Consider the following 71,630-nt stretch of genomic DNA (forward strand, 5'->3'; position numbering starts at 1 on the left):
TTTTAAGCAACTTGATCATGAACATGTTGCACAATCTTGTGATAGGATGAAATTGATGATAAGAAATTGCCCTGCGCATGGTTTGAGTTTATGGATGATTATACAAAAGAATTATGCGGGATTGAATTTTGCATCAAGATATCTTTTGGATTCCGCCGCGGGTGGTACTTTTATGGAAATCACATTAGGAGAAGCTACTAAACTCCTACATAATATTATGGAAAATTACTCTCAATGGCATACCGAAGGATCTTCCACTAGTAAAAAAGTGGATGCAATTTAAGAAATAAATACTTTGAGTGGAAAGATGGATGAATTAATGAAATTATTTGCTAGCAAGAGTGCTCCAATTGATCCTAATGATATACCTTTTTCTTCTTTGATTGGAAATAATAATGAATCTATGGATGTGAATTTTGTTGGTAGGAACAATTTTGGTAATAACGCATATAGAGGGAATTTCAATCCTAGGCCATTTCCTAGTAAGTCCTCTAATAATTACGGTAATTCCTATAACAATTATTATGGAAATTATAATAAAATACCCTCTTATCTTGAGAACAATATTAAAGATTTTATTAATTCCCAAAAAAATTCAATGCTATGGTTGAAGAAAAATTGCTCAAGATTGATGATTTGGCTAGGAACATTGATAGAATTTCGCTTGAGATTGATTCTTTGAAAATTGGATCTATTCCACCCAAGCATGATATTAATGAATCTCTCAAAGCTATTAAAATTTCTATTGATGAGTGTAAGGAAAGAACCGCTAGGATGCGTGCTAAGCGAGATTGGTTTGTAAAAGCATGTTCTTCTAGTTTTTGTGAAAATAATGATGAAGATCTTAAAGTGATTGATGTGACTCCTATTGAATATTTGTTTTCTAATATAAATCTTGATAAAGATGGGACTGGAGATGGGTCAACTTTAGTTAAAAGGCGTCCCTATGATTCGGCGTTTATAGATCTTGATGCAAAAATTGATAAAAGTGGGATTGGAGAGGTCAAAACTTTAAGTAGCAATGAATCCTCTCTTTTGGATTTCAAGGATTTTAATTATGAGAATTGTTCTTTGATAGATTTTATTTACTTGCTGCAATCCATGTTGAATTCTCCGCATGCTTATAATCAAAATAAAGCTTTTACTAAACACATCGTTGATGCTATGATGAAATCTTTTGAAGAGAAACTTGAGTTTGAAGTTTCTATCCCTATAAAGCTTTATGATGAGTGGGAACCTACTATTAAGATTAAAATAAAAGATAATTTGTGCCATGCTTTGTGTGATTTGGGTGCTAGCGTTTCCGTGATTCAGAAAACTTTATGTGATGTGCTAGGTTTCCGTGAATTTGATGATTGCTCTCCAAATTTGCATCTAGAAGATTCCACTATTAGAAAAACCTATGGGACGGATTAATGATGTGCTTACTGCTGCAAATAGGAATTATGTGCCCGTAGATTTTCATTGTTTTTGATATAGATTGCAATCCTACATGTCCTATTATTCTTGGTAGACCTTTCCTTAGAACGATTGGTGCAATTATTGATATGAAAGAAGGAATCATTAGATTTCATTTTCTGTTAAGAAGGGCATGGAACACTTTCCAAGAAAGAAAATTGAGTTGCCTTATGAATCTATTATGAGGGCTACTTATGGATTTAATGCCAAAGATGACAATACCTAGATCTATTGCAATTTGCCTAGCTAAGGGCATTAAACAATTGGGCTTGTTGGGAGGCAACCCAATTTTATTTTCATGCTTTTGTTTTTGGTTCTATTTTTCAATACATTTATCATCTAGCCCGTGGTTAGATGTGTTTTGGTTTTTTAATTAGTGTTTGAGCCAAGTAAGACCATTGGGATGGTCTTCGGTGATTGTTGATTTGATCTTGCTGAAAAACAGAAACTTCTACACCCACTAAAATAATTTTCAAAAATCACAGAAGCATGATTTTGATCTGAGTTGCTTATGCATGATAGATATATAAATTTCCTAGATTGTCCTAATTTTCTAGAATTTTAGGAGTAATATAAGTATTCGAAGTTTCTAGATTGCAACAAACTGTTCTGTTTTTGACAGATTCTATTTTCTTTGTGTTGTTTGCTTATTTTGATGAATCTATGGGTAGTATCGGGGGGAGGGGAAGTATGAACTATGGAGAAGTTGGAGTACAGTAGATATTACATTAATATAAATAAAGAATGAGTTTACAACAGTACCAAAAGTGGTGATTTTATTTTCTTATACTAACGGATCTCATGAGTTTTCTGTTGAGTTTTGTGTTGTGAAGTTTTCAAGTTTTGGGTAAAGATTTGATGGACTATGGAATAAGTAGTGGCAAGAGCATAAGCTTGGGGATGCCCCGGAGGGCATCCCCTCATTCGTCTTCAACCCATCGGTAAATTTACTTGAGGCTATATTTTTATTCACCACATGATATGTGTTTTGCTTGGAGTGTCTTGTATGATATGAGTCTTTGCTTTTTAGTTTGCCACAATCATCCTTGATGTACACACCTTTTGAGAGGGACACACATTAATCGTGAATTTATTAGAATACTCTATGTGCTTCACTTATATCTTTTGAGCTAGGCAATTCTGCTCTAGTGCTTCACTTATATCTTTTTACAGCACAACATTGGCTTTATTTTATAGAAATTGTTGAACTCTCTTGATTCACTTATATTATTTTGGGAGTCTTTCTAAACAGCATGGTAATTTGCTTAGGTTGTGGATTTAGTCCTAATATGATTGGCATCCAAGAGGGGTATAATAAAAACTTTCATATTAAGTGCATTGAATACTATGAGAAGTTTGATTCCTTGCATATTGTTTTGAGATATAAAGATGGTAATCTTAGAGACATGTTAGTGAGTAATTGTGGATTGGTAGAAATACTTTTGTTAAAGTTTGTGATTCCCGTAGCATGCACGTATAGTGAACTGTTATGTGATGAAGTCGGAGCATGATTTATTTATTGATTGTCATCCTTCGTGTGGAGGTCGGGAGCGAGCGATGGTTAACTTACCAACCTCTCCCCTAGGAGCATGCGTGTAGTACTTTGTTTCGATAGCTAATAGACTTTTGCAATAAGTATGTGAGTTCTTTATGACTAATGTTGAGTCCATGGATTATACGCACTCTCACCCTTCCACCATTGCTAGCCTCTCTAGTACCGCGCAACTTCCGCCGGTGTGCAACACCCACCATATACCCTTCCTCAAAACAACCACCATACCTACCTATTATGGCATTTCCATAGCCATTCTGAGATATATTGCCATAAAATTTCCACCGTTCTATTTTGTTCTAAGTTTCGAGTTGTAATTCTTGAGTTGTAAGTAAATAAAAGTGTGATGATCATCATTATTAGAGCATTGTCCCATGTGAGGAAAGGATGATGGAAGCTATGATACCCTCACAAGTTGGGATGAGTCTCCGAACTTTACAAAAATAAAAGAGGCCAAAGAAGCCCACAAAAAAGAGAAAAGAAAAAAGAGGCCAAAGAGCCCAAAATAAAAAAAAGAGAGAAAATAGAGAAGGGATAACGTTACTTTCCCTTTTCCACACTTGTGCGTCAAAGTAGCACCATGATCTTTGTGATAGAGAGTCTCCTATGTTGTCACTTTCATATACTAGTGGGAATTTTTCATTAAGTAACTTGGCTTGTATATTCCAATGATGGGCTTCCTCAAATTTCCTTAGGTCTTCGTGAGCAAGCGAGTTGGATGCACACCCACTTAGTTTCTTTTGAGCTTTCATACACTTATAGCTCTAGTGCATCCGTTGCATGGCAATCCCTACTCACTCACATTGATATCTATTGATGTGCATCTCCATAGCCCGTCGAGAGACCTTGTTGATGTGAGATCATCTTCTTCTTTTTATCTTCTCCACAACCACCATATTCTATTCCACCTGTAGTGTTATATCCATGGCTCACACTCATGTATTGCCTGAAAGTCGAAAAGTTTGAGAATACTAAACTATGAAACAATTGCTTGACTAAAACCAGGGTTGTGCATGATTTAATACTTTGTGTGATGAAGATGGAGCATAGCCAGACTATAGATTTTGTAGGGATAACTTTCTTTGGCCATGTTATTTTGAGAAGACATGATTGTTTTGTTAGTATGCTCGAAGTATTGTTGTTTTTATATCAATGTTAAGCTTTTGTTTTGAATCTTATGGATCTGAATATTCATGACACAATAAATAAAATTACATGGATAAATATGTTAGGTAGCATTCCACATCAAAAATTCTGTTTTTATCATTTACCTACTCGAGGACGAGCAGGAATTAAGCTTGGGGATGCTTGATACGTCTCCAACGTATCTATAGTTTTTTATTGTTCCATGCTATTATATTATCTGTTTTGGATGTTTTATATGCATTAATATGCTATTTTATATTATTTTTGGGACTAACCTATTAACCTAGAGCCAAGTGCCAGTTTTTATTTTTTTTCTTGTTTTTGAGTTTTACAGAAAAGGAATATCAAACAGAGTCCAAACGGGATAAAACTTTACAATGATTTTTCTTGGACCAGAAGACACATGTAGGACTTGGAAACCAAGGCAGAAGAGTCCCGAGGCGACGACAAGGGTGCAGGGAGCACCCTAGGGGGGGGGTTCCCTAGCTTTGTGGGCCCTTGGAGCTCCTCTAACCCTAATCCTTGGCCTATAAATTCAAAAATATTCCCTAACCACCAGAGGAGTCCACGAAAATAATTTTGCACCGCCGCAAGCCTCTATTCCCGTGAGATCCCATCTTGGGGCCTTCCGGTGATCTGCTAGAGGGGAATTTGATCACGAAGGGCATCTACATCAACCCTATTGCCCCTTCGATGATGCGTGAGTAGTTTACCACAAACCTATGGATCCATAGCAGGTAGCTAGATGAATGTGTTCAAGGAACACTTAGCCGCCATGGGTTTAAGGGAAAGCCTATGATTCCTGGATCATGAGAGGCCCAAAAGGAATAGAATTTGTTTCAAAACAGAGAGGTATGTTGTAGTTGTCTGATTCTATCGGCAATTGAGCTGATGAAACATGTTCTATGTATATATCTGTGATGAAACGAGTAAAGTAAAAAGTATATGGTTAAAAGTAAAGTTGAGATCAAGGGGGAGAATGTTAGGATGATCTCCTCCCGAGTGGGCCCACCGAGCCCTTAGATCCGCGCCCTGATCTGGGGCACCCAACCCACTATGGTTGACGGGCCCCGGTCACCTGCGCAATATATAAAGAGGTTGGGGCTGGCGGCATGCAACACGAGGTTCATCACGAGCTGTACACCCCACCAACACACCTACCGATCTAGGTCAGTGCAGTAGTGATGGGAAGCTCCACCGCCGCCGCCTCAACCACACCATACCATCACCGTCGCCCTCCACCATGTTCGACAGGATGGGCTCACTGAGCCAAGGAGAAGGTACTCCTCTTCTTCCTCATCTATCTGCCCTCCCTTCTCAAATGATTAGATAGATTCTATATATAGATGGTTCTACCGATAATCTCTGGCCTAGAAGTTCCTAGTGAATTTAACACACCCTGCCTAGAATGTTTTTTGTCTAAAAGTAAAGACCCACATCATCATTGACTTCGATAGCCACACTACCTCTAGCTACAAACTTTTGGATCCTCTGGTGACATTTACCAGCAAAGCCTTTCATTCTCAGGATCTGTTGAAGAAATGACCATTTGACAGCTTGTCATAGGCTTCTTCAAAATCGATTTTGAAAACTACTACACTTATGTTTTTGGGTGCATCTAACGGGTTCATGTAGGATTACTACTTCATCAAGAATATTCCTTCCTTTCTTGAAAGCCGTTTGCGCCGGTCGGCCAACATGGTCAGACACCGACTTTAATCTATTGATATCCACTTTGATGAAAATCTTGAAGCTGGCATTAAGGAGGCATATGAGTCTATATTGTTGGATCCTCTCGGCCTCCTTAATCTTTGGCAACAAGACAATCTCGCCAAAATATAGCCTGAATATGTCAAGTTGGATGGCATGAAGACAATTGAACAACTTCAAAAGGTCAGTCTTGATGATATCCTAGAAATTCAAATAGAATTCTGCAGGGAAACAATCAGGTCTTGACCTTTGTTATGTTCCATTTGGAATACCACAACCCTCACGTCATCTTTTAAAAAAAGTTCTGTGAGGATATCGTCCTGTTTTGCCGTGACCTGTGGAATATCATTTGTTCGAGACTCATCAAAGGTGAAATTTTCTTCATCCAACGCTCTGAAGAGAGATTTGTGCTAGTTGATGATATACCTTTTGAGCTACTCCTGACCTTCTATCCGCCTCTCATCATGTTGGATACTATAAATACATCCCCGCTGCTCCTGGTCCACACGTTGTCGCGGTGTAGCTGACATGATACATGTGGATGCCTTATAGACGCCGTACACTTCGACGTTCTTCAGGCGAAGACACATGAGGAGAACACTCTACCAGCTGAAAGTACTCCCTCCGTAAACTTATATAAGAGCATTTAGATGAGGAGTATAATCTAACCCTGGGAGTCGAAGGACTTCATCGACATGGTGAATCTCTCGGCTGATTTGACATGATCATCGAGGGTATATAAAGTCGTTGCCTACACCTTAACTATGATCTTGGTTTGGTTTAGGGTTTAGGAAAATAGATGGATCTCGAAAACAAACCTAATATGAAAAAAACTCGGATTGGTGGTGGATATATGGTGGTATATGGCAGCGGTGGTGGTATATTCCAGCGGTGGTAGGATATGGCAACGGTGGTGGTATATGGTAGCCGTGGTAGGATATGGCAGCGGTGGTGGTATATGGCAGCAGCGATGAAGATGGTGCGGCGGCGGCGTGACCAACGGTGACAGAACTCGAAACTCTAAATGACTATAAGCTAAGACCAGCAACTAGACACGACGATGCAACCACAAATTCAACAAAGCAAAAACCCCGAAAGATTATGCAAAGGCTCAGATTGGTTCAGATATGATGAACTAACCCTAATTTTTTTTGGCTTTTTCATGGACTGTAGGTATGAAGAACAGACTCGATCTAAACTATGAAAAACTATAAAATCTCACCAAGCAACCTGGAAATCTGATACCACTTGATAGAGGCAAAGGTGTCCCGATGTTTCAATGAGATGGTGGCTATCATTTTCTATGGGAGTCGACCTTGGCGATCCGACTACGAACATGCGAGACGTCGCGCCTTAGCAATCGCTAGACCAACTTCCGAGGGGTTATTGACCACGCCGGGGCACGATCAACCTAACCATGAGGGTCTGTTCTGCTATGAGCAAACGAAGAACAAGCAAGAAACCGAGATTGCAATCTGGATATTGCGAATATAAGAGGAAAGATTTATTAATAAAGGTGGGCTTCTGTGACGCCTTTGTCTGGTCGTTGAACATAAACGAAGTACGCGAAGTTGCATCTATGGCAAACTTTTAATCTAAACAAAACTCAAAGTCTAAATGATGCCCTAAGGGCTGTATATATGAAGGAGTAGGGGGAATTTCATGACCCTTGGAAGATGGGTCTGAAACCAACCCTATCTCTTGTTTCCCCACACATACGGACTCTAAAAACAGCCTATACTTATGTATTTCGAAATTACATGGGTTTGGCCCAATAATAAGGTGACGCAGCACCTATAATAGCCTCTAGACGAAATTTGTGAAGTGACATCTTGTATATTTCGTGCAAGCCTTCTTGCACTCATTATAGTGGCTTCATAGTTCTGAAATCATCACTTGAAACTCCGTTCTTGTTCCCCTTGCGCATGCCATCATCTCCATGCTTGTTCTTGCTCCAATGTTCATCCTTCTCCAAGTTAGGCCCTTCATTTGTAAGCAAAACAAATGTATCCAATTACCAAAAAAAGGCTTTATGCGCCACTTTATAAATAAAGCAAACTGCTAGAGCACACATACATCGACAAGTCCACACACACACAAACACAAGTCTCACAAGAGGAAGTACAATAGGTTCTGCTGAGGGCACAACTCAACAAGCCCAGACAAAAAAAATAAAAAAAAGAAAGGCGCAGGAGAACATGACAAGTGCCTAATCTGGCTCCGGAGGCGGTGGAGGGGGCGGCGGCAAAAGACGGACGACCATCGAGCAAAGGTCGGCAATGAAGGCAGAGATGGCATCCCGGTCCTAAGGGTGGCTAAGCGGCCACCAAAGCTGCAAGTAACCAGACAGTTTGAAGAGTGCGTCAGTATCCCGTCGAAGAGGAATGCACTGAATCACAAGTTTATTGCGGATCGTCCAGAGGGTCCAAGCGAGTTCCCCAATCTCAAGCCACCTAATGTGGCGAGAAGATAGGCGGCAAATAGGTCAGGGAAGTTGGAGTGGCACCAATCTCCACCCACCACCTCTCTAAAGCAGCTCCACACAAATTGGGCGGACACACAAGATAATAAGATGTGATTCTAGTCTTCGGGGACACCGCAGAGAGCGCAAAGGCCAGAGTCGGGGCCATTGTGCTTGTGAACCTCAACCCCAGACAGAGTTCGGCCGCGGATCCACTGCCACATGAAGATCCGGATCTTGAATGGCAGGCGGATGGACCACACTGCCGTAAGGGGGGGCATGGGCGGTGGAGGAGGCGATGGCCTAGTAGAGGGATTTGGTGGGAAATTGGCCTGATAGCTCAAGGTGCCACCTAACCTGATCCGGGCCAGCATCCACAACCAGCTCGTGAAGAGCGATGCAACCAAGAAGCTCATGCCAGGCAGTAGAGTCCGGAGGCCCAAATGGCCTCCAGAAGGCGAGACGTCCTAAGTCAATAAGGGCCCTATTGACAGAGATCACAGGGTCGACGACGATGGAGAAGAGGTCAGGGAAGCATGTAGCAAAGGGGGTGTCACCAGCCCACCGGTCCAACCAAAACAAAGTCGCAGCCCCAGGGCCAACCGAGATGGAGGTCCCAATGTGGAGGACAGGGAGAAGTTGGATGAACGACTGCCAGAACTGGGAACCGCCAGACCTCTGACCGAAGGCTAGGGGCTGCCCATGTAGGTACTTGTTCCGGATGATGTCTAACAAGAGGCCGTCGTGCCCTTGCGAGATGCGCCAAAGCCAGCGGGACAAGAGGGCATATTCATGCGCTTAGAGCACATAATGCTGAGGCCACCTTGATCCCTAGGCTTGCAGATGTCAGGCCAGCTGACCATATGGTACTTCTGCTTATTATTATCGCCTGCCCAATAGAAATAAGACTAGACTTTGGCGATCTCATGATGCAGAGTCTCGTGAAGGGTGTAGAAGCTCATGAGGAACAAGAGGAGGCTGGAGAGGGAGGAGTTGATGAGGATCATCCGGGCCGCCTTTGACAGCCACCGCCCCTACCACGGCTCCATGCGCATTTGCAGCTTGGTCACGGTCGGACGCAGGTCTGTGACGGTGAGCCTAGAGTCACTAATGGGTGTCCCCAAGTAAGTCATGGGGATGGAGCCCATGCGGCAGTTGAGCCGATTGGCAATGTCTAGGAATTCCGCCGGAGAGTATCCCATCACCATCACATCACTCTTGTCGAAGTTGATCTTGAGGCCACACATTTGTTGGAAGCAGAGGAGAAGGAACTTAGGATTAGAGATGTCCGCCTCCGAGCCTTCGACCATGATGATGGTGTCGTCGGCGTACTGGAGGAGGGAGACCCCGGAGCCGCCGGCCAGGTGGGGGGTGATCCCACGAATATGGCCGACCGCCTTAGCCTTGTCCAGGATGGCGGCAAGCGCGTCCACAACCATATTTAACAAGAATTGGAGAAGGGGTCGCCTTGTCTAACCCCACAAAGGGTGGGGAAGTAAGGACCGATCTCCCCATTGATGTTCACGATAGTGCGGCCACAGGAAACCATCTGCATCACTCTGGTGATCCATTGGTTGTCGAAGCCTTTCCGGAGCAGAACTTCTCGAAGGAAGGGCAAACTACAACTTTATGGAAATCAATCTTCAGGAAAACTGCCCTGAGGTTTTTAGACCGGGCCTCATGGAGGACTTCATGAAGAACTAGCACCCCATCCAGAATATACCGCCCTTGGACAAAGGCGGATTGGTTGGGGTGGGTAATACGGTCGGCAAGAAGGGTCACCCTATTGGCGTACCCTTTAGCCAGGATCTGGAAGATCACATTAATGACCATGGTCGGACAGAACTGGCGGATGTCAGATGCCCCAAGCACCTTGGGATGAGCGAGATGATCCCATAGTTGAGGGCCCCGAGGTCGATGGATCCCACATAGAACTCGTCGAAGATGGCCATGATCTCAGGCTTAATCACGTTCTAGAAGGACTGGAAGAATTTAACCGGGAGGCCATCCGGACCACGAGCCGAGGTAAGCTTCATGCCCCTAATGGCAGCCCAGACCTCGTCCTCGGAGAAGGGGGTCGTAAGGGCCGCGTTCTCTGCCTCGGAGACTAGCTGGCTACCGGTCCAGCAATCATGAGCCAGAGAAAGGCCGCTCCTCGGAGCGGCGGAGAACAGAGATCTATAGAAACCGTCGACATGGGTCCAAATGTCATCGGGTGACTATACGAGGGTCGCGCCATCCCAGAGTAAGGGGATGGTGTTGCATCTACGGCGGCCATTCGCAATGGCCTGAAAGTAGGTCGTGTTCGCGTCACCCTTCAGAACCCATTTCTGGGCACCGCGAAGACGCCAATATGCCTCCTCGTCAGTGATGATGGAAAGCTGGTCTTCCAGGTCGTACCGAGAAAGGCACTCATTAGGGGAGAGGCCGGTCGCGTCAGCACGCAGATCCAGGGCCTGGATGGCGGTCAGCAGGGCCTTCTTCCGCTCGCAGAGGTCACGCCCCAGGCTGGCGCCCCATCCCTTCATGAACTGTCGGCCATGTTTGGCACAGAATTGCCACGAGTCTATGGCCGAGGGGGCGGAGATGGGGGTGGGCATGAGCCTCCACCCAGCGGGCGCTGACCGCCGCCATGAAACTAGTCTGGGACAACCAGAATGTCTCAATCCGGAATCGGGGGGGGGGGAGTCAACGGACGCTCGTCGGCGGAGGACGGGAGGAGAGGGACGTGGTCGGAGCCAATCCGGGTGATGGCCCGGAGGGAGGCAAGGGGGCAGCAGAGGTCCCATTCCGGGGAGACTAGGACCCGATCCAAGATGCACTGGGTCGGGGACGCCCGACGATTGGTCCAGGTAAACCTGGCACCAATCCTATCTATCTCGCGGAGGCTAAGGTCCGCGATGCAGTCATTAAACATTTGCATCCGTGCAAGGTTGACATTCGAGTTGCTCTTGTCTTGCGTGGATCGAAGGAGGTTGAAATCACCTCCAACCACCACCGGGAGAGAGGCAGCCGAGATCTTCCGGTGGAGCTCCTTGAGCAAGGAAGTAGACCTACTATGGTCGGTTGGGCCATAGACGATGATAACCTCCCACTTGAAGTTAAGCGCCCGATCGAAGAGTTCCATGCTAGCAAAGAACTGGCCTCGGTCCATACTACCAACCTCGAAGGTGGCATCCTTCACACCTAAAAGGACGCCACCCGAATGGCAGGTGCTCCCACTAGAAGGGATCCAATGCCAAGCAAAGAGGTGGGTACTCAGACGGTCGAGTTCCGGAAGAGAGAATTCCGAGCGCATGGTTTCTTGGATGTCGACAATGACAATGTGTTCATCTCGCAAGTACTCAATGAGTTGGCGTCGCCGGCCATCATGGCCGAAGCCGCAGATATTCCAGAAGAGGGCACACATTAAGGGGCCATTGGGGGGCTGCTTGACCCCGGGACTCGAGACGCGCTTTGGGCACGGAGAGCGGCGGTACGAGAGCGCGTGCGGCCGCGAAGCTCGGCAGCAACGAGCAGAAGGAGGCCGCCAGTGCATCGAGGCTGGGTCGGGGTGACGCCTTCCTCAGAGATCGAGGGAATGGGAGGCTTGAGCAGAGCCGCGTGGGCTTTCGCTAGCCTGCCATTGAGAATCTCGCGGGCCCGGATGGCCTCGATCTGGACTAAGGGGGGAGCAGCCTCCCCCCTGAAGATATCGCGGAGTCGGTCGCAACCTTCGCAAGGTGACCAAGCGGGATAGACTCTAGAGCAGTAAACGAGCAAGTAGATGCAGAGGGGGGGCAACAGGTGTACCTAGCTCCAGGTTCCGGGCCGCGGCCCGAAGCTCCGCCCGCGCGGAGATGGGCAGAGCTGGACTACCATCAGGTCACGCAGCGTCGAGCCGCGCGCTCCCGCGGGAGGCCATCACCGGAGAGGAAGTAGACCGGCCGCGGCGGGAGTAAGCTGCAGACCGTGGAAGGGGAGGCTGGGAGGCCACTGGGGTGGTCACCCGGGACTCCCCATCGACGTCGGGGTCCGCCATGGGGAAGATCTGGAGAGTAGGTCCAGCGCACCCAAGGGGCGAGGGAGTCGGGATCGACGCTGGCGGTGATGAGGGGAGCTGGAGGGGGCATCGGGGCGGGTGGCCTCGGCGACGCAGGCGTGCCATCAGGAGGGGCCATCGGGCCCAGCTCGGGGGTGGCGACGGGCCCAAGGAGGAGAGGGTCGACGGCTCCGGATGGGTCAGCCCCCTGATCCACGGCATCGCACATGGGGCCGACCACGGCCGGGTCGAGGTTGCTTGTGAAGGCAGCTGAGCCGTCCAATGGAGGGTCGGTGTCTCCCCCATGATCGGCAGGTCGGTGGACAGGCCGCCGGGAGAACGCGGTGAGGATGCCCACAAGGCCAACGCTAGATGCGTCGCTCCCCTCCAAGGCCTCGCCACCTGGGTTCGAGGGGTCTTCCCTAGGCAGCGGAGAAGCAGGAAGGGAGGCGAGCGCGGCCTGGCACCCAAGGCTCCCAGCAGGAGGCCGAGGAGACGAAGGCGAAGGCGAGCGGGAGCGCGAGTCGTCGGATCGCGCGTCATCATCAGAGCGGGGGGAGCGGTGGTGGCGACGGCCGTGGTAGTCTCTGTCGGTCCCGGGGTTTCCACCGAGAGGCCCATCGTCGGAGAAGCGAGGGCGACCCACGTGGTTGGGAGGCTCGAGGGCGATCCAGAGGTCAAAGCCCTGGTCGTTGAAGAACACCCGGATGGTGGCACACAGCTTGGAGGAGTCCAGGCACTTGACCTTGACCCGGACCTCCTCCTCTTTGCGGAGGGAGAGCTTGTCGACCACCACCACCTTGCCCAGGATCCAGGACATCTGGCGGATAACAACCTCAGACCGAGCAATGTCTGGGAGGCCGCCCACAAGGATCCAGGCCGTGTCCAGGACAGACCGCCTTCGGGTCAAGGACCGGCTCGGTGATATCGATGACGAGCTGGTGGAGAGCGAGAGTGATCTGACCGCTGCGAGTAGCATAGCCATAACTGATGGCATCGGGGTAGATGATGGTGAAGACGTTGCCGGCGGAAGGAGTGGCAACCCAGTCCCACTGGCGCCGGTAGAGGTGGTTGAGATCGGCCTCGATCATCTCCGGGGAGGCCATCCCATCCACCACTGTGACGATCGCCTGAAGCGAGGGGGTGGGTGGAGGAATGTCGGGGGCCTTGAGGTGGAAGAACTCCAACCCCTCGATGCCATGTCCGTACATCATGAGCTCAGCCGGCACTAGACGATCCGAGCACAGCAGGGCGGGGTGGCCCGGGTCCTTGCAGATGTAGCAGCACTGGGGGTTCACGCAGTTGACTAAACAGTGGCCTGCCACACTGCAATTGAAGCAAGGAGGCGAGGAAGAGCGGACACCGGCCTAGGCGCGGTCGAGGAGCCCGGTGCGAGCGGGGGGGGGGGGGGAGCACCCAAGATGTCGCGGCCCTGTCCACGACGCTTCTTCTTCTTCTTCGGGCCTTGGCGGCCGCGAGCCGGAGCACCACCCGCAGGGACCAACGTAGATGTGAAGGCCGTGTGCGGGGGAACATACTTCCTGGCCGCGGCGGGAGGCGGAGGGGCTTGGGGCAAGGGGACGGGAGACGGGGAGCGTGCGAAGGCGAGGGGCTTCGGCCGCGACGTGGTGCCGGTGAGGGCGAGCGGTGTCGGCCACGCCAGTAACCCGCAGCACCCGGGAGGGAGTGGGACCGGCCGCGTCGGTCGGCACGTCCAGGGAAACGCCGGTCTTCCCGATGGCCATCACGAAGCTCCCACAGCTCCCTCCGGAGTTCCTCTTCATGGCGGATCGCATCGGGAGAGGGCCTAGTCAGGGAGGGGGAGACCAGTGAACTGTTGGCGGCTGGAGTCGGGAAAGGGGAAACCAGCGAGCTGGAGGCGGCTGGGAGGGGAGACGAGGCGTGCGAGAGGCCGTAGGGGGCCAAATGCCTGAGGCAGCCAGAGCGGGCCTAGGGCACAGGAGAGGCCCAGCGTGGTTGGGCTGGCCCATGCCACTCGGGACGGGCCCAGACAGCGCCAGATGCCGTTGGGACGGGCACGGGCCCAGCAAGCCGCGGCCCAGAGTTGCACAGCCCAGGGGCGGGGCAGGGTAGTCACCCGAAGAGTTTCCCCTCCACGGGCGACCGTCGTTGTCATCGCCGTCGTCGGTGCGCAGCCACTAGACGGGGCCAGCCAGGGACGACTGGAGAGCTGTAGCGGCTGAAAACGAAGAGAGGAAGAGCCGAGTGTCGCGATAAAGGGGCGGAAATGGGAGGAGCGCACAACAGCCGCAGCGAGGTCACCGGCGCGGCGAGCCGCCGGCGAGGGCGGCGCCCGCGGGGGAGACCGATCGGACGAGGACCGGCGCCAAGAATCCAGAGCCCGCCCAACCTCTAACCGGCCAACCACGCCCCAAGAGTGCTGGCAGCGGCGGCGGGCACCAGCTCCTCGCAAGGACGAGCCTTGCGGACTGGGCGGAGCGCAGCGGCCGCCGCGAGCCAGCAGCAGAGCCTCACATGAGGGAGGCTGAGCTACCGGCCACGCAGGGCGGCGCGGCTCGCCGGGGAACCAGGGATGGGAGGGCTGGACGCGCGGCGGAGGGGGTGAGAGAAGGAGGCATCAACATCGTCATCGGCCAAGTTTGCCTATCGGAGCTGCGTCAGGGCGGCGAAAGGACCAGCGGCCGGGGCCGGGGGAGGCGAAGCAGGCGACGTCGGGGGCGGCGGACACTCCAACGGGAGGGCAGGGGAGGCAAGAGCGCCGGCCGCGGGCGGGGGCGAGACGCCAGAGGCAGCGCCAGCCATGTCGTGTGTGTGTATCTGTTTTTTTTTCAATATATCCAATTTAGGCAGCATCATATTCTCATGAACTTTAGAATCATTACCGAGAAACAAAAGTATCTAGTAATTTAATTGGCGTGCGCGACCTCTAGTAATTGGTCCAGTATGTATTACGACAGGGGCTATGGGTGTAACAGTGGTATTAATGTCCTCATCACGTTATACACTTCAATGTTTTCGCGCAAAAACATTTTTTCGATAAAGGACATTTCATTGAATAGATATATCGAGGTGATACAATCGCATCGAAAGAAAGCCCGACCTCTGCATAGCTAGATGCACACAGCCAAAAAAGTCCAGAGTACCCTAAAAGCAAAAAATAATTCGATACAATGCCAATCAAAAAAAACATGTCCAACCTAAGGGGTGACAGATCCTATCCGTAGGTCACACCGTCATCCATGGGGGTAGAAAACCTCCCTGGCCGTACACTCCAGCTGTGTAGACGCCATCATAAAAAGGTCTCTGTCCTCCGGCCTCTGCAGGATAGACCAAGTACGGAGCCATCATGTACACACATGAATAACCTGCATAGGAGATTAGACACATTTGTTATTAAAAATCACATCATTTCTGATAAGCCACGGTGCCTAGTATAAGGCAGCCGCTCCCACAAGAATATGTGCAAAAACATATGAGAAAAACACTCTCCCAGTCGAAAGTATTCCTTCCGTAAACTAATATAAAAGTGTTTAGATGAGAAGTATAACCTAACCGTGGGAGTCGAAGTACTTCATCGACATGGCGAATCTTTCGGCTGATTTGACGTGATCGTCGAGGGTATATAAAGTCGTTGCCTGCACCTTAAGTGTGATCTTGGTTTGGTTGGTGCGAGATAAAAATTTGTTCTCCATATCACGTTCCTCTGCGCCTCTATCTGTTATTCTCCGCCAGTTACGTCTAATCCTAGCCACCTAGGTCAGATCATAACACAACGGACCCACGTTCCATGTCTGGCTATCACTGGATTCCGTACGCACGTACGTTCGAGCTCAGTTTACTTGTCGGATCCAGATGAGATGCCAAATTATGATCGCAGTCGCAGCTACCTCCATCCTCCACCTGTGGCGCTGTCCATGCATGCACGTTGATGGGATGCTCGCCACGCGTACCCATGCACGTTGTTGCGTGCGCTGTCATGTCGGGCGACGGGCACCCTGCCGTGGCCTCGGCATGTGCACGGGAAGGAGTTAATTACACAGAAGTATTACAATTAGGACATTGAAAGCAGATTGGTATTAAGATTGGTAATTTTTACGTGTCAGTACTAAGATAGGGGCGAGCCGTTGCAGAAAAGACTAAAAATGCGTTTTATACGTATTAACGGTGTATCTGACCGGCAGGGCCCGTCTGTCCGTGGCATATTTTTTGTAGAAAACCCCCTTACGTTGTATGTAATCACAAAAATGCCTGATTTTTTTGCGGAAAAAAAGCTCCATGAGGCATTCTTTTTTGTTCGCAATTTTCCAACACCGAATCTGGACTGATTTGAAATTTTCAAATACTTGAACAAATAAATAAAAGAAACAGAAAATCAGGCGAGGCGGGAATCGAATCTGCGACCTGCAGTGGAAAGCGCCACGCGCTAACCACCACGCCACAGCGCAGTTCGCGTTTAAACACAGGCGTTTAAACTCACTTGCTTATACCATGTCTGAAGCGCTGGGCCGGCCCACCGAGGCCTGCATTTTTTTTCCATTCGCACTTCACTGCCGCTTGTGTTGGGCTCGTTCGTTACCCCGGTTATTATTCGTTTCATTTCTCTTATGCTTTTAAAATGCGCGGTGAACTTTTTGTAATTTATGGTGAACATTTTCTAAATTTGTTATAAAAGTTTTAATGCATTTCTTATAAAAGTTGAACAGTTTTAATGCATTTCTAAAATTTATTAGATTACACAATTTTTTTAATACAGGTTGTCAACTTTTTCTTTACAAACGATTAACATTTTCTCCATTATAATAAACGTTGAACATATTTTAAATGCAAATCGAAGATTTTTGTAATATATCTTGAAGTTTTTCTTAAGATATGATGAACAGTTTACATAATGCGCGGTGAACTTTTTGTAATTTATGGTGAACATTTTCTTGATACACGATGAGTTTCAAGAACTTTTTGCCCCGGTTTCTTAATCATTCTTGCAATCAATGCATTAAAAGTTGAACATATAATTTTAAATGCATTAAATTTTAGAAACATGGCGCAGAACATGTATTAAAAATAATTGTGTAATCATAATAAATTTTAGAAATGTATTAAAACTTTTCAACTTTTATTAAAATAATCAAGTGATTCTGGAAATGCAAATTGACTTTACACAATAAGTTTTAATACATACTGAACATTTTGTGAAATACAAAAATTTCACCATGTATTAAGGAAATATTCGCCATAACAATCTTGAAACTCACCGTGTATTAATAAAATGTCACCATAAATTACAAAAAAGGTTACCACGAATTAAGTAAAATGTTCCTTATCGTAAGAAAATTGAACAACCTATAGTACAAAAATGTTCAATTTGCATTTCAAATATGTTCAACGGATATTACCAAAGTTTATTATATTAAAAAAATGTTCACCGTTTGTAAAGAAAGGTTCATCGTGCATTGAAAAATGTTCACTATAAGCAGAAAAAGTGTTCAGCGTATATTAAAAAAATGTTCACCGCGCATTCTAAAAGCATAAGAGAAATGAAACGAATAGGGGCAGCGAACGAGCCCAACACAAGCGGCAGTGAAGTGCGAATCGAAAAAAAAATGCAGGCCTCGGTGGGCCGGCCCAGCGCTTCAGACATGGTATAAGAAAGGAAACGCCTGTGTTCAAACGCGAGCTGCGCTGTGCTATGGTGGTTAGCGCGTGGCGCCCGTGCACTGTGGTCGCAGGTACGATTCCTGCCTCGCCTGATTTTTTGTTTCTTTTATTTATTTGTTCAAGTGGCGGAAAATTTCAAACCAGTCCAGATTCGGTGGTGGAAAATTGCGAACAAAAAAAATGCCTCTCATGGAGCCTTTTTCCCGCAAAAAAATGGGGCATTTTTGTGATTACATACAACGTAATTCCTTCCTCGCCTGATTTTTTGTTTCTTTTTATTTATTTGTTTAAGTGGCGGAAAATTTCAAACCAGTCCAGATTCGGTGGTGGAAAATTGCGAACAAAAAAAATGCCTCTCATGGAGCCTTTTTCCTGCAAAAAAAATGGGGCATTTTTGTGATTACATACAACGTAAGGGGGTTTTCTGCAAAAAACATGCCACGTCGACACCTGACGGGTGGACCCTGCCGGTCAGATACACCGTTAATACGTATAAAACGCACTTTTAGTTTGATTTGCAACGGCTCGCCCCTATCTTGATACTGACACGTAAAAATTACCAATCTTGATACCAATTTGTTTTCAATGCCCCAATTATGATACTTCTGTGCAATTAACTCCACGCGAAGAGACGTGGAGCGCCCTCCCGCGCGTGCAACGACGATCGACGATGTAAGTAGGTACGCAAGTACCCGGAGCGTTCCAACCGCAAGAGGTTTGGCTGTAGCTGTAGCCTGTAGCTGGACACATGGGGACGCGTATGTCCAGTCCAGCCACGCCGCCAACTCCAAGGTACTAGTAGGCGAAGCTGCCGTGCATGCGCAGTCAGATAAGGTATGGTACGTGATCCGTTTGAGTCGTCCGTACCTTTCCATGGAGCATACGTACATAGTTTATCCCGTCGGCGCATACGCAGGCAGGCATGCATGTAGGAGTATTTGTGGGGTTTGTTAAATGGAGCAGGGGATCCTTTGGGATCATCTCGGATTCTAAACAAACTTTTTGCCAGATACAGTACATACTGGTTGCTGGACTGATATATACGACGTGTGACGATTGATTCAGCGAGGCTGGCTGCTAACCATCAGAGATTGAGATTGGGAGAGATTTTGTTTGCTGTCTTGTCCTTCCTAGCACCTACCTCAGGGAAGGGGTACGTGTCTCTCTCCATCCAAACAACCAGGGCACTGGTACTACTCTAATTATGTTATTAATCAGTGCTGTTTCATTTCTAGGCACGGGCTGATTGCCTGCCTCGCTGCTACAAAGTGCTGCTGCACATAGACATGGTTGCCTCATCTTGGAAGTTACATCAAACTGGGTCTTGCAGCTTCTCGCCATATCCTTTCTTTCCTTACGATGTCACGCCACAAGACTAGTATCTTTCATCCAGCAGCATCACGAATCCCTTTCATCTGCAGACACATTCAAGACGTACTCCCAGTCCCAGATATTATTCATACAAGAGTTCTGTGCTTCGATTTGTCACAGCTAGCGATGGCAATAACGATGAAGCAACCTTCCATGTGTCATACTCATCTGAACCCAACACACTCTTGAGAAACTGAATACAAATATGGGGGATCCTGCCTGCCTGCTTCGGATTGCAGAAACATGCCTCGACACTAGAGAAATTTCCACGCACTTGTGTTGTTTTGTTTGCTCTGTTCATACTCTCATCTGAACCCAACAGACTCTTGAGCGTGCATCTCACTCTGCTGCCCATGAGGGGGAGCCCATCTAATTTCAGTTACGAACAAACAGGATGCTCTCTCGTCTGTCGCCAACGGCACAACAAAACAGATAAGCAACAGCTTGTCTGGATGAGATTCTTGGTGTCCACTCCTCTCTTAATCAACCAATTGCTTCAGCCTCTCCCATATAAAATACAGGTACAGCCCCAAGGCTTCACCACCAACAGCCTACAATTCTCTCCCATTACTACCATACACAAGAAAACATCACCAAACCTTCAGTCCTCAACAATGGCTTGCCATCTACGGTCGGCGAGCACGCCCTCCAGCCCTCGCTCCAACAACACACAAGTCGAGCAGCAGCTCCAGAGCCTCAGCTCAACCGTCTCTTCGCCCTCGGCGACCATCGATACCATGTGCCATGGTTTGAGGAGGCTGGCAGACATCTACGGCGGCATCGAGAAGATGATCTGCACACCAAGCAGCCAAGCCAGCCTTTGCCACACCCTGCAAAGGGTGGCAGTGGAGGCAGAGCTCGGACGGTCCCTCGTCGTGCTCGACCTCTGCAACGCCATGCAGGAGACCTTCATGGAATTGAAGATGACTGTCCAAGAGCTATTGTTGGTTCTCAAGAGAGGAGAAGAGACGTCGGCTCAAGTCAAGGCGTACGTCAGGCTAGCCAAGAAAGCACAAAAGCAGTTCAAGAAGATTAGCAAGAAGACTGCTTCCGACAAGAATGATTCTAGGATGGTGATGCTAATGGCAGAAGCGAGAGAGATCACCATCTCACTGCTCGAATCCACATCCTCAATCTTGTCGAAGCAAATTGAGGTACCCAAGTGTTCGCTTGTCTCCAAAACATTGCACAAGAGCAAAGCTGTCTGCGAAGAGGAGCAACTGCGGGCATTAGAGCGCAGTATCGGAGATCTTGAGAGCGGAGTGGAGCTTCTGTACAGGAGATTGATCCAGAACAGAGTTTCTCTTCTCAACGCTCTTAGTTTGTAGATACCTTGAGCTCTAGTTCCCTGCGGTTGGCATCCACCTTTTAAAGGATTAGTCAATCATCATGACGACAATTTTGGTAGTATGTAGAATTGTGGATATATGCATAAAGTTCACTTAACCGTGAAGCAAAGCGAAACATTTTTGGAAATTTCATATTTTTTGAAACTTATCATTTATTCTGATTAACCGACTGTTTCTTAAACAGACAAGTGACTAGCTGACTTGGTTTCTCATAACTGGAAGAAAAGGTCTCTCTCCTCAAACATACTGTCTATTTACAAGCAACAGAACAATTAATAACATAGAATTTGGGGCATTCCTGTTATATAAAATGTTGTCTAGTTTACGATTTTACTCTAGCGATGTTACAAGAAGTAATGGTGTCTCTAATGGCCTATTGGTCTCAGGTAATTATTTGCCAAGGGTCATATTAGTCAGAGTCACAGGTGCCTCAAGCTCTAGCATGCTGAAACAAGCCAGGTCGAATCCACGACCTATAACCTTGTGATTATGCATTATCATTACCGAGGGGAATAATACCTAATGAAACTGATAAAGGGCAGCCCCAGTGCATGTAGCTCCCGTTTGCGCGGGGTCTGGGGAAGGGTCCGACCTAATGAAACTGATGACTAACAATAATCAGGCCAACACATGCACCAATAATACTGATCAAAACAAATCCACTGAAGATCCTTAATTCTTATCATGTTGTTGTACCTTCCCTTCTGCTTCCAAATGATACAATGAACTTCACGTTTTTATCACTGTACTGGTTATGTTCAAAAAATTTGGAAGCATACACCATGAAGTAATATGTGCAACCAGAAGTCGACCAAACCAACGTCACTTGTGCATTTTTAGTTTTTGCGACCATAACTTTTCAAACATTTCGTTACATTCTTATTATTACATTTCTCGTTTATGCTTATCATGCGTCATAAGTAATTTTCATTCAGACTATAGCCTCAGACAGCCACAGCCAGATGAAATTTAATATGAAAATAAGATACGCGTTGGTTGTGTCAAGAATCTGTGTGCACTTAACATGGTTGTCCTTGCTGTGGATAGCTGAGACACGCGAGCGCTGCTGCACAAGCAGAAGACCTCATCCTAATGTTGAAAAATTAGCGCTGCTGCACAACCAGATGAATTATTCCTCGCAGCAACAGAAAACCTGCATTTTATTTCCTTGGATAATACTACTTCATGATCATATATCGAGATCCGAAATCAAACGAAGCACCCGTGCACTGCACTGTGTTATCAATAACCAAGACATGCCAGCCATATATGCTAACTCTCCTATGGAGGTTAGCAGATGAGATTCTCGCTGTCGGCTGCTCCTTTCATCGTGCCATTGCTACTGCCTCTCTGATATATATACAGGGAGAACCCCAAGGCTTCAGCACCAACACACTGCCTACCAAAAAACAGCAACAAAGCTTCAATCTCCAAGCATGGCTTACCACCTACGATCGGCAAGCACGCCTTCGAGCCCTCCCTCAAACAAAGCGGAAGTCGAGGAGCAGTTCCAGAGCCTGAGCACAACCATCTCTTCGCCCTCGGCGACCATCGATACAATGTGTGATGGCTTGAGGAGGCTCGGTGACATCTACAGCTGCATCGAGAAGATGATGTGCACACCAAGCAGCCAAGTCAGCCTTTGCCAGACCCTTCAAAGGGCGGCAGTGGAGGCGGAGCTTGGACAGTCCCTCGTCGTGCTCGACCTCTGCAACGGCATGCGGGAGAGCTTCATGGTATTGAAGATGACTGTCCAAGAGCTACTGCTGGTTCTTAGGAGAGGAGAGGATATGTCTTCTCAAGTCAAGGCATATGTCAGGCTAGCAAACAAGGTCCAAAAACAGTTCAAGAAGATCAGCAAGAAGAATGCTTCCGACAAGAAAGACTGTAGGGTGGTGATGCTACTGGCAGAAGCGAGAGAGATCACCATTTCACTGCTCGAATCCACATCCTCAATCTTGTCGAAGCAAGTTCAGATGCCCAAGTGGTCTCTTGCCTCCAAAACATTCCAGAAGAGCAAAGTTGTGTGCCAAGAGGAGCAATTGCAGGCATTGGAGCACAGTATTGGAGATCTTGAGAGCGGAGTGGAACTTCTCTACAGCAGATTGATCCAGAACAGAGTTTCTCTTCTGAATGTTCTTAGCTCATAGATACCCTGAGCTCTAGTTCCATGCGGTTGGCATCCACCTTTTAAAGGATTAGTCAATCATCCTAACAGTTTTGCAGTATGTATGCTTGTGGATATGTATAGGAAGTTCACTGAACCGGAAAGCAAAGAAAACAATTTTGTCATTTTCATTTCCCTGAATTTTTTCATTTCAGCTAAACTCTAATATTATTCACATCGTTAGGTGCCTAGGTACAACTATTTCAGTAGAATGTGTGTTAGATAGAAATGATATTTATCATAGTAGACCCCACCTTTATGAAGACTTTTTGAGTATAAGATTACGGGTAGAGACAACACATAAATAAATTCTGGCACGGCGAGCTAAAAGACCGGATAAGCCTAAATGTTAACTTCAGTTGACACGCCACCATATCTTTTCATATCCATGCTAAAAGAACTGCACCTAGTTGCACAGATCTCTGGAAAAGAAAGTAGCGATGATGATGTTTCTAGAGATGCACCGATTAGACTTTTGTTGCTTCATATTTTGGCGATAAGGGGAATTTTGTGTACCCCAAAAGACCAAGGCAGTCTGGGCATGCAAGATTTAGATGTTCAAAATAAATGCATGCTTAGTAAATGGCTGTGTAAATTGCTTCCAGAGAATGGGGTCCGTCAAATCGCTTCTTCAGAACAAATACTTGTAGACCCCATCCAACTCTTATACTCCATTGTAATAACTCAATATCGATACACTGTAAGTGCGATATAGGACTATTACCCATGTCGGGGGCTGAAGCTGGGAAACCTCCATATATCTCTTTTGTCTCCGACAAGATTCCCTCGAGCTCTGAACTCCCTCTCTGTATTGTCTTCCATGATCTTTAGACACAATGGACGCGCCGACTGGTCGAGCTCCAACATACCCAATGAGCGGGATGACCACCCGCGCCAAAGGAAAACCACCACGGCAGAGGCCGAGAGTAAGAAGGCCAAAGAGGAGGGTAGAGGGGTGGCGGTAGGGTTTGTTGGGCTGTGTCTTACCTGTATTTCAGTGTGTGTGTGTGTGCGCGCGCTTATGGCCCATGTGGCCCATGTGGCCCATGTGGCCCATGTAACCCTGCAGCCTATATATGTGCTGCCCCCTTGTACAGGAAACCCTAACTCCAATAGAATACAATACCAGGCCATCTTTCTATCCCAGCCGCCACCCCTCTCTCCCCTGATTCTACATGGTATCAGAGCTTGGGTTCCCAATCCCAGCAGTGGTGATGGTGGTTGGCTGGTTGTGCTTGCTGGCGATTGTCTGAGAGGAGAAGGCTTGTGTGGAAGAAGGAGAGGTGGAATCCCAGATCTGAGGGGAGGAGGTAGTAGAGAGGTGAAAGTGGGGAGCAGTGGTTGCTGGAGGTTGCTAGTGGTGTGATTCAAGATTGGAAAGATGGGGGACAACCAGGGGTTGGTAAAGGCGTTGGAGAAGCTAGCTGAGCTCATCACTGTCAAGGCAGAGGGTGTGGCTTCCCCAGGTGCGCTTGTTCCTCAGCCTGAGGTGATACAGAAAATAGAACTGATGCCAAATGAAATCAAGATGGAAGGGGTCACAAACTACCTAAGCTGGTCCAGAAGGGCATTGCTAATATTGAGGACAAAGGGGCTGGAAGGCTATGTCAGAGGGGAAGTAGATGAACCGGCGAACAGGGCAAGTGAAGAGTGGAAGAAGTGGAGTGTCATTGACTCTCTGGTGGTGGCATGGCTGCTGAACTCCTTGACCCCATCCATTGCAGCAGCCGTGGAGACTCTTCCCCATGCAGCAGAGGTATGGAAAACCCTGGAAACATTGTACTCCGGGAAAGGGAACATAATGCTTATGGCGCAGATTGAGGATAGAGTAAATGAGCTAAAACAAGAGGATAAGTCGGTGATGGAGTATGTAGCAGAATTGCAGCATTTGTGGGCTGACTTAGACCACTATGATCCACTGGAGTTACCACATTCAGAATGTATAGTTGCTACTAAGAAGTGGGTAGAGCGTAGGAGAGTGATGAAATTCTTGAAGGGACTTAGCTCAGAATTTGAAGGAAGGCGTGCTGGGTTGTTTCATCAGCCAAAGCTCCCCTCGCTTGAGGAGGCAGTTGCAGCAATGGCACAGGAGGAGGTCAGGTTGAAGTTGACCAGGACTCGAGAAGCGAATGCATCTCGCTCAGCATTTACTGTGTCTGAATGGAAGGAGACAAGAGAGTGCTTCAACTGTGGAGAGAAAGGTCACATAAGCATCAATTGCACAGCACAACGCAGAGAAATACGTGGTAGGGGAAGAGGTTACAGCCGAGGTGGATACCGGGGAGTTAGAGGTAGAGGTAACTCGAGGGGTTCGAATTATTCCAGTGGCTTCAAAGCAAACTTGGCTAACTTGGCAACGCAAGAAGAAGGGACGTCAACAACCTCTCAAGGGGAGTCGAAGAGTAGAAGCCAGGAGGACAACACCTTCGGGAACTTTGCCCACTTTGTCTACACAGGGGAAGGTAACTTTGCAAATGCATCTATATCCACACATGATTTCCTTCCAGATTGGATATTAGATTCTGGAGCATCCAAGCATGTTGCGGGTACCTCAACTGAGTTTGAATCATATACTCAGTACCCAATTACACATTGTGAAACAATACAAACTGCTGATGGCACCTCACAACCGATTAAAGGAGTTGGATCAGTTCAATGTACACCCACTATTAAATTATCTGATGTATTACATGTTCCAGCTTTTCCTGTGAACTTGCTTTCTCTAAGTGCTTTGATTGATCAGATAGATTGCCGAATAACTCTTGATAAGAAAATATGTTTGATTCAGGAGAGGATGACTGGAAGGAAACTTGGGACAGGAACCAGGCGTAGTGGATTGTGGTATATGGATCGTGATGTGTCTAGGTCTGGTGCTAGTCCTATTTTGGCTGTACTAGTTGGAGTAAGTGAGACAAGGCGATGATCCATCACTGTCGCATGGGGCATATGGCTTTTGATAAGATGAGTAAGATGTTTCCTGATGTAATGCGTGGAGTAGACAAGAGTAAGCTTGTGTGTGATGCATGTGAATATGCAAAGCACACAAGAATCTCATATTTGAGTAAGGGGCTAAGGAGTATATCCCCGTTTATGATGATTCACTCTGATGTGTGGACATGTCCTGTTGTTTCTGTTAGTGGAATGAAATATTTTGTGACATTTATAGACTGCCACACTCGCATGACTTGGGTGTACCTCATGCGACATAAAGATGAGGTATTCCAATGTTTTCAGGAGTTTTATGCCTATGTGCGAAACCAATTCAATGTGCAGGTGCAGGTGATCAGATCTGACAATGGAACTGAATATGTAAACAAGCAATTTGAAGGTTTCCTGTCAGCACAAGGCATAATGCACCAAACATCATGTCCAGATACCCCTGCTCAGAATGGTGTTGCAGAAAGGAAAAACTGACACATTTTAGAAGTGGCTCGATCACTTATGTTCACCATGAATGTGCCAAAATTCTTGTGGAGTGAAGCTGTCATGACTGCAACGTTCCTGATCAACCGGATGCCTTCAAAAATGCTTGGTATGAAGTCCCCATGTGAGATGCTATTTGGGGAGAACAAATTCTCAGTTCCTCCGAAGTTATTTGGGTGCACCTGCTTCGTTAGAGATCACAGACCAGCAGTGGGAAAGCTGGATCCACGAGCTGTAAAATGCATATTTGTTGGATATCCTACAGGGCAGCGAGGCTATAAGTGTTGGAGTCCTGCTGAAAGGCGCACATTTGTAAGTATGGATGTCACCTTTCGAGAATCTGAGCCTTTCTATGGTGAGAAGACAGATCTCAGCACTTTATTCGAAGAACTTGACCACTCACAATCTATGCAGGGTGGTCAAGAGGGGGAGTGCAACTTGAGTGGTGAGTGCAGCACCAATGGCGACAGGGAGCAGCCAATACCAACCCCGATCTTCATTCCAGTTGTAGTTGATGGGGCTGAACAGCAGAGGTGGCAGAGACCAAATGAGGAAAGGAATCCTCAGGTGTATACAAGAAGGAAGAGAGGTGTGGAGGAACAAGTGCATGAGGAGCAGTCAAAAGAAACTATGGAACAGGGGGAGCAGTCAGAAGAAACTCAAGCGACAGGAAGCTCATCTGAAGTGGAGTCATATGAAAATTCAAGTACTGAAGAAGCATCACCTAACCTGCCAATTGCTCTCAAGAAGGAAGTAGCAAGGAAAACTTTGAGTAAGGGCAATCTTGAGCATGACATCAGTAATTATGTCACCTATGAAGCCCTATCACCTTCATTTAGATCATTTGTCGCATCACTTCAAGCCGTGATTGTTCCTAAAGACTGGAAAGAAGCAAGACAAGATCCAAAGTGGTGTGAAGCCATGAGGGAAGAGTTGGAGGCCCTGAGAAAGAACAAAACATGGGAGCTAGCAAATCTTCCATATGGGAAGAAGGCAGTCAGTTGTAAGTGGATCTTCACAGTGAAGCAGAATCCTGAGGGTAAGGTTGAGCGTTACAAGGCAAGACTGGTAGCCAGAGGGTACAGCCAAACGTATGGTATTGATTATGACGAAACATTCGCCCCAGTTGCAAAGATGAATACAGTGAGGATTCTAATCTCATGTGCAGCTAACTTTGGATGGCCACTACACCAACTTGATGTAAAAAATGCCTTTTTACATGGAGATCTACAAGAGGAAGTCTACATGGAAATTCCTCCTGGACTTTCTACACCTGGGACTGTTGGGAAGGTTTGTAGATTGAGAAAATCTCTCTATGGTTTGAAGCAATCGCCAAGGGCTTGGTTTGACCGGTTCAGGCAAGCAGTTTGCAGTATGGAGTATAAACAATGCAATGGAGATCACACTATTTTCTATAAACATTCCAAGCAACAAATTACTATTCTTGCAGTATATGTGGATGACATCATAATAACGGGAGACAATGAAGAGGAGATTGGAAGATTAAAGAAATGCCTAGGCAAAGCATTTGAAGTTAAGGATCTTGGTCAGCTAAAATATTTCCTAGGTATCGAAGTTGCAAGATCAAAGAGGGGAATAGCCCTGTCTCAGCGGAAGTATACCTTAGAGCTCCTAAGTGATATGGGAATGCTTGGATGTAGAGCAGCCCCAACTCCCATTGAACAAAATCACAAATTGACAGCACAGATGGGTGAACAAGTTAACAAAGCAAAATATCAACAATTGGTTGGCAAACTTCTGTACTTGTGTCACACTAGACCAGATATTACATATGCAGTAAGTGTAGTAAGTAGATATATGCATGACCCCAGAAGTGGACACCTTGATGCAGTCTATAGAATCATGAGGTATCTAAAGGGCAGCCCTGGTATGGGACTCTGGTTCAAGAGTAATGGCCATTTGAAATTTGACGGTTATAGCGATGCTGATTGGGCTAGCTGTCTTGATGATAGACGATCAACCTCTGGCTATTGTGTGTTTGTTGGTGGAAATTTGGTATCATGGAGAAGCAAAAAACAACCGGTGATGTCAAAATCAACTGCAGAAGCTGAGTATAGGGCAATGTCTCAAGGGCTGAGTGAGATGTTATGGGTAAGAGGCCTTCTGCTTGAGCTGAAAGTGCTCAGACAAGATCCTCTGAATGTGTGGTGTGACAACAAATCTGCAATCAGCATTGCTAATCATCTAGTGCAACATGACAGAACAAAACATGTGGAGATAGACAGATTCTTTATCAAAGAGAAACTGGATGCAGGAATCATCAAGATAACTCATGTGAGCTCTGGACAACAAGTCGCCGATTGTTTGACAAAAGGTTTGGGAACCAGGGAGACCAATCTTGCTTGTGACAAGATGGGCATGATAGATATCTATCATCCCTCTTGAGGGGGAGTGTTGGGCTGTGTCTTATCTGTATTTCAGTGTGTGTGTGTGTGCCTATGTTTTTAAGGCGGTAAGGCGAGGCGAGGCGCTGGGGGGGCGCCTCACCGCCTAAGCGCTAAAGCGTAAGGCGAGGCGACGCCTTAGACACGTGCATATATAATATATGGCAGCCAATTAGGAGATTTAACAACTAGCATTAACTTAATAAATTGTACATACATATATAATAGATGGCCACCAATTAGGAGATTTAACAACTAACATTAACATATAAACTGTTACCAAAGCATAGGCCTCAAATCATCTTGTGTATATGACGGAACGGCGCCTTTGAAGTTCAGCTTCATCCTCCTCATCAATATATCGCTCCATAGCTTTAAACTTTCTAGTGTTTAAGGAATTGTGCATCTCTATCCTAATCTCCATGGATGCCTCGGGACACTTATCCGCATCACTGGAACCCCCAGAAAAGTGCTGCTTTAGCCTTCTCACTCCACCATGGACTATCTTGCCACACAATGTACACTGGAGTAAATCTTTCCTCTCTAAATCTGGCCAGAACCCATACTTCCAGGCTGGATCATCTGATGTTGCTCTTCTCCTAGGATCATTGGCTAGATCCATCAGAGCAGGTACACCTGGCTACTGTCAAAGAAAAAGAGAGAAGAGCCAAATCACTAGAGCAGCCAGATCAAGCATGGGGAAGGAGAGAAGCAGTGGTGGGGCTGCTGCCTTGTGGGTGGAGAAGCAGATCTGGGAAGAAACAGATGCAGATGAGGAGCGGGCAAGCACATCTAGCTACACTGCTGTGCATAAGAGAGGCAGCACCTAACAGTTAGTAGAGGAGCTGTGCATAACAGAGCAGGCAAGCATGGCAAGCTACACTGCTGGATGGAAGAAAGAGGAGAGGGGGAAAGGGGGGAGAAGAGAGGGCTGAATTCATACCTTGATGTGGTGCTGATCTGCTGGAAGAGGGTTGTGCCAGAGGAGGATGGGGAGGAGCTGCAGCCAGAGAGGAGGGGGAGGAACTGTGGCCGGAGGGAGGAGGCTGGCGGCTGCCGCAGATCTGAGGAGGAAGCCTCCGTCAATGGTCCAGAGAGGAGACAGGAGAGACCTCTCGCGTCGATTCACTCTCTCTTTCCCCTTCTCATAACTGGTCGCACCTGAACCAATGTTTCCCGCGCCTGTGTTCCCGCCCAGGTCAGTTTTCCCGCCTGCAATCTCTGTTTCCCTGCCTGACAAGCTAAGGCGTCCGATTTGGTCTGAGGCGTGCAAGGCGGCGCTAAGGCGGACGCTTCAGACGCCTTACAGCCTAAGGCGGACGCCTTACAGCCTAAGGCGGACGCCTTACACGACTGTCTAAGGCAAGGCCGACGCCCTGAGCCTGGAGGGCGCCCTGACGCCTAGGCGTCGCCTAAGCGACGCCTTACGGACGCCTTAAAAACAGAGGTGTGTGCGCGCGCTTATGGCCCATGTGGCCCATGTGGCCCATGTGGCCCATGTAACCCTGCAGCCTATATATGTGCTGCCCCCTTGTACAGGAAACCCTAACTCCAATAGAATACAATACCAGGCCATCTTTCTATCCCAGCCGCCACCCCTCTCTCCCCTGATTCTACAGGTTCACCTTGGTGCTGATTGGAGGGGGCGCCATGACTGGCCAGTGGGTCGGGCTTGGACGAGTCTTCAACCAGATATTTTACACCACAGGTATACATAGATATTTTCTTCTTATTACATTTCTCCTATATGCACCAAGCATGCTTCCATACGAACGGCCAAAGATTATTTAAGATAGCCAGCTTGAACTTAATAATATTAAAACCAGCAACACGAAGCCCGCATTGCATTTCCTTGGCGAATCTTCCATGATGATATATAACCCGTATCTAGATCCGAGATCAAACTGAACACTCGTGCAGTGTGCTGTGTCACAAATAGCCGAGACATGCCAGGAATATATAAGCTCACTGATTCACACTTGCTGCGCTAACCAAAAACATGTCGGCAACTGCTTTGTCTGAATGGGCTTTGGGTGGCCATATTTCTTTCAGAAGATCACCTTAACACAAATGTTCAGATCATATGGAGGTTAGTTAGATGAGAGATTCCTGCTGTCGACTGCTCTACCCATCACGCGATTGCTCATTATAAATACAGAGAGAAGCCAAGGATTGAGCACCAACAAACTGCAGCCCTTGTCTATCCAACCTTTCTCTTCCATTTCCATACTGAAGAAAGTAGCATCAGAGCCTCAAAACCACAAGCATGGCTTACCATCTAAGATCTGCAAGCGCGCCTTCCAGCCCTCGCTCAAGCAAACCCCAAGTAGAGCAGCAGCTCCAGAGCCTGAGTGCAACCATCTCTTCACCCTCGGCGACCATCGATACGACATGTGAAGGTTTGAGGAAGCTGGCAGACATCTACAGCCACATCGAGAACATGATGTGCACACCAAGCAGCCAAGTCACCCTCTGCCATACCCTGCAAAGGTTAGCGGTGGAGGCAGAGCTTGGACGGTCCCTCGTCGTGCTCGACCTCTGCAACGCCATGCAGGAGACCTTGATGGAGCTGAAGATGACTGTCCAAGAGCTCTTGCTGCTTCTCAAGAGAGGAGAGGATGCAACTTGTCAAGTCAAGGCGTACACCCGGCTAGCCAAGAAAGCACAAAACCAGTTCAAGAAGATCAGCAAGAAGACTACTTCCGACAAGAACGATTCTAGGGTGGTGATGCTAATGGCAGAAGCAAGAGAGATCACCATTCCACTGCTCGAATCCATATCCTGCATCTTGTCGAAGCAAATTGAGATGCCCAAGTGGTCTCTTGTCTCCAAAACATTGCAGAAGAGCAAAGTTGCGTGCGAAGAGGAGCAATTGTGGGCATTGGAGTGCAGTATCGAAGATCTTGAGAGCGGAGTGGAACTTCTGTACAGGAGATTGATCCAGAGCAGAGTTTCTCTTCTCAATGCTCTTAGTTCGTAGATACCCTGAGCTCTAGTTCCCTGCGGTTGGCATCCACCTTTTAAAGGATTAGTCAATCATCCTAACAGTTCTGCAATGTGTATGCACAGAAAGTTCAATAGCAAGCAAAAACAATTTTGTCAATTTCCTATTTTCTGAATTTTATCATTTATGCAAGCCGCACGATATAAATCAGTATCCTGATTAAACGACTTGGTTTCCCCTCAAACATACTATGTACTTACAGGCAGCAGAACAATAACAACTGATATAAATCAGTATCCTGATTACATGACTTGGTTCAATAAATGTTATCTACTTTATAGTTCTACACTACTGATGTTATAAGAACTGATGGTGCCTCCAGAATCTGGAAGGTGAAACATGCCAGCTCCAACCCACGACCTAGTGATGATGCATTATCATTATCGAGGGGAATACCTAATGATGCTGATGACTAACAATAATCAGGCCAACACATGCAACCGATAATACTGACCAGAACAAATCCACTGAAGATCCTTTCTTATCATGTTGCTGAACCTTCCCTTCTGCTTCCTAATGGTACAATGAACTTCATGTTTCCGTCGTTTGATTAGTTAAAAAAAGAAAAAGAAAAACAGCAGCATGCTTCTACTTTATGCATCGCAGGTAATTTTCGTTCACACAATTATCTCAGAATTATACTTGCGTGTTGTGTCCAGAATCTGTGTGCACTTACATGGTTGTCCTTGCTGTGGATAGCTGAAACACACCAGCGGTGCTGCACAGGCATAAGACCCCATCATAATGTTGAAAAATCAGCGAGCACAACAACAGAAAACCTGTATTGTATTTCCTTCAACAATACTTCATGATCACATATCAAGATCCAAAATTAAACGAAACACCCGTGCAATATACTCTGTTACCAATAACCAAGACATGCCAGGCATATAAGCTAACTCATTGATGATTGCCACGCTAACCACAAGCAGATAAAGCAACACTCTCTTATGGAGGTTAGCAGATAGGATTCTTGCTGTCGGCTGCCCTGTTCATCGTGTCATTGCTGCTGCCTCTCTGATATATATACAGGGAGAACCCCAAGGCTTAAGCACCAACAAACTGCAGGTCGTCTTGCCTACCATTCTCATCCATTTCTATACAGAAGAAAACAGCACCAAAGTTTCAATCTCCAAGCATGGCTTACCATCTACGATCGGCAAGCACGCCTTCGAGCCCTCGCTCAAACAAAGCCGAGGTCGAGGAGCAGTTCCAGAGCCTGAGCACAACCATCTCTTCGCCCTCGGCGACCATCGGTATGATGTGTGATGGCTTGAGGAGGCTCGGTGACATCTACAGCTGCATCGAGAAGATGATGTGCACAACAAGCAGCCAAGTCAGCCTTTGCCAGACCCTTCAAAGGCTGGCAGTAGAGGCGGAGCTTGGACGGTCCCTCGTCGTACTCGACCTCTGCAACGGCATGCGGGAGAGCTTCATGGAATTGAAGATGACTGTCCAAGAGCTACTGCTGGCTCTTAGGAGAGGAGACGATGTGTCTTCTCAAGTCAAGGCATATGTCAGGCAGGCAAACAAGGTCCAAAAACAGTTCAAGAAGATCAGCAAGAAGACTGCTTCCGACAAGAACGACTGTAGGGTGGTGATGCTACTGGCAGAAGCGAGAGAGATCACCATTTCGCTGCTTGAATTCACATCCTCAATCTTGTCGAAGCAAGTTGAGATGCCCAAGTGGTCTCTTGCCTCCAAAACATTCCAGAGGAGCAAAATTGTGTGCCAAGAGGAGCAATTGCAAGCATTGGAGCATAGTATTGGAGATCTTGAGAGCGGAGTGGAACTTCTCTACAGGAGATTGATCCAGAACAGAGTTTCTCTTCTGAATGTTCTTAGCTCGTAGATACCCTGAGCTCTAGTTCCCTGTGGTTGGCATCCACCTTTTAAAGGATTAGTCAATCATGATAACAATTTTCATTGTGTATACTTGTGGATATGTATAGTAAATTCACTGAACCGAAAAGCAAAGAAAACAATTTTGTCAATTTCATATCCCTGAATTTTTTCATTTCTGCTAAACTCAAATATCATTCACATGGTTAGGTAGCTTGATACAACTATTTCAGTACAATGTGTGCAGATAGAAATGATATTTATCATAGTAGACCTCACCTTTGTTAATACTTTTGGGTACAAGATTACGGGTAGAGGCAACACCCAACACATAAACAAATATCTGGCACGGCATGCTACCATATCTTATCCTTTCTCAAAAAACTGCACCCAGTTGCACCGATCTCTGAAGAGGCATTCAAGAGTTAGATGTTCAAAATAAATGCATGCGAAACATTAGGAACAGAAAATGACGGGGTAGAAAGAGTGTCACGACTAGCAACAGGAAGAGGTGTGCCATCGGCAGTGAGGACATTAACAGGCGAATCAAGAGGTTGAAGAGAAGACAACGCGGAAGAATCAGAAGACATGAAAAGAAGCTCCAGAATCCAGAACCCACGAAGATGTACCTGACGGCGTAGGTGCCGGCGGTGTTGGAGGGGTGGATGCAGTCACAGCGGCAGCGGAACCAGTCGACGAAGAGCCTGAGGAAGCCAGGAGACGCTTGAGCCGCACAATGTCCTGGTCAGTGAGTGACGGAGTCGAGGAAGATCTAGGAGTCCCACTGGAAGAGGAGCGCCTCTGGTCTCGCTGCTTCTGGCGACAATTAGACTCTGGGTGACCTGGTCGGGAGCAGTAACCACAGAAGGTGTCCCGGCGCGACCTGCCCTTCTCAGCATAAGGAGGGCGACCCAACCCTCCCCCCCCCCTGAAGGTGTAGGCAGGAGCGGTGGAGCGGTGAGACGAGTAGACGACACAGGAGCTCGGGCAGCCAACACAGACGGAACCACAAGCAACCCAGCAGAGCGAAGGCGGCTCTCCTCAGCACGAAGCTCAGCAAGAATCTCCGAGATAGGAACACGACAACGAGCAAGCAAGTGAGCACGTCGAGGCTCAAACTCAGAACGGAGGCACCCCACAGAAGGAGACGAGGATACGCATGAAACCCACGAACTCAGCATAGTTGGTGCCATCGAAGATCACTGAGCACCGAGGAACAACGACATAGCCCGAAGAAGACATGAGGAGCTCTTTTTTGAAGTCAACCGACGCAGGAACCGGATCTGGATTGGGCAGGAGGCTCACGCGCTCGAAGCAGGGCCCCCGATTCTGGATCAAGCAGGGGGCACTCTCGCTCGAGCCTCGCTCGCTCATGCCAAGAGCTCGAGCGGGAACCAGCAGGGCCCGGCCAGAACCAGCCAAGCCGGGGACGGCGTCAGCCGAACGGGCCTGGGGCGGGAACGGCTGGACGAGCCAGGGGCGGCGGCGGCCGGACGGAGAGGAGGCAGGCCGGGAGCGGCGGCGGCCTGACGGAGAGGAGGCAGGCCGGGAGCGGCGGCGACCTGACGGAGAAGAGGTGACGGCGACCTGACAGAGAAGAGGCGACGGCCAGATAGCAGCTTGCGGCCGGAGGCAAGCAGTGGGGCAACGGATCCGGACAGGCCAGAATGGAGATGGCCAAAGCGGAGATGGCCGGCGGCGGGTGAGAACGAGGCAGACTAGATACGGAGGGCACGGAGTTGCATAATGGGGAGAGAGAGGCTAGGCAGAGAGAGGCTAGCCTAGCATCTGATACCTTGTTGGATAATGGGCAACTAGTATTCACTGAGGGCCAAAGGCCAAATATACATGTGTGGTAAAGTGCAAGAAACCCCTTATACAATGGGGATAAACAAAAAGGAGACTATGCACATCTAACAAGAACAAGACTAAACTAATCATTGCAGCAACACGAAACCCGCTTTGCATTTCCTTGGCTAATCTTCCATGATCACATATAACCCGTATCTAGATCCGAGATCAAACTAAACACTCGTGCAATGCACTGTGTCACCAATGACCTAGACATGCCAGACACATATAAGCTCACTGATTCACACTTGCTGCGCTAACCAAAAACACGTAGGCAACAGCTTTGTCTGATTGGGCTTTGGGTGGCCATATTTCTTTCAACAGATCACCTTAAGTCCTTAACACGTATGGAGGTTAGTTGGATGAGATTCCTGCTGTCCACTGCTCTACCCATCATGCGATTGCTCCGTTATAAATACAGAGAGAAGCCAAGGATTGAGCACCAACAAACTGCAGCCCTTGTCTTGCCAACCTTTCTCTTCCATTTTCATACTGAAGAAAGTAGCATCAGAGCCTCAAAACCACAAGCATGGCTTGCCATCTAAGATCTGCTAGCGCGCCTTCCAGCCCTCGCTCAAGCAAACCCCAAGTAGAGCAGCAGCTCCAGAGCCTGAGTGCAACCATCTCTTCGCCCTCGGCGACCATCGATACGACATGCGAAGGTTTGAGGAAGCTGGCAGACATATACAGCTGCATTGAGGAGATGATGTGCACACCCAGCAACCAAGTCAGCCTCTGGAGGACCCTGCAAAGGGTGGCAGTGGAGGCAGAGCTAGGACGGTCCCTCGTCGTGCTCGACATCTGCAACGCCATGCAGGAGACCTTGATGGAGCTGAAGATGACTGTCCAAGAGCTCTTGTTGGTTCTCAAGAGAGGAGAGGATGCAACTTGTCAAGTCAAGGCGTACATCCGGCTAGCCAAGAAGGCACAAAAGCAGTTCAAGAAGATAAGCAAGAAAAGTGCTTCCGACAAGAACGATTCTAGGGTGGTGATGCTAATGGCAGAAGCGAGAGAGATCACCTTTTCACTGCTCGAATCCACATCCTGCATCTTGTCGAAGCAAATTGAGATGCCCAAGTGGTCTCTTGTCTCCAAAACATTGCAGAAGAGCAAAGTTGTATGCGAAGTGGAGCAATTGCGGGCATTGGAGTGCAGTATCGAAGATCTTGAGAGCGGAGTGGAACTTCTGTACAGGAGATTGATCCAGAACAGAGTTTCTCTCCTCAATGATCTTAGTTTGTAGATACTCTGAGCTCTAGTGCCCTGTGGTTGGCATCCACCTTTTAAAGGATTAGTCAATCACCCTAACAGTTTTGCAATGTGTATGCATAGAAAGTTCAATAGCAAACAAAAACAATTTTGTCTCTGAAATTTAGCACTTGTGCAAGCCCCACGATATAAATCAGTATCCTGATTAAATGACTTGGTTTCTCCTCAAACATACTATGTAGTAGTACGGAGTATGTACTTACAGGCAACAGAACAGTAACAACTGATATAAATCAGTATCCTGATTAAATGACTTGGTACAATTAAATTTAACCCTACTTGATGTTAAAAGAAGTAATGGTGTCTCCAAAATCTGGAAGTTGACCGTAATAGCCTACGCGTCTCATGGAATTATTTTCCATGGGTCATATTACTCATGCTCTAACATGCTGTAACATGCCAGCTCCAACCCACGACCATAACCTTGTGATTATGCATTATCATTATCAAGGGGAAACCTAATGATGCTGATGACTATCAATAATCAGGTCAACACATGCAACCAATAATATCAAAACAAATCCACTGAAGATCCTTTCTTATCATGTTGTTGTACCTTCCCTTCTGCTTCCTAATGGTACAATGAACTTCATATTTCCATCGTTGGATTAGTTTCAAAAATGAAATCAGAAGCAAATGGATTACACTTCTATTTTATGCATAGCATACATCGTAGTTAATTTTCTTTCACATGATTATCTCAGTTAGCCAGATGGAACTTAATATCGAAAGCATCAATTATACTTGCTTGTGTCGAGAATCTGCGTACACTTACATGGTTGTTCTTGCTGTGGATAGCTGAAACACGCCAGCGCTGCTGCACATGCATAAGACCCCCATCATAATGTTGAAAAATCAGCGAAAACCTGTATTGTATTTCCTTCAACAATACTTCATGATCACATATCAAGATCCGACATCAAACGAAACACCCGTGCAGTATACTCTGTTACCAATAGCCAAGACATGCCAAGCATATTATATAAGCTAACTCATTGATGTGTGCCACGCTAACCAGAAGCAGATAAAGCAACACTCTCTTATGGGGGTTAGCAAATGGGATTCTTGCTGTCGGCTGCTCTGTTCATCATGCCATTGCTGCTGCCTCTCCGATATATATACAGGGAGAACCCCAAGGCTTCAGCACCAAGAAACTGCAGGTCATCTTGACTACCATTCTCTTCCATTTCTCCACAGAAGAAAACAGCACCAAAGCTTCAATCTCCAAGCATGGCTTACCATCTACGATCGGCAAGCGCGCCTTCGAGCCCTCGCTCGCACAAAACAGAAGTCGAGCAGCAGCTCCAGAGCCTGAGCACAACCATCTCTTCGCCCTTGGCAACCATCGACACGATGCGCGACGGCCTGAGGAGGCTGGCAGCCATCTACAGCTGCATTGAGAAGATGGTGTGCACACCCAGCAGCCAAGTCAGCCTTTTTTTTTCGAGAAAACGCAAAAGACCTTGCGTTTGTTTTCATTGAAAAGGTAGGGAGTCAGTTACAGTCGTCCTAGGACGAATAAAGCGAGAATAAGATACAAGGCTCAGTGCACGTCCCATGTAGGGGGGAGGACTACTCTAAGACCTGCCGCTCCGGCCTTAGCCCAGGAGCCGGCTTCCTCCTTGATTCGGTCGACGAGCGTGCCGAGGGAAGGCGTCGCGTTATCGAAAACGCAGCTGTTCCTATGCTTCCAGATGAGCCACGGTACTAGGAGCGCTACGGATTGCAGGGCCTTGCGTTGTGCTTGTGGCATGTTGTGCTTGGCGTGTTGCCACCAGTCCATGAGGGTGGGCTCCTGGTTGGGGATCGGCGCTGGGATGCGCAGCCACGCCAGGGTCTCGTGCCATGCCTGCCTCGAGAAGGGGCAGTCAAGCAAGAGGTGCCGGATCGTTTCTGGTGCCTGATCGCACAGAAGACAGCGCGGATGATGCTGCAGGCCATGGCGGGCTAGGCGGTCGGCGGTCCAGCAGCGATCCAGGTTAGCGAGCCAATGGAAAAACTTGACCCTCGGGGGAGCCCACGCCTTCCAAATCAGCTTCCAGGAGTAGGAGTGCGTGGATCCTTGGAAGGTGGCCATGTAGCAAGTCTGCGCAGAATAGATGCCGCTCGTGGTCCACTTCCAGATCAGTTGCTCGGGGGCATCGCGAAGTGTGGCCTGCTGCGCGAGGTGCCAAAGCTGCAGGTACTGACCGATCTCGTGGAGGCCGAGAACGCCCTGGATGTCACGGGCCCAAGCGTTGCCGTTGAGGCCTTCGGCCACCGTTCTAACCTTGCGCCGTTGTTTGGGGACGCAGTTGTAGAGCAGGGGCATGAGCTCGCCGACGGAGCGCCCGTTGAGCCATCGATCCTCCCAGAACAGGGCTTTGATGCCGTTCCCAATGGCCATGAAGGTGGAAGCAAAGAACAGGGAGCGCTCATGGCAGGAGAATTGGAGATCCAGCCCTTGCCAGGCGCGTCCCTCGTCAGTTCGCGAGAGCCATAGCCACCGCAGTCTGAGCGCAAGCCCGGTGCGCTCGAGGTCGCGAACCCCGAGACCTCCAAGCTCGAGGGGGCGGGAGACAAGGCGCCAGTTCACATGGCAGTGACCGCCGTTGGCGACGGCTCGCCCAGCCCATAAGAATCCCCGTTGAATCTTCTCGAGCTGCCGCAGAGTTTTCTTCGTGGGGGCAAAAGCAAGCAGCTGGTGCACCGGGATCGCGCAGAGAACCGACTTGACGAGGGCAAGCCTGCCGGCTCTGTTCATAAGCCATGCTTTCCAGGTGGGTAAGCGCCCGGCGACCCTGTCGACCAAGGGCTGTAGCTGACCGGCGGACGGGCGGCGCGTCGTCAATGGTATGCCGAGGTAGGTGACTGGGAGCTCAGCGGTCGAACAGCCCAGGCCGGCGATGATCTCAGTGGCAACCTGCTCCCCATGCAAGACCGTGGCCGAGCTCTTGGCGTAATTTACTTTGAGGCCGGACGCTCCGCCAAACAGGCCAAGGATTTCCTTGACCGCAGTTATGTCGCTCTCCGTGGCATGGCAGAATAGCATGACGTCGGCGGCGGATAATGATATAGCCGGAATAGGCCTCCGCGGGTGCAGCGGCAGGAGGATGCCCGCGTCGTGGGCGCGTCGAATCAGCCGGCCGAGGGTGTCAACCGCGAGCACGAATAGCTGCGGGGACAGAGAGTCGCCCTGCCGCAGCCCTTCTCTGTGCCAAATCGGAGGTCCTGGCACACCATTCAACAGGACCCGGGTGCTCGCCGAGGACAGGAGGATGGCAATTCACTCAAGGAAGCGATGACCGAACCCATATTGGCGCAGGACCTCAAAGAGGAATGGCCATGATATGGAGTCGAATGCGGCGTGAGGTCAAGCTTGAGCATGACCCGGGGGGGCCCAAGTTGGCTCAATAGCTTGAGCGATTGCCGGACGAGCATGAAGTTGTCGTGGAGGCTCCGTCTGAGGATGAACGCGTTTTGATTGCGGCTGACAAGGTGGTCAAGTTTTGGAGCTAGCCGGAGCGAGAGGGCCTTGGCGAAGACCTTGGCCACAATGTGAATGAGGCATATCGGGCGGTAGTCTCACAGCTCTAGGGCGTCGGCGCGCTTCGGCAGCAGAGTTAGCAGTGCCTGGTTGAGCTTGCAGAAGCCGTGGCCGCGCATCTCAAAGAGCTGCTGGAACACGTCCATGAAGTCCTGCTTGACGATGCTCCAACACGCGCGAAGGAATTCGGCGTTGAAGCCGTCGGGCCCGGGTGCCTTGTGCGCGGGCAGGCGTTTTACTGCCTCCCAAATCTCCTCCGGGCAGAAGGCCGCATCAAGATCTGAAAGATCACTTCCGTCAATGAGCTGCGACAGATCCAGCGTGTGGTCGCGCTCGACCGCCGTGCCAAGCAGGGCGTCGAAGTGCCGGAAAGCAGCCTCGGCCATCTCATTGTGGTCGGTGAGCAGCAGGCCATTCGGGGAGAGGCGAAAGATGCGGTTCTTCTGTCGTCGAAACGAGCACTGCGGTGGAAGAAGGCAGTGCTGGCGTCACCATCTTTGAGGGAGGCGATAAGGGCGCGCTGTCTAGCAATCGTCTGTTCCAAGGATGCAAGTCCCAGGTACGAGATTTTCAGCTGTTTGCGTAGCCAATCCTCCGGAGCCGTGAGGATTCGGTCTTCCTAGGCCTTGTCAAAGCGTGCGATAAGCTCTCTCGCAATGGCTAGCTTGGTCTTCACGTTGCCAACCGCTTTGGCACTCCAGCTCGTCAAGCATCGCGCCGTGGTCTGGAGGCATAACATAAGGCGACGGAAGGGATCGGGCTCGTGAACGGAACCCCACGCCGCGGCCACCGTCTCGTGGAAACCGTCCAAGCGCAGCCAGTGATCCTCAAAATGGAACCTGCGGTGCAGCACGGGTGCGGGGGCGCAGTCCAGTAGCAGGGAAGAGTGGTCCGACACGACGGACGCCACGCATGTCAGATGACATTCGCCATGTCCGTCCTCCCAGTCCGACGTGCACAGCACTCGGTCGAGGTGTACCAAGGTCGGGGGGGGGGGGATTGTTCGTTCGACCACGTATAGCGTCGCCCGTTGAGATATACCTCCTTGAGCGCGAGGTCGTTGACGAGGCGGCTGAACTTGCCCATCATGCGCCTGTTTAGGTTGTCCATGTTCTTGTCCTCGGAGCGGAGGATGAGGTTAAAGTCCCCGCAGAGCATCCACGGGCCGTGGCAGTCCGCTCTAATCTCGCGTAACTCCTCCAGGAAGGCGACCTTGGCCACGTCATCCTGTGGCCCATAAACAACGGTGATCCACCACGGCGTGCCGCCGGGCGTGGCGACGCGGGCCGAGATCGCGTTGTTGGTGAACAGGGGATCAGAGATGGACACAGCCCTGCTTTTCCAAGCCAGGAGAATGCCGCCGCGCGTGCCCAGCGCCGGGAGGTAAGTGTAGTCGTCGAACTCCGAGCCAAGCGTGTCAAGAACAATGGACGAGCAAAGCAACTCAATCTTCGTTTCTTGTAAGCATACAATGGAGGCGCCGGTGGTGTCAAGCAGCGTGCGGATGGCGTGGCGCCGCGCTCGTGCGTTGAGGCTGTGCACATTCCATACAACGATCTTGAGGCCGTGATCCATATAGAGTGGATCGACGGGGAGTGGTGTCTAGGAGGATCTAAGTTGCGCACACCGGGTCGACGTGCGCCGCAGCAGCGGTCTGACTCGTCAGGCAGGCTGGGATCTCACGATCGACCAACGCGGCGATGGCAGACATCATGGACAGCGGGATTGATGCAGCAAATAGATCGTCGTATGCCTTCATCTCCGCGGCCGAGATCTTCTGGTTAGTCCCGACGATTCCGAGCGTGCGTAGGACCTGAACTTGCGCACGTCGAGCGGCCGTGGGTGGTGCAGCGGGCGTGGACGTGGTGGAGGCAGATCGGCCACGGCGAGGAGCGAAGTCGAGAGGCCGGCGAGGCCTCTTCCCGGGCACCGGCATGGTAGCGTTCAGCTCCTTGGTGGCTGCGGCGAGGAAGTCCCCCAGCGTCCAGGGGCATGCGGTGGCAGCTGATCCGCGCGATCGGCGCATGATTATCGGCAGGGAGGCGAAACGACCGGGTCCGGATCCATGCATGCCCGACCGAGCCAGTCCGGCGTTGGCAGGTGTCGCAGCGGGCCTGGGGGGGCTGGGGCCGTGCAGTGCTGTGCGGGCGTTTGCGGGTCCCGCTGGGCAGGGGTGGGCGACATGGATCTGTCCCTGCGTGGGGTCACCGATGCGCGGGCGGGAGAAGCGGCGTGGGGCTCGGGCGCGGCACTGGCCAATCCAACGCGCTCGACTGGGGTCGCGACCAGGTCAGCATCTGGCTCCTCCACAGGATCCGATTCGGGAGGGATGCCACTTTGGCCCGACAAGATGGGCGTTGTCGTCTGCGTAGCCTGCTGCGAGTCGGGGACCTCGCTGAGCACGGCCCAGTCCCGACAGGCAGAAGGGGCAGGAGAGGCAGCAGGTGGCCCCGCGGGATCGCCCTCGGGCTCTGGGGGAGGCACCAGATTCAAAATGCCGGTCGTGTCCAAGGCTGCCGAGGCCACAAGCATGTCGCCAGCTGGCCCAGACGAGCCAGACTGCGCGTCCGCAGGGGCGCCGTCACCGCTGCGAGCCTGGCCCGCAGGCAAAGCAGGCTTATCTTTCCTTTTACCCTTTCCTTTTCTGGCACGATAACTCCAGGCAGGCCAGGTCCGCGTCGACTCCAGTGACGGCCTCGCGGCCCAGCGCTCGGAATGACGTGGCCAGACCAGCGGACAGCCTGGCTTCGTCCATCCCCGAGCAGGCGGAGATCCGGGCGACAGCCCGAAACCTCGAGACAGGTACTCCAGTCATTCCGTCTAGTTCTTCCAATTGCTCATTCTCTGCTCTTGAGTCGGCCCCGCTTGGCCATCTTGCCAAGGTCACTGCAGACTCGGCGATTGTCTTCAGGGGGGAGGTGGGTCCCCCCTTAGTCCAGATAGAGGTGATCCGCACTCACGAGATCCTAGATGGGAGGTTGGCTGAGACTTGCGCGCACCTTCTAAGCGCAACCACCTCCGGATCCACGCCTACCCCATCCCCGCATGGGGTGACTTCGACGACGATGGTGGAGATCCGTGGTCGCACTTGCTCCCGCACCACTGACTTGCGCGCGCAAAGTGCCTCCCCCGTCCTGGGGTCAAGCAGCCCCCCGATGGCCCCCTGATGCGGACGCTCTTCTGAAACATCTGTGGTTTCGGCCAGGATAGCCGCCGCCACGAACTTATCGAGTACATGCGAGGCGATAGAATCGACATAGTGGCCATCCAAGAAACCATGCGTATGGATTTTCCTCTTCCGGAGCTTGAGCGGTTGAGCTCTCACCTGTTTACCTCCACTGGCTCGCTTCTAGTGGGACCACATGTCATTCGGGTGGCATCCTTTGGCATCCTTTTAGGCATAAAGGATGCCACCTTCGAGGTGGGCGGCATGGACAGGGGAGAGTTTTTCGTCGGCATGGAGATTTTCGAAAGGGCTCTCAACTTCAAATGGGAGATTGTCATAGTCTATGGCCTGCCGACCACCACCGCTCTGAGGCCTTCCTCGACGAACTTCTAAGGAAGGTCTCAGACACTCAACTGCCTGTGGTGGTTGGGGGCGATTTTAATCTTATCCGCTCGGCCGAGGACAAAAGCAATAATCTAGTCAACTACCCTCGGATGCAGATGTTCAACGACTGCATCGTGCATCTCGGTCTTCGAGAATTAGATAGGTTTGTTGCTAGGTTCACCTAGACCAACCGCCAGGTCGACCCGATGTGGTCCGTCCTAGACCGTGTCTTCGTGTCGCCGGAGTGGGAGCTCCGCTGTCCCCTAGCTTCTCCGGGCCATCACAAGGATCGGGTCAGATCACGTCCCTATACTCCTCTCTTCGGAGAATGACCGTCCGCCACAACCCCCACGGTTCCGCTTCGAGACTTTCTGGGTTAACCAGGATGGGTTCGTCAAGGTTGCCCGCGATTAGTGGATTGCGTCCCGCGGTTCCCCTCACCGGTCCCTCTCGGTTGTGGACTCCTGGCACTTTTGCGCTAAATGCGCGCGCCAGTTTATGAAGTGGTGGGGAGCTAACCTCGGTCGGAATTTGAGGGAGCATAAGAAAGCACTTCTCGACTCCATCTAGGCTTTAGACCTTTGGGCAGACTCCTCGGGCTTGTCTTCCGACGAGTGGATGCTCCGGTATGATCTCGAGGAACAGCTGACGGTAATTTACACGGCCGAGGAGGCCTATTGGTGCCAACGTGGTACCCAGAGATGGGTCCTCAAGGGTGACGCAATACGGCATACTTCTAGGCCATCGCCAATGGCCGGCGGCATCGTAACTCTATTCCCCTCCTTTGGACGGTGATAACCTCCTCCAACGTCCAGCTGAGATTCGCGCGCACGTTGATGGCTTTTATAAAGCCCTCTTCTCACCCTTCCATATGAAATCTGGGCGATTAGACTACCACTGAAGATTCGGATCTTTCTATGGCAATGGATCCGGGGACGGGTGCCTTCAGGGGTGGAGGTACTCAAGCGGAATGGCCCTGGCGATGGGATCTGCCCCTTGTGCGGGACGGAAGAGGACTTGAATCACATCTTCTTCACATGCGTGTCCGCGCAATTCCTTTGGAGTTGCTTCCGGGAGGTGGTCGGCGGACTTTGGTGTAACAACAACTTCTCCGACCTCTTCGCGAAAATCCAAGCCTCTCCACAGCATATCCACCACATCAGGAGGCTGGGTATTGGGGTGCTTTCCTGGACACTTTGGACGGTTCGCAATAAACTTGTGATCCAGCGTGCGCCCCTTCGACGTGCTACTGACGCGGTTTTTAAAATGTGTGGTTACTTGAGCTCTGGTGAACGCTTAGCTGTCCTCAAGACCGAGACGCCATCGACATCCTCATCGCAGATCTTCGTGTGATGGCCCTCCGTCTGGCCCCGCCGCTTCCTCCACCTCCGCCTGAGCCGCATTAGCCCTTCGTGGCCGATGCTACCCTGTTTTCGTTTATTTATGGTGTGTTGAGTTGTGCCCTCGGCAAAACCCTCGTGGACCTTGTTAGTGTGCTACCTTTGCGTGTGTGTGCGGTGTGAACCTTTATTGGATCTTGTGGCTTTGGTGGTTTGCTTTATATATAAAATGGGGTGAAAGACTTTTTCGGTAAAGATGAGTGTTCAGGAGCTGCATTTGGTTATGAAAAGGGAAGATGATGCGGCCGTGCGGCTCAAGATTCTGTCCCACATCCGCTGTGTCAAGCAAGATGCAGAAACATGTCAAGAAGGTTGGGAGGGTAACTGGTTTTGATCACAATGACAACAGCAGGGTGATCAGGATACTTACAGAAGCACAGGAGACCACTGGCCATGCTAGGTTCTGGCAGGTGGTGTCTTATTGTCTCCCAGATATTCCAGAAGAGAAAACCCGCATGCAAGAAGGATCTGTTGCAGGCACTGGAGATCATCGCTGATCTAGAGAGTGGAGTCAAGACCATGTTCAGGAAAATGATACAGAACAGAGTCTCTCTTCTTTTCTGAGTGCTCTCAGCTTGTAGAGGCCCAACTGCAATTACCTGTGACTGTGATTGGCATCCACCTTTTAGAGGATTTGCTGATCATCCCACTAAAGTCCAATGTAAATACAAATGGCAAAACATATCATCAGAACCAACTTTTTGGTACATCCCTTCTGGTCAATTTTTGTCTTCATGTATGCAGATGCCACTGTCGTCTTACGTTATATCCTGGCGGCTTGCTTCTTTGCAGGATTTGGTGTAATGTTGTCTTCTTTACCACTTCCCATTTGATCATATATACTTGATATTGATATATAGCTGGCAATGGAACAATCACCTGAAACGTGGAACGGTTCAGGAGAGAATAATGTTTTCTTAACACAACTTTATACAAACAACAAACAACAACAACAAAGCCTTTATTCCCAAACAGGTTGGGATAGGCTAGAGGTGAAACCCATAAGATCTCGCGACCAACTCGTGTCTCTAGCACATGGATAGCAAGCTTCCACGCACCCCTGTTCATAGCTAGTTCTCTGGTGATACTCCAATCCTTCAGGTCTCTTTTAACGGACTCCTCCCATGTCAAATTTGGTCTACCCCGGCCTTTCTTGTTATTCTCCACACGCTTTAGCCGCCCGCTATGCACTGGAGCTTCTGGAGGCCTGCGCTGAATATGCCCAAACCATCTCAAACGATGTTGGACAAGCTTCTCTTCAATTGGTGCTACCCCAACTCTATCTCGTATATCATCATTCCGGACTCTATCCTTCCTCGTGTGGCCACACATCCATCTCAACATACGCATCTCCGCCACACCTAATTGTTGAACATGTCGCCTTTTAGTCGGCCAACACTCAGCACCATACAACATTGCGGGTCGAACAGCCGTCATGTAGAACTTGCCTTTTAGCTTTTGTGGCATTCTCTTGTCACAGAGAATGCCAGAAGCTTGGTGCCACTTCATCCATCTGGCTTTGATTCGATGGTTCACATCTTCATCAATACCCCCATCCTCCTGTAGTATTGACCCCAAATATCGAAAGGAGTCCTTCTGAGGTACCACCTGCCCCTCAAGGCTAACCTCCTCCTCCTCACACCTAGTAGTACTGAAACCGCACATCATGTACTCGCTTTTAGTTCTACTAAGCCTAAACCCTTTCGATTCCAAGGTTTGTCTCCATAACTCTAACTTCCTATTTACCCCCTTCCGACTATCGCCAACTAGCACCACATCATCCGCAAAGAGCATACACCATGGGATATCTCCTTGTATATCCCTTGTGACCTCATCCATCACCAAGGCAAAAAGATAAGGGCTCAAAGCTGACCCCTGATGTAGTCCTATCTTAATCGGGAAGTCATCAGTGTCGACATCACTTGTTCGAACACTTGTCACAACATTATCGTACATGTCCTTGATGAGGGTAATGTACTTTGCTGGGACTTGGTGTTTCTCCAAGGCCCACCACATGACATTCCTCGGTATCTTATCATAGGCCTTCTCCAAGTCAATGAACACCATATGCAAGTCCTTCTTTTGCTCCCTGTATCTCTCCATAAGTTGTCGTACCAAGAAAATGGCTTCCATGGTCGACCTCCCAGGCATGAAACCATACTGATTTTTGGTCACGCTTGTCGTTCTTCTTAAGCGGTGCTCAATGACTCTCTCCCATAGCTTCATTGCATGGCTCATCAACTTAATTCCACGGTAATTAGTACAACTCTGAACATCCCCCTTGTTATTGAAGATTGGTACTAATATACTCCGTCTCCATTCTTCTGGCATCTTGTTTGCCCGGAAAATGAGGTTGAAAAGTCTAGTTAGCCATACTATCGCTATGTCCTCGAGGCCTTTCCACACCTCAATGGGGATACAATCAGGGCCCACCGCCTTGCCTCCTTTCATCCTTTTTAAAGCCTCCTTGACCTCAGACTCCTAGATTCGCCGCACAAAACGCATGCTGGTCTCATCAAAGGAGTCGTCCAGTTCAATGGTAGAACTCTCATTCTCCCCATTGAACAGCTTGTCGAAGTACTCCCGCCGTCTATGCTTAATCTCCTCGTCCTTCACCAAGAGTTGGTCTACCCCGTCCTTGATGCATTTGACTTGACCAATATCCCTCGTCTTCCTCTCTCAGATCTTGGCCATCTTATAGATGTCCCTTTCGCCTTCCTTCGTGCCTAACCATTGGTAGATGTCCTCATATGCCCGACCGGTTGCTTCACTGACAGCTCGCTTTGCAGCCTTCTTTGCCATCTTGTACTTCTCTATGTTGTCTGCACTCCTGTCCAGGTATAGGCGTCTGAAGCAATCTTTCTTCTCTTTAATCGCCTTCTAGACATCATCATTCCACCACCAGGTATCCTTATCTTCGCTTCTCCTTCCCCTGGACACTCCAAACTCCTCCGAGGCCACCTTACGAATGCAAGTCGCCATCTTCATCCACACATTGTCCGCATCCCCTCCTTCCTCCCAAGGGCCCTCCTTAATGACCCTCTCCTTGAACGCCTGAGCTACCTCCCCCTTGAGCTTCCACCACTTCGTTCTAGCGACTTTGGCACGCTTATCCCGCTGGACACGAATCCAAAAGCGGAAGTCAGCAACCACCAGCTTATGCTGAGGTACAACACTCTCTCCAGGTATCACCTTACAGTCTAGGCACGCACGCCTATCTTCTCTTCTCGAGAGGATGAAATCAATCTAGCTAGAGTGTTGGCCACTACTAAAAGTCACCGGATGTGATTCTCTCTTTCTAAAGAGGGTGTTAGCTACAATCATGTCGTAGGCTAGAGCAAAGCTTAAGACATCTTCTCCTTCTTGATTCCTGGTACCATAGCCAAAGCCCCCATGCGCCCCTTCAAAACATGTGTTAGATGTACCTACGTGGCCATTGAGGTCTCCTCCTATGAAGAGCTTCTCGCCAATCGGTACACTCCTAACCATGTCTTCTAGGCCTTCCCAGAACTCCCTCTTGGTGTTCTCATTGTGGCCTACTTGCGGGGAATACGAGCTGATAACATTGAGAACTAAGTCCCCAACTACCAGCTTGACCAGGATAATCCGGTCCCCACGTCTCTTGACATCTACCACTCCATACTTGGCTCTTGTTGATCAAGATGCCTACGCCATTTCTGTTTGCAGCCGTCCCCGTGTACCACACAGCTTGAAGCCGGTATCCTCCACCTCCTTCGCCTTCTATCCCCTCCATTTGGTTTCTTGGACGCAAAGGATATCAACATCTCTCCTCACCGCTGCATCAACTAGCTCCCGAAGCTTCCCTGTCAGAGACCCTACGTTCCAGCTACCTAAGCGAATCCTCCTAGGCTCGGCTAGCTTCCTTACCCTTCGCACTCGTCGAGTCAAATGCGAAGACCCTTGCTCATTTTCCACTACATCCGGGCGCCGATGTAGCGCGCCACTAAGGATGCGACGACCCGATCCTCGCTCACTTGCCACCGTATCCGGATCAAGATACGGCGCGTCACCGGGGGGTGACGGCCCGGCCCTTGCCCATTTTCCACCACACCCGGGTTCCGATGTGGTGCGTCGCTGGGAGGGTTACGCCCCAACGAAAATCTTTTGGGTTTCATCTCCATAAGAGTGGCTGAGTTTTTACGTTGGCTCGCCAAGCCTATCACAACCCTTCTCCTTTACCCGGGCTTGGGACCGGCTATGTTGAGACAAGATAGGCGGAGTTTCTTAACACAACTTTATACTAAATAAAAATGCTCTCTGACTTTAGACAAGCATTTAGCATGGAACTCGCACTATTAGATCAGGATAATTATGTAGCCAGAAGCACACCTTAGAAGTTTGTGTTCTGTGGTTTCGAGGAAACTGCCATGCTACTCACATGGGAAATGCTTCAAGAAACAAAAAATGGGAAAAATATATTGAATCAACAAGAAAAGTCTGGACATTGAACAGGTGTGGCAAATGACCAACAACCAGATTGTATGACTAATACAAGTTATACATCCAAGCACCAACAATCTAGACAAGAGTTGACAAGCCATCTAAAGCTGTACCAGCTCATTTCGTGCCCACATATATATTAGATATCTATGCAAATTCTTGTTGTCAATACTTGGAACATAACAATGTGATAAGGTCAGCTAGATGCACGCAATGCACTACAAAATTGTAGAACACGTGGATTATTTCGACAGATCGCTGAAATAGGTTAGGTAGGAATTGTGAAGTCAACTCCTCCTATCTAGCAGGTGCAACAAAGAAGCAACAAGGTTGCTTCCTCCTCATTTTGCTTCATGCTGCCACCTGTTTTGATCCATGAACAAACTGCATCTCGTGCAGATGACTTTGCTGCAAATAATGGAGACATGACAGCGGATAGCCTCAGATGCTCAACTAAAGATCATTCCGGCAGTAAGGAAGAAACAAAATATAATCAACTTTTTTGGAGAAATTCAGTACGAACAAGGTTTTGCTTATGTACAATGTCACTATATAAATATATATTTACATTGGAGATTTTTTGAAGATGATTTACGGCACGATTTTGCAAAAGTAAAAGATCATTAGAACAGGAAAAATACATTGCAAATTTGTCGGTACAATTACTTAATATGAAATTGACATACAAAACCCCAAAAGAAGGGGACAATATGTTGAACGAACAACAAGCAGACTATCCTTGTACAGTGGATCTTGCTCAATGCCACCTAAACATGCCAGCACCAAACATCAAGGTTTGACATTGTAATTAGAACAGCTTTGCACTGACGATGCAAGCAAAAACACATAGATAAAAGCTATGCATGTGCTTGCACCAGGATCCAGCATTATTATAAACCACCAAGAAGATTCTTGCTGTTCATCACTGAAACATGACAACGTGACATCTCAACGGGAAGATAGCCAGCGCACCAGTGTAACGCGCTAAGAGTTAGACAGCTATAATGTTTTAATCACTACACTGCTCCCAGATCAAGAACCTTGATCGGCAGCATCTGGAATACAAAATTTCATGATTCCCTTTGTCTACCATCGAAGCTATGCTGCATCACATCCATCCTCTGTATATATAGGTCTCAAGACAAGACTATACACACCAAGACAACACTTGATCTTTCCTCCTCAAGTCCTCACTCCTTCCAACTCAATACAGAGATTAGTTTCCGAAGCAGATATGGCTTTTGCTCTAAGATCAATAAGCTTGCCTTCAAGGCATCACACCACTGAGGCGGAAGTACAAGAAGATCTGCACAGCCTAGAGACAAGTGTCTCTTCATCCATCACCATCGAGACGATGTGTGATGGCCTGCGGAGGCTTGGAGACATCTACAGTGCTGTTGAGGAGATCATCCAGTTGCCAAGCAACCAAGTCTGTTCCTCCCAGCAGAGGAAGATATTGGATGGAGAGACGGAATGTTCTCTCGAGCTTCTGGATCTCTGCAACAACATGCAAGAGATCTTCGTTGAGCTCAAGGCCATTATCCAAGAGCTGCAAGTGGCTCTAAGAAAAGGAGATGATGCAACCATCCAAGCCAAGATCCAGTCTTACATCAGACTGGTGAAGAAGGCTGGTAAACAATTCAAGAAGACTACCAGGAAGGCGACTTCGGACAAGATGGATTGCGGAATGGTCAGTCTATTGATCAACGCAAGGGAGATGACTATCTCTCTACTTGAGTCCGTGGTGCACCTTTTGTCCAAGCAAATCGAAGTGCCTAAACAGTCCCTAGTTTCCAAGGCATTTCACAAGAAAAAAGCTGTTGTTTGTGAGGAGCAATTGCAGGACTTAGAGTGCAGTATCAGGGATCTTGAGAGTGGAGCAGGACACCTGTTCCGGAAATTAATCCAGAGCAGAGTTTCTCTCCTAAACATACTTAGCTCATAGATCTCCAGGAGCCTTGTCACTCATATCATGTTATTGGCATCCGATTTTTGGAGGACTGGCCAATCTCACATTTTCCCCAGATGTATATACAATACAGATGTAAAAAAACAACAGAAACAAATCCCAAATTTTGATCTATTTTGTGCCCGCAATATATTTTTGTGATGTCATAATAGTTTGGTTCAGATCCTTATTTGCCTGATCTTGTTTTGCGTACATGATACATGCCAGTTTGAAGTCAGAAAAAGCTTGTATTTTTCAGAATAAAGTACTACCCCCCACCCCCCACCCCACCCACACACACAAAAAAAACACAGTATTTATGAAGTGTCGCTGTTATTTGTTTTTTGTTGTGTAAGAACAGATACATATGTGAAAATTACAAATTACTGCAGAAAAAACAAAATCTCCATTTTGAAATCAATATCTGGGTATTGAAGCTATCTAAAATAATTTCATATCTCCTTGATAAAAACAATCCTTAGTTTTTAAAATGGTGTAATTTGAAATGGAGCTGGTGATCCCCCCCCCCCACCACCACCACCCATCTGCATGTGAGGCCTTTGCATCGCTCCCTTTGGGCTACACCAGCGGTGAAACCCTTGCAGAGCTCAGCAGCCCCTCCCTTGACCGTCCACTATCTAATAGTGGACTCAACGTCCAGCAACAGACTCAGCCACACAGCTCATTCTTGTTGCCAATAGTTGGAACATGGGAATGCGATTGCTCATCTCGACGAAAGTGCATGCATTAAAAACTGTACTGAACACAAGACAACTTTGGTGTTCTAATCGTTCCACCGCTGCCAGGTCTCAATCCATGACAGACAGCATCTGGGAGATGAAATGGCATGATTCTTCGTGTTGACCAAGGCGAGGGAGCTGACGGTCTCTCTACTTGAGTCCACACTCCACCTCTTGTTGAAGCAAATCAAAATGCCTAAACAATCTCTTGTTTCCAAGGCATTTCACAAGAAAAAGGCAGCTATTTTTGAGGAGGAGCAATTGCAGGAGTTAGAGTGCAGTATGGGAGATCTTGAGAGTGAAGCAGGCCATCTGTTCAGGAAATTAGTCCAGAACAGAGTTTCTCTCCTAAACATTCTTAGCTCATAGATACTCCCTAGTCACTCTTGACGCCATGCGATTAGCATCCGCCTTTTTGAGGAGTAGCTGACCTTGGCACAATTTTCCCAACATGTATACAGTAGAAATGTACAGCAAATTATAGAAAGAGAAACCAAAGTTTTGATCCATTTGACCATTTCATGCTTGAAGATGTGTTTTGTGATGCGTGTATGCTTAATTTCGATAATTATGGTTGGTGGATCTTGCTGTGTGTACATTAAACATGCGAGGTCGAAGCCGCAAGGGCTAATCTTGTGTTTAGCAGAATATAAATCCATTTAATTACCCAGATTCCCCACCACCCCCTCACATCACATGGATGTGCAGTCTGGCACTACAATTGAATATTCTTGTTTCAGAATGGATATGAAACTTTTTTTAATTGAATTTCTACAGTATCATTCAAGTATATCACAGTGTACATTATTACGAATCCGGAGGCCCAAAAATGGCACAAGCATGTACCCTAGCACCTGGGTTATTTTGCCCGTTCTTAACGATTCACAATAATCTGAGAAAGATTCGGTCGCACTAACTTTAGCAGGCGTCAAATTTCGCTTGTTTTCATACCATTCTACAATACATACACTAACGCCAATGGATGTTGTATTTGATAAACAAGAAAGAAGAGCTGTCTCCCTTACAAGTACTCACGTAAGCGGATATGTGAGTGGTAGAGAGCGCAATTGCGCAAATTATTAGTTGAAGGTCGGGGAGTAGAGGGAGACCTCGTGGAGAAAGAACCGAGAGCCGGAGCAGGCTGGACGCTGGCGGCGACCTCCGCGGCGGCGCATCTTCCGTTTCTTCGTTTTCCCCACCACAAACTTTTTTTTTTGTTTCCTATTTCCTCTATGTGTTTTTTTAGGGGAATTTCCTCTGTGTTTTGATAGGCCAGAGTCCATTTTAGCTTGGTCCATTGAATACACAATCAGGGATGGAGGGCTCTGGCGACCCGACTCGCCCGCCTTCGCCGCCCCCGGCCCTCCCCACCGGCGTCCTCTCCTCACCGGCCGAGCTGCCGGAGCCCCCGGTCGCCACCCTCGCGCCCCCGACTCCGGCCCCATTTGCGTCCTCCTCCCCGTCCGATGCCGCTGATCCGCGCCTCCGCTGGGCCGACCTCGCTGACAAGGAACTGACCTCCCCCGGTGGCGCCCGCGGTGGTGACCCATCCCCCTCCCGTGCCCTTGTGCTCGGCGCGCCGTCGCATGCAGCTACTGGCTCGGCCTCCCTCGGGAGAGCCCGACCCTCTGGCTCGCGGCGGGCGTCGCAACCGCGACCGGCGAGCTCGGCTCGCCCGTCCGGGGCCCAAGGTACTACCTTGTGGAGGGGTGACGGTCGTCATCGCCGTGCCTGGGGCATGGCTGGTCGTTCCGAGCTGGGTTCGGCCCACTCGTCGTGGCGCCCCTCTCCAGGCTCGTCGTGCTAGCCTGCTCGGCCGGTGCTCGTTGCCTCCTCGCCATCCCCGGGCCCCCTCGCGCGGTGCTCACCGTTCCGCCCCTTCATCACTTCGTTTGGATCGTCTCAACTCCAGTTCCAGGTCCCCTTCTCTCCTCTGCGGCGTCGTCCGGCTCCCCGCAGCTCTCCCTCTCCAACGGTGGCGGCGGTGGCGGCCGCTGGTACAGGGGAAACCCTTTGTGTAGGCGTGCCTCCCCGCCCCCTGGGCCATGCGATGTTGGGCCGGGGTCTGCTGGGCCCTGGGACGGCTCCTGGCCTGCCTAGCCCTCGCCCGCTTGGGTTGGCTGAGGTGGACCGGGCCGCGGCTGATGGGCCTATCGGCTGCCCGAGGCCCAATCACTCGTCGTGATGGATTTGGCCTCCAGGGAGTTTTCCTGTGCCCCCCTCCACTCCCGCAGCCGTCACCCCATCCTCCTCGCTTCCCTGCTCCACTAACTCGAGCTCCTCGCCCTGCCCTTGTCCTCCCCCTGTCGCTACTCTCTCCCCGGCGGGTTCCCCTCCTCCGGTCCCTCCACAGGCCATGACCCGGGAATGGGACGACGGTGACGCACGCCGCAAGCGGCGGTACGATAACTGGAGGGACCCCCCGCCCGCCCGCCCCTCCCCCTCCGCCCTCCGCCGGGAGCTCCGGGACCAGGAGAGCCGCCGGGATGAGCGTCGCTCCCCGGGCCGCTCCGACCGCCGTGGCGGTTCCCGTTCCCCTCCCCCTACGTCGGGCGACTAGAGGTCCTCACGTCGTCACTCCCCGTCCCCTCCGCGGCGTCGGGTGTGGGAGTCCTGGACTAGGGGGTCCTCGGGCGTCCGATCTATTAATATGGGCTGGACTGATGGGCCATCAAAATACAAGACAGAAGATTATCTCTCGTGTCCGGTAGGGACCCCCATGTGCGTGGATGGCAAGTATAGGTGTTCGGATATCTTATTCCTTTCTGTAAAACCGACTTTGTACAACCCTAAGCCCCCCCCCCCCTGGTGTCTATATAAACTGGAGGGTAGATCGGAGGCAGGATCACAACATTGCTAGGCTAGCTAATCTAGGGTTAGCCGAATCGATCTCAAGGTAGATCAACTCTTGTAACCCCTATACCCTCGAATATAATCAAGCAGGAGTATGGTTTTACCTCCATTAAAGAGGGCCCGAACCTGGGTAAGCATTGTGTCCCTTGATTCATAGTTACCATTGGTCCTCAGACGTACAGCTTGGCCCCCCCTACTCGAGATCTGCTGGTTATGACACAAACATTGGTGCTTTCATTGAGAGCTCCGTTGTATCGTCGACGGAAGGATTGATGGCTCACCTCTCCATCAACAATGATGCTGCGTCCAAGGAAATTTTTATCCCTGGGCAGATTTTCATGTTCGGTGGCTTCGTGATTCGTGCCACTCGATCGGCCGCCTTGAGCAGGTCGATAGTTACACCCCGTCCTCCAGATCAGGTTTGGAAACCTGAACTACGTTGCCGACATCCGAGGCGACCTAGTCTTCGACGGGTCCGCAGCCTTGGCCACCACTCTGTGTCCCCGCCGAGAAGACTCTTCGGATCCCCTGTCAGATCCCGTCCAGGGGTCGACACCCACACCCGCCTTGGCCTTAGATCCGGGCAGGACTTACCGTTCGAAGACGGGAGCATGAGCCCCGTCGGACTTCTTCCCCTTGTGGAACTCTCGGTCGAAGACCCAGACTTAGACTTGGCTCTAGGCAACCATCTCGAAATGTCAAGTTCTGCACTTAGCGGGTCTGATCAGGCGTCCCATGCCGAACTCAGTCCAGCAGATCCGCAGTTTCTGGTCCCACTTCCGCTCTTAGACGAAGCATTAGGTTTGATGTAGTCTCTCACCATCGCGGAGGCCTCACCTCTGAACTGTACCCAACTTGGACTGGGGGCTGAGAGCGAGGAATTTTATGCCCCACCCACCACCCACTTGATAGCCACTGCCGAGGACTTAACCGACATGCTAGACTATGCGTCCGAAGACATCGACGGCATGGATGACGATGCCGACCCGAACCAAGCCAAGTCCCACCCGTCATGGGGCGTTGGACGAACACCTCAACCTACGATGTGTACATGGTGGATACTCCGAAGAATGACGAGGATAACCCTGGCCCATATGAGGACAAACCCGTTGATAAACCACCAAAGCGCCGACGTCAGCAGCGCCGCTCATGATCACGTCAGGCGAGGGATAGCAATACCGGCACCGAAGATATGAGACTCCGGACGATGCCGAAGATCCCGAATACCCCGTCGAGCCCACATTCGAACAGGGCAAAAGGGAAGAGGGTGAGTATAGCCACGGACACGCTGACAACAAAGATGCGGAGGACACCAACTATATACCAGAATCTTAAGAGGAGGCCAGCCTCAGTGACGAAGACTTCATTGTCCCAGAGAAACCCCTCGACCAAGAACGCTTCAAGCGACAACTCATTGCTACAGCCCGGAGCCTAAAAAGAAGCAGCAGCAGCTCAAAGCCGAGCAAGATACGCTGAATGAAAGGTGGACTAAGGTCCTGGCCGCTGAGGAATACGACCACGGGCGACCTGTTAAAAGTTACCCTAGGCGCAAGTTGCTGCCCCAATTCTACGATGAAGCCCTTGAGCCAATACCATTGAAGTATAATCAGGCAGGCCAACCAGACTGACTACCACGTGGACCGGATAAAACGGCATATCAAGCCGAACACCAACCCGCACCCCCTCGCCAAAGAGGCGGGGAGACGGCAGCCGCGGGATACACGTACGTCTTGCAACACGACCTAGCCAATAAAGCTGGTCAGACTAGATTAATCTACGGATCAAGGGGCCATGCCCCAGTGCGAGACAATGGCTATGAAGCCTGGCGTGACGACCGTTACTATGTTCGGGATCATAACCGAACTCAGATGTCAGCAGATCTTCGTCGTGACATTGCGCGATATAGAGGGGCCACACACCCCCTATGCTTCACCGATGAGGTCATGGAGCATCAATTTCCGGAAGGGTTTAAACCCGTAAACATCGAACAATACGATGGAATGACTGACCCGACCGTCTGGATTGAAGATTTTCTTCTCCACATTCATATGGCTCGAGGAAATGATCTCCATGCCATTAAATATCTTCCTCTAAAGCTGAAAGGACCGGCACGACACTGGCTAAACAGCCTCCAAGAAAACTCCATTGGAACCTGGGAAGACTTGGAAGATGCTTTTAGGGCTAACTTTCAGGGCACTTATGTCCGGCCACCGGATGCTGACGACTTGAGTCACATAATTCAGCAGCCAGGCGAATCAGCTCGCAAGCTTTGGAATCGGTTCTTAACTAAAAAGAACCAGATCATAGACTGTCTAGACGCCGAAGCCTTAGCGGCCTTTAAGCACAGCGTCCGTGACGAATGGCTCGCCCGACACCTTGGGCAGGAAAAGCCGAAGACCATGGCAGCCTTAATGGCACTCATGACCCGCTTCTGTGCGGGCGAAGACAGCTGGTTGGCTCGTAGAAGCAACAGCTCAGGTGACCCCGGCACCTCTGAGGTGTGGGACGGCAATGGTAAACCTCGCCGCAATAAAAACAAATGTCGGAATAACAACAACAACGACGCTGACGATACAGCAGTCAATGTCGGATTCAACGGTCCTAATTCGGTCAACGGAAGAAACCCTTCAAAGGCAATAAAGATGGGCCATCTAGCTTAGACAAAATCCTTGAGAGGCCCTGCCAGATTCACGGCACACCCGATAAGCCTGCGAACCACACCAACAGGAATTGTTGGGTTTTCAAACAGGCCGGTAAGATAAATACCGAACACAAGGGAAAAGGGCCTCCAAGCGAAGACGATGACGAGCCCCGTCAGCCGAACACCGGGGGTCAGAAGCAGTTTCCCCCCCAGGTGAAAACAGTGAACATGATATATGTCACTCATATCCCCAAAAGGGAGCGCAAACGCGCATTACGGACGTTTATGCCATAGAGCCTGTCGCTCCCAAGTTTAACCCATGGTCAGCCTGTTCGATCACTTTTGATCGTAGGGACCACCCAACCACTATCCATCACGGGGGTTCGGCCGCCCTAGTTCTTGATCCAATCATTGACGGGTACCACCTTACCAGAGTCCTTATGGACGGAGGAAGCAGTCTCAACTTGATTTATCAAGATACTGCCCGTAAAATGGGGATCGACCCATCACGAATCAAGCCTAGTAACACTACCTTTAAAGGTGTGATACCGGGAGTGGAGGCCCGTTGTATGGGCTCATTTACACTAGAGGTAGTATTCGGCTCCCCAGATAACTTTCGCAGCGAAGAGTTAATCTTCGAGATCGTCCCCTTCCGCAGTGGCTACCATGCACTGCTCGGACAAACTGCTTTCTCCTGCTTCAATGCAGTCCCGCACTATGCTTACTTGAAGCTTAAAATGCCTGGGCCTCATGGCGTTATTACAGTCAATGGTAATATGGAGCGCTCACTCCGTACTGAAGAGCACACTGCGGCCCTTGCAGTCGAAGTATATAGCGACCTTATCAAGCCGAACAGTTCACGGGCCAATAAAGCCAACAAAATATCCAAATGAGTCTGATCCGCGCATCTCATAGCAATCAATCAACAGATCTGGACACTGATTAGCAGTTCGGCCTCCGCCGATAGCCCCAACAGATTGCGGCTTATGTAGGTATGGTGGACTCTCATGGAAAAACTGGTTTAAAGGATGTTTGGAAGCACACGTAGTATTTCTACTGGGTGCAAAGAATTTGTCTAGCATGAGAGGGAAAGGCAAGCTCAACATGTTGGATGATCCAAGACAATATAACTTTTCAGATATAGGAAAACATAACCCATTACGTTGTCTTCCTTGTCCAACATCAACCTTTTAGCATGTCATATTTTAATGAGTGCTCACAATTACAAAAGATGTCCAAGATAGTATATTTATATGTGAAATCTCTCTTCCTTCAATATTCTTTCATGAATTGTTCAAGTGACCAATACAATGTTTGCTAACATTCAATAAATTTACCACCTCTACTTCTTATATGTGAAGTCATTACTCCCCATGGGGTAAGCATATGAGGCATATATAATTTCACATTTATGATATTCAAATCATTCAACCATTTACTCATAGGATATAAGTGAAGTACACGAGTAAATGGCAAACTACTCCAAAAAGATATAAGTGAAGATCAATGAGTAGTCAAACAATTATTTAACTATGTGAGGACTCTCTCTCATTTAAGTATTTCAGATCTTAAGTACTTTATTCAAACAGCAAGCAAAATAAAATAAAATGGCATTGCACGGATAGCACAACTCATGTGAAGAAGAAAAAAACTTAGGTTCAACCGATACTAACCGATAATTGTGGAAGAAGAAAGGTGGGATGCCTACCGGGGCATCCCCAAGCTTGGATGCTTGAGACTTCTTGAAATATTATCTTGGGGTGCCTTGGGCATCCCCAAGCTTGAGCTTTTGTGTCTCCTTAATTCCTTTTATATCTCGGTTTCCTAAATCTGGAAAGCTTCATCCACACCAAACTCATCAAGAACTCATGAGATAGGTTAGTATAAACCAATGCAAAACCTTATCATTTCTACTGTAACAAATCACTAAAATTATTATTCAACATTTCATACTAAATGCCTCTGCATATTTAATACTCCTATCCTCAAATAGAATCATTAAACAAGCAAACATATGCAAACAATGCAAACATAACATCAATCTGTCAAAACAGTACAGTCTGTAAAGAATGCAAGATTCATCATACTTCCCCAACTCCAAAAATTATGAGAAAAATACTACACTGTAGAAGATTTATCATAGCTAAATATGAAAAAAGTTTCAACATTATATCATTCTCTGACTTTTCTAGGGATTTTTTGCAACAGCAGTAAACTTTCTGTTTTGAAACAGCAACATGTATACTTGCAAAATAAGCATGGTAAAGGCTATCCTTAACATTTTTATTGAAAATATAGATGCAAACATTATTCTAAATGACAGCAAGCAAATACTAACAAAATAAAATGATGCTCCAAGCAAAACACATATCATGTAGTGAATAAAAATATAGCTCCAAGTAAAGTTACCGATGAACGAAGAAGAAAGAGGGGATGCCTTCCGAGGCATCCCCAAGCTTGGGCTCTTGGTTGTCCTTGAATATTACCTTGGGGTGCCTTGGGAATCCCCAAGCTTAGGCTCTTGCCACTCCTTATTCCATAGTCCATCGAATCTTTACCCAAAACTTGAAAACTTCACAACACAAAACTTAATAGAAAACTCGTAAGCTCCGTTAGTATAAGAAAATAAATCACCACTTAGGTACTGTTGTGAACTCATTCTAAATTCATATGGGTGTAAGATCTGCTATATTCCAGCTTCTATATGGTTCATACCCTCCGATACTACTCATAGATTCGTCCAACTAAGCAAACAATACATAGAAAACAGAATCTGTAAAAAAACAGAACAGTCTGTAGTAATCCGTATCAAACGTATACTTCTGGAACTCCAAAAATCCTACCAAATTAGGACAACCTGAGAAATATGTGTACCAATCCTGAGCAAAAAGAATTAGATCAAAATCACGTTTCTGTGAATTACCAAAACTAATTTAATGGGTGCAAAAGTTTCTGATTTTCAGCAGGATCAACACAACTATCACCGTAAGCTATCCTAAAGGTCTTACTTGGCACTTTATTGAAACAAAAGCTATAAAACATGATTACTACAGTAGCATAATCATGTTAACACACAAAACAGTAAAAGTAAGTATTGGGTTGTCTCCCAACAAGCGCTTTTCTTTAATGCCTTTCTAGCTAGGCATGATGATGACAATGATGCTCACATAAAAGATAAGAATTGAAACATAACGGGAGCATCATGAAGCATATGACTAACACATTTAAGTCTAACCCACTTCCTATGCATAGGGATTTTGTGAGCAAACAACTTATGGGAACCATAATCAACTAGCATAGGAAGGCAAAACAAGCATAGCTTCAAGATTTTCAACACATAGAGAGAAAACTTGATATTAGTGCAATTCCTAAAAGCATATGTTACTCCCTCATAATAATTTTCAGTAGCATCATGAATGAATTCAAGAATATAACCAGCACATAAAGCATTATTTTCATGATGCACAAGCATATAAATTTTACTACTCTCCACATAAGCAAACTTCTTCTTTATGACATACGTATCATCACAATAGTAATCATAAATAGGAGGCATGCTTTCATCATAATAAATTTGCTCATCAAAACTTGGGGGACAAAAAATATCATCTTCATCAAACATAGCTTCCCCAAGCTTGTGGCTTTGCATATCATTAGCATCATGGATATTCAAGGAATTCATACTAACAACATTGCAATCATACTCATCATACAAAGATCTAGTACCAAACATTTTATAGACTTCTTCTTCTAGCACTTGAGCACAATTTTTCTTTCCATCATTCTCACGAAAGATATTAAAAAGATGAAGCGTATGAGGCAAAATCAATTCCATTTTTTTGTAGTTTTCTTTTATAGACTAAACTAGTGATAAAACAAGAAACTAAAAGATTCAATTGCAAGATCTAAATATATACCTTCAAGCACTCACCTCCCCGGCAACGGCGCCAGAAAAGAGCTTGATGTCTACTACACAACCTTCTTCTTGTAGACGTTGTTTGGCCTCCAAGTGCAAAGGTTTGTAGGACAGTAGCAAATTTCCCTCAAGTGGATGACCTAAGGTTTATCAATCCGTGGGAGGCGTAGGATGAAGATGGTCTCTCTCAAACAACCCTGCAACCAAATAACAAAGAGTATCTTGTGTCCCCAACACATCCAATACAATGGTAAATTATATAGGTGCACTAGTTCGGCGAAGAGATGGTGATACAAGTGCAATATGGATGGTAGATATAGGTTTTTGTAATCTGAAAATATAAAAACAGCAAGGTAACTAATGATAAAAGTGAGCGCAAACGGTATTGCAATGCTAGGAAACAAGGTCTAGGGTTCATACTTTCACTAGTGAAAGTTCTCTCAACAATAATAACATAATTGGATCATATAACTATCCCTCAACATGCAACAAAGAGTCATTCCAAAGTCACTAATAGCGGAGAACAAACGAAGAGATTATTGTAGGGTACGAAACCACCTCGGAGTTATCCTTTCTGATCGATCTATTCAAGAGTCTGTAGTAAAATAACACGAAGCTATTCTTTTGGTTCGATCTATCATAGAGTTCATACTAGAATAACACCTTAAGACACAAATCAACCAAAACCCTAATGTCACCTAGATACTTCAATGTCACCTCAAGTATCTGTGTGCATGATTATACGATATGCATCACACAATCTCAGATTCATCTATTCAACCAACACAAAGTACTTCAAAGAGTGCCCCAAAGTTTCTACCGGAGAGTCAAGATGAAAACGTGTGCCAACCCTTATGCATAGATTCCCAAGGTCACAAAACCCGCAAGGTGATCACCAAAACATACATCAAGTGAAACAATAGAATACCTCATTGTCACCACGGGTATCCCACACAAGGCATACATCAAGTGTTCTCAAATCCTTAAAGACTCAATCCGATAAGGTAACTTCAAAGGGAAAACTCAATCCATTACAAGAGAGTAGAGGGGGAGAAACGTCATAAGATCCAACTATAATATCAAAGCTCGCGATACATCAAGATCGTGCCAAATCAAGAACACGAGAGAGAGAGAGAGATCAAACACATAGCTACCGGTACATACCCTCAGCCCCGAGGGTGAACTACTCCCTCCTCGTCATGGAGAGTGCTGGGATGATGAAGATGAAGGAAATATGCCCTAGAGGCAATAATAAAGTTATTATTTATTTCCTTATTTCATGATAAATGTTTATTATTCATGGTAGAATTGTATTAACCGGAAACATAATACATGTGTGAATACATAGACAATATAGTGTCACTAGTATGCCTCTACTTGACTAGCTCGTTAATCAAAGATGTTTAAGGTTTCCTAACCATACACATGAGTTGTCATTTGATAAACGGGATCACATCATTAGGAGAATGATGTGATTGACTTGACCCATTCTGTTAGCTTAACACTTGATCGTTTTAGTTTACTGCTATTGCTTTCTTCATGACTTATACATGCTCCTATGACTATGAGATTGTGCAACTCCCGATTACCGGAGGAACACTTTGTGTGCTACCAAACGTCACAACGTAACTGAGTAATTATAAAGGTGCTCTATAGGTGTTTTCCGATGGTACTTGTTGAGTTGGCATAGATCAAGATTAGGATTTGTCACTCCGATTGTTGGAGAGGTATCTCTGGGCCCTCTCGGTAATGCACATCACGATAAGCCTTGCAAGCAATGTGACTAATGAGTTAGTTGCGGGATCATGCATTACAGAACGAGTAAAGAGACTTGCCAGTAACAAGATTGAGCTAGGTATTAAGATACCGACGATCGAATCTCGGGCAAGTAACATACCGATGACAAAGGGAACAACGTATGTTGTTATGCGGTTTGACCGATAAAGATCTTCGTAGAATATGTAGGAGCCAATATGAGCATCCAGGTTCTGCTATTGGTTATTGACCGGAGACATGTCTCGGTCATGTCTACATAGTTCTCGAACCCGTAGGGTCCGCACACTTAATGTTTGGTGACGATCGGTATTATGAGTTTATGTGTTTTGATGTACCGAAGGTAGTTCAGAGTCCCGGATATGATCACGGACATGACAAGGAGTCTCGAAATGGTCGAGACATAAATATCGATATATTGGATGACTATGTTTGGACTTCAGAAGTGTTCCGGGCAAGTTCGTGCATATACCGGAGTTTCGGGGGGTTACCGGAACCCCCCGGGGAGTATAATGGGCCTTATGGGCCTTAGTGGAGAAGAGGAGGGGCGTCCAGGGCATGCCGCGCCCTCCCTTGCCCTCTAGTCCGAATTGGAGAAGGAGGGGGGGGGCAGTTCCCCCCTTTCCTTCCCCCTCTCTCCTCCTTCCCCCTTCTCCTACTGTTACTAGGAAAGGAGGAGTCCTACTCCCGGTGGGAGTAGGACTCCCCCCTTGGCGCGCCCTCCTCCTGGCCGGCCGCCTCCCCACTAGCTCATTTATATACGGGGGCGGGGGGGGGGGGAGCACCCCAAGACACAAGTTGATCATTTATCTTTAGCCGTGTGCGGTGCCCCCTCCACCATAATCCACCTTGGTCATATCGTAGCGGTGCTTAGGTGAAGCCATGCATCGGTAGCTTCATCAACAACGTCATCATGTTGTCGTGCTGACGGAACTCTCCCTCGAATCTCTACTGGATCATGAGTTCGTGGGACATCAACGAGCTGAACGTGTGCAGATTGCGGAGGTGCCGTACATTCGGTACTTGGATCAGTCGATCGTGAAGATGTATGACTACATCAACCACATTGTCATAACGCTTCCGCTTACGGTCTACGAGGGTACATGGACGACACTCTCCCCTATCATTGATATGCATCACCATGATCTTGCGTGTGCGTAGGATTTTTTTTTGAAATTTCTACGTTACTCAACGGTGGCATCCGAGCCAGGTTTATGCGTAGATGTTATATGGACGAATAGAACACAAGTGAGTTGTGGGCGATACAAGTCATACTGCTTACCAGCATGTCATACTTTGGTTCGGCGGTATTGTTGGATGAAGCGGCCCGGACTGACATTATGCGTACGCTTACGCGAGACTGGTTCTACTGACGTGCTTTGCACATAGGTGGCTGGCGGGTGTCAGTTTCTCCAACTTTAGTTGAATCGAGTGTGGCTACGCCCGGTCCTTGTTGAAGGTTAAAACAACACTAACTTGACGAAATATTGTTGTGGTTTTGATGCGTATGTAAGAACGGTTCTTGCTCAGCCTGTAGCAGCCACGTAAAACTTGCAACAACAAAGTAGAGGACGTCTAACTTGTTTTTGCGGGGCATTTTGTGATGTCATATGGTCAAGACATGATGCTAAATTTTATTGTATGAGATGATCATGTTTTGTAACAGAGTTATCGGCAATTGGCAGGAGCCATATGGTTGTTGTTTTATTGTATGCAATGCAATCGCCCTGTAATTGCTTTACTTTATCACTAAGCGATAGCGATAGTCGTAGAAGCAATAGTTGGCGAGATGACAATGATGCTATGATGGAGATCAAGGTGTCGCGCCGGTGACGATGGTGATCATGACGGTGCTTTGGAGATGGAGATCAAAGGCACAAGATGATGATGGCCATATCATATCACTTATATTGATTGCATGTGATCTTTATCTTTTATGCATCTTATTTTGCTTTGATTGACGGTAGCATTATAAGATGATCTCTCACTAAATTTCAAGGTACAAGTGTTCTCCCTGAGTATGCACCGTTGCCAAAGTTCGTCGTGCCGAGACACCACGTGATGATCAGGTGTGATAAGCTCAACGTTCACCTACAACGGGTGCAAGCCAGTTTTGCACACGCAGAAATACTCGGGTTAAAATTGACGAGCCTAGCATATGCAGATATGGCCTCGAAACACTGAGACCGAAAGGTCGAACGTGAATCATATAGTAGATATGATCAACATAGTGATGTTCACCATTGAAAACTACTCCATCTCACGTGATGATCGGTTTTGGTTTAGTTGATTTGGATCACGTGATCACTTAGATGATTAGAGGGATGTCTATCTAAGTGGGAGTTCTTAAGTAATATGATTAATTGAACTTAAATTTATCACGAACTTAGTACCTGATAGTATTTTGCTTGTCTATGTTGTTGTAGATAGATGGCCCGTGCTGTTGTTTCGTTGAATTTTAATGCGTTCCTTGAGAAAGCAAAGTTGAAAGATGACGGTACCAATTACACGGACTGGGTCCGTAACTTGAGGATTATCCTCATTGGTGCACATAAGAATTACGTCCTGGAAGCACCGCTGGGTGCCAGGCCTACTGTAGATGCATCTGACGATGTTAAGAACGTCTGGCAGAGCAAAGCTGATGACTACTCGATAGTTCAGTGTGCCATGCTTTACGGCTTAGAACCAGGACTTCAATGATGTTTTGAACGTCATGGAGCAAATGAGATGTTCCATGAGTTGAAGTTAATATTTCAAGCAAATGCCCGGATTGAGAGATATGAAGTCTCCAATAAGTTCTATAGCTGCAAGATGGAGGAGAATAGTTCTGTCAGTGAACATATACTCAAAATGTTTGGGTATAATAATCACTTGATTCAACTAGGAGTTAATCTTCCTGATGATAGTGTCATTGACAGAATTCTTCAATCACTGCCACCAAGCTACAAGAGCTTCTTGATGAACTATAATATGCAAGGGATGAACAAGACAATTCCCGAGCTCTTCGCAATGCTAAAGGCTGCAGAGGTAGAAATCAAGAAGGAGCATCAAGTGTTGATGGTCAACAAGACCACCAGTTTCAAGAAAAAGGGTAAAGGGAAGAAGAAGGGAACTTCAAGAAGAACGGCAAACAAGTTGCTGCTCAAGAGAAGAAACCTAAATCCGGACCTAAGCCTGAGACTGAGTGCTTCTACTGCAAAGGGACTGGTCACTGGAAGCGGAACTACCCAAGTATTTGGCGGTTAAGAAGGATGGCAAGGTGAACAAAGGTATATGTGATATACATGTTATTGATATGTACCTTACTAGAGATCGCGGTAGCACCTGGGTATTTGATACTGGTTCTATTGCTAATATTTGGAACTCGAAACAGGGACTACGGATTGAGCGAAGATTGGCTAAGGACGAGGTGATGATGCACGTGGGAAATGGTTCCAAAGTCGATGTGATCACCGTCGGCACATGATGTCTACTACACAACCTTCTTCTTGTAGACGTTGTTGGGCCTGCAAGTGCACAGGTTTGTAGGACAGTAGCAAATTTCCCTCAAGTGGATGACCTAAGGTTTATCAATCCGTGGGAGGCGTAGGATGAAGATGGTCTCTCTCAAACAACCCTGCAACCAAATAACAAAGAGTCTCTTGTGTCCCCAACACACCCAATACAATGGTAAATTGTATAGGTGCACTAGTTCGGCGAAGAGATGGTGATACAAGTGCAATATGGATGGTAGATATAGGTCTTTGTAATATGAAAATATAAAAACAGCAAGGTAAGTAATGATAAAAGTGAGCGTAAACGGTATTGCAATGATAGAAAACAAGGCCTAGGGTTCATACTTTCACTAGTGCAAGTTCTCTCAACAATAATAACATAGATAGATCATATAACAATCCATCAACATGCAACAAAGAGTCACTCCAAAGTCACTAATAGCGGAGAACAAACGTAGAGATTATGGTAGGGTACGAAACCACCTCAAAGTTATTCTTTCGGATCGATCTATTAAAGAGTTCGTACTAGAATAACACCTTAAGACACAAATCAACCAAAACCCTAATGTCACCTAGATACTCCATTGTCACCTCAAGTATACGTGGGCATGATTATACGATATGCATCACACAATCTCAGATTCATCCAACCAACACAAAGTACTTCAAAGAACGCCCCAAAGTTTCTACCGGAGAGTCAAGAAAACGTGTGCCAACCCCTATGCATAGGTTCATGGGCGGAACCCGCAAGTTGGTCACCAAAACATACATCAAGAGGCACGTAATATCCCATTGTCACCACAGATAAACAAGGCAAGACATACATCAAGTGTTCTCATATCGAAGACTCAATCCGATAAGATAACTTTAAGAGGGTAACTCAATTCATCACAAGAGAGTAGAGGGGGAGAAACATCATAAGATCCAACTATAATAACAAAGCTCGCGATACATCAAGATCGTGCCATAGAGAGAACACGAGAGAGAGAGATCAAACACATAGCTACTGGTACATACCCTCAGCCCCGAGGGTGAACTACTCCCTCCTCGTCATGGAGAGCACCGGGATGATGAAGATGGCCACCGGTGATGGGTTCCCCCTCTGGCAAGGTGTCGGAACGGGCTCCCGAGAGGTTTTTGGTGGCTACAGACGCTTGCGGCGGTGGAACTCCCAATCTATCTTGATATTCGATGGTTTTAGGGTACGTAGGCTTCTATAGGCGAAAGAAATCGGTCGGGGAAGCCTCGAGGGACCCACGAGATAGGGGGGCGCGCCCAGTAGGGGGGCGCACGCCTCCTATCTCGTGGCCCCCTCGAGGATCTTCTGACATGAACTCCAAGTCTCCCGGATCATATTCTTCCAAAAAATCACGCTGCCGAAGGTTTCATTCCGTTTGGACTCCGTTTGATATTCCTTTTCCTCGAAATACTGAAACAGGCAATAAAACAGCAATATGGGCTGGGCCTCCGGTTAATAGGTTAGTCCCAAAAGTAATATAAAAGTGTATAATAAAGCTCGTAATCATTCAAAATAGATAATAAAATAGCATGAATGCTTCATAAATTATAGATACGTTGGAGACGTATCAGCATCCCCAAGCTTAATTCCTACTCGTCCTCGAGTAGGTAAATGATAAAAGAAAGAATTTATGAAGTGTGAATGCTAGAAGGTGCACAAGTTTGATCAATGAAAATTTCAGTCACCTTTTCTAGCATGATAATATGTCATAACAATAGTTCATCTCATAAAACTTCTCACGATAAAGTAACAAGCAATTCACATGTCAAAGTATAGACCATAAACTTTCTTGAAAACTAGCAAACTTCATTCTCAGTCATCAAACAATTGCAATTCATCTTATTTTCAGGAATAGCAAACTCCACAGACTCAACTATCATATAGTCTTCTACAATTGCTAACACTCACGTAATACTAATGATTATGGAGTTTCAATCGGACACTGAGAAAGATAGGGGCTTATAGTGTTGCCTCCCAACGTATTCACCTTTGGGTGATGTCAACAATAATAGTTCATGCTAACTTACATCCAATTGGATATATATATCAGGATCACCCCAACACAAAGTGCTTGCCAAAGGATAAAATGAAAAACGGAAAGGTGAAGATTACCTTGACTCTTGCATAAAGTAAAAGACATAAAGTAAAAGATAGGCCCTTCGCAGAGGGGAGCAGAGGTTGTCATGCGCTTTTAGGGTTGGATGCACAAAATCTTAATGTGAATGAACGTCACTTTATATTACCACTTGTATATGGACCTTTATTATGCAGTCCGTCGCTTTTATTGCTTCCATAACAAGAGATTGTATAAAGCTATTTTCTTCACACCAAAAGATCATACATATTTAGAGAGCAATTTTTATTGCTTGCACCGATGACGACTTACTTGAAGGATCTTACTCAATCCATAGGTAGGTATGGTGGACTCTCATGGCAAAACTGGGTTTAAGGATATTTGGAAGCACAAGTAGTATCTCTACTTGGTGCAAGGAATTTTGGCTAGCATGAGGGGGAAAGGCAAGCTCAACATGTTTGAATGATCCATGACAATATACTTTAACTGAGATGTCAAAAAACATAAACCATTACATTGTCTTCCTTGTCCAACATCAACTCTTTAGCATGTCATACTTAATGAGTGGTCCCAATTATAAAAGATGTCTAGGATAGTGTATTTATATGTGAAATCTCTCTTCCTTCAATATTTTTTCATGAATTGTTTAAATGACCAATACAATGCTTGCTGACCTTCAATAAATTTACAACCTCTACTTCTTAGATGTGAAGTCATTACTCCCCATGGGATAAGCAAATGAGACATATATAATTTTAGATTTAAGACAATCAACTCATTCAACAATTTACTCATAGGATATAAGTGAAGCACACGAGTAAATGACAAACTACTCCAACAAGATACAAGTGAAGAACAATGAGTAGATAAATAATTATGTAACTATGTGAAGACTCTCTCTCATTTAAGAATTTCAGATCTTGGTATTGTATTCAAACAGCAAGCAAAACAAAATAAAATGACATTGCAAGGATAGCACAACTCATGTGAAGAAGCAAAAACTTAGGCTCAACCGATACTAACCGATAGTTGTTGAAGAAGAAAGGTGGGATGCCTACCGGGGCATCCCCAAGCTTAGATGCTTGAGACTTCTTGAAATATTATCTTGGGGTGCCTTGGGCATCCCCAAGCTTGAACTTTTGTCTCTCCTTAATTCCTCTCATATCATGGTTTCTCTTTTTATCAAAAGCTTCATCCACACCAAACTCAACAAGAACTCGTGAGATAGGTTAGTATAAACCAATGCAAAACCTTATCATTTTCTACTGTAACAAATCACTAAAATTATTATTCAACATTTCATACTAAATGCCTCTGCATATTTAATACTCCTATCCTCAAATAGAATCATTAAACAAGCAAACATATGCAAACAATGCAAACATAACAATAATCTGTCAAAACAGTACAATCTGTAAAGAATGCAAGATTCATCATACTTCCCCAACTCCAACAATTATGAAATAAAATTCCCAATGTAGTAATTTTAACATATCTCATTATGAAAAAGGTTTCAACATTATATCATTCTCTGACTTTTCTAGGGAATTTTTTCAACAGCGGTAAACTTTCTGTTTTGAAACAGCAACATGTATAGTGGCAAAATAAGCATGGTAAAGGCTATCCTTGACATTTTTATTGAAAATAAAGATGCAAAACATTATTCTAAATAACAGCAAGAAAATACTAACAAAATAAAATGACGCTCCAAGCAAAACACATATCATGTGGTGAATAAAAATATAGCTCCAAGTAAAGTTACCGATGAACAAAGACGAAAGAGGGGATGCCTTCCGGGGCATCCCCAAGCTTAGGCTCTTGGCTATTATTGAATATTATCTTGGGGTGCCTTGGGAATCCCCAAGCTTAGGCTCTTGCCACTCCTTATTCCATAGTCCATCGAATCTTTACCCAAAACTTGAAAACTTCACAACACAAAACTCAACAGAAAACTCGTAAGCTCCGTTAGTATAAGAAAATAAAACCACTACTTACGTACTGTAATGAACACATTCTAAATTCATATTGGTGTAATATATACTGTACTCCAACTTATCTATGGTTAATACCCTTCGATACTACTCATAGATTCATCAAAATAAGCAAACAACACATAGAAAACAGAATCTGTCAAAAACAAAAGAGTCTGTAGTAATCTGTATCAAACGTATACTTCTGGAACTCAAAAAATCCTATTAAATTAGGAAGTCCTAAGAAATTCGTGTACCAATCCAGAGCAAAAAGAATCATATCAAGAGCACGTTTCTGTGAATTAACAAAACTAATTTACTAGGTGAAAAAGTTTCTGATTTTCAGCAGGATCAACACAACTATCACCGTAAGCTATCCTAAAGGTCTTACTTGGCACTTTATTGAAACAAAAGCTATAAAACATGATTACTACAATAGCATAATCATGTGGACACACAAAAACAATAAGGGTAAGTATTGGGTTGTCTCCCAACAAGCGCTTTTCTTTAATGCCTTTCTAGCTAGGCATGATGATGACAATGATGCTCACATAAAAGATAAGAATTGAAACATAACGGGAGCATCATGAAGCATATGA

The 71,630-nt window shown here is 47.5% G+C and overlaps 6 protein-coding genes across 7 annotated transcripts; all 6 read left to right on the plus strand.

Annotated features, from left to right (window-relative positions):
• Positions 1–18,938: 18,938 nt before the first annotated feature.
• On the plus strand, positions 18,939–21,559 carry LOC123159860 (uncharacterized). Its single transcript, XM_044577673.1, has one exon. The coding sequence runs from the start codon at positions 19,710–19,712 to the stop codon at positions 20,682–20,684; it is 975 nt and encodes a 324-aa protein (XP_044433608.1). The 5' UTR covers positions 18,939–19,709; the 3' UTR covers positions 20,685–21,559.
• A 130-nt stretch (positions 21,560–21,689) lies between these two features.
• On the plus strand, positions 21,690–22,997 carry LOC123159861 (uncharacterized). The gene has a single exon (XM_044577674.1). It carries the CDS (start codon positions 22,142–22,144, stop codon positions 22,853–22,855), a length of 714 nt encoding a protein of 237 aa, XP_044433609.1. The 5' UTR covers positions 21,690–22,141; the 3' UTR covers positions 22,856–22,997.
• Positions 22,998–28,367: 5,370 nt separating this feature from the next.
• Positions 28,368–31,803, plus strand: LOC123161981 (uncharacterized). Of its 2 annotated transcripts, none has more exons than XM_044579782.1 (2): positions 28,368–28,748; positions 30,148–31,803. In XM_044579782.1, exon 2 carries the CDS (start codon positions 30,967–30,969, stop codon positions 31,678–31,680), a length of 714 nt encoding a protein of 237 aa, XP_044435717.1. In that variant the 5' UTR covers positions 28,368–28,748; positions 30,148–30,966; the 3' UTR covers positions 31,681–31,803. The 2 variants fall into 2 exon arrangements, with proteins under 2 accessions (XP_044435717.1, XP_044435718.1); XM_044579783.1 differs by having other exon boundaries at positions 28,368–28,742.
• Positions 31,804–31,945: 142 nt separating this feature from the next.
• On the plus strand, positions 31,946–33,689 carry LOC123161982 (uncharacterized). The gene has a single exon (XM_044579784.1). It carries the CDS (start codon positions 32,843–32,845, stop codon positions 33,554–33,556), a length of 714 nt encoding a protein of 237 aa, XP_044435719.1. The 5' UTR covers positions 31,946–32,842; the 3' UTR covers positions 33,557–33,689.
• Positions 33,690–35,910: 2,221 nt separating this feature from the next.
• Positions 35,911–38,053, plus strand: LOC123161983 (uncharacterized). Its single transcript, XM_044579786.1, has one exon. The coding sequence runs from the start codon at positions 35,927–35,929 to the stop codon at positions 36,638–36,640; it is 714 nt and encodes a 237-aa protein (XP_044435721.1). The 5' UTR covers positions 35,911–35,926; the 3' UTR covers positions 36,641–38,053.
• An 11,989-nt stretch (positions 38,054–50,042) lies between these two features.
• On the plus strand, positions 50,043–51,811 carry LOC123161979 (uncharacterized). The gene has a single exon (XM_044579781.1). The coding sequence runs from the start codon at positions 50,676–50,678 to the stop codon at positions 51,546–51,548; it is 873 nt and encodes a 290-aa protein (XP_044435716.1). The 5' UTR covers positions 50,043–50,675; the 3' UTR covers positions 51,549–51,811.
• Positions 51,812–71,630: the final 19,819 nt, after the last annotated feature.

The sequence above is a fragment of the Triticum aestivum genome, chromosome 7B, assembly GCF_018294505.1.
Source record: "Triticum aestivum cultivar Chinese Spring chromosome 7B, IWGSC CS RefSeq v2.1, whole genome shotgun sequence".
NCBI lineage: Eukaryota > Viridiplantae > Streptophyta > Magnoliopsida > Poales > Poaceae > Triticum > Triticum aestivum.

Bases quoted from the DNA above. Each gene is read 5' to 3' on its own strand.
- LOC123159860 (XM_044577673.1), top strand. From the start codon at position 19,710: ATGAGGGGGAGCCCATCTAATTTCAGTTACGAACAAACAGGATGCTCT.
- LOC123159861 (XM_044577674.1), top strand. From the start codon at position 22,142: ATGGCTTACCACCTACGATCGGCAAGCACGCCTTCGAGCCCTCCCTCA.
- LOC123161981 (XM_044579782.1), top strand. From the start codon at position 30,967: ATGGCTTACCATCTAAGATCTGCAAGCGCGCCTTCCAGCCCTCGCTCA.
- LOC123161982 (XM_044579784.1), top strand. From the start codon at position 32,843: ATGGCTTACCATCTACGATCGGCAAGCACGCCTTCGAGCCCTCGCTCA.
- LOC123161983 (XM_044579786.1), top strand. From the start codon at position 35,927: ATGGCTTGCCATCTAAGATCTGCTAGCGCGCCTTCCAGCCCTCGCTCA.
- LOC123161979 (XM_044579781.1), top strand. From the start codon at position 50,676: ATGATTCCCTTTGTCTACCATCGAAGCTATGCTGCATCACATCCATCC.